This window comes from Atractosteus spatula, chromosome 3 (genome assembly GCF_055471065.1).
Source record: "Atractosteus spatula isolate fAtrSpa1 chromosome 3, fAtrSpa1.hap1, whole genome shotgun sequence".
Classification (NCBI taxonomy): domain Eukaryota; kingdom Metazoa; phylum Chordata; class Actinopteri; order Semionotiformes; family Lepisosteidae; genus Atractosteus; species Atractosteus spatula.
Window position 1 is genome coordinate 55,801,518 of NC_142708.1, and position 60,948 is coordinate 55,862,465.

The window sequence follows — 60,948 nt, forward strand, 5'->3', positions numbered from 1 at the left end:
AGTCTTTTCTATTCTTCACATGGGGATTGGGGTTCTTTTTCATGAACTTCACCTTTCTGACCTTACTGTAGTTTACTCCTGATAAGAATTGAAGTCTCAATTTGTGATTCATCTAACCACATCATGTGGTTCCAAGGCATCATTTGCGTTTCTGACCTCTGCTATAGATACCAGATTGACAGGTACAGCTTCAAATAGTGATATGGTCAAATATGGAGACATATGAAAATGCAAGGTTTGTAAAAGATTCCCAGTTGTTGCTCTTGGGTGTAAGCTATCTTCCCTTTTAAATTCCCTTCCAGGGAAAATACTGTAGCAATGATCCTACTAGCCTTAACCCTATTGATAATGGACAGCACAATCAAAAGAAGGGTGTCTACAATAGAGTTGGTGAGATTGATAAGGTTGATAGTCTATTATCTGGGATCTTTGGATATTTTTTTTACAGCCATGATGATGTTGTTATGACAAGTGTTTGCTTTATTTACAGTTATGATATATTCAGTACTACTTTTCATATATTTTATTGCATTTTAATAAAGAAATCATAATAAAGAAACCCTTTCACCTGTTTTTTGTTTACTAAATTTAATCTTAGATAAAGTTTGTCAAGCTATGTGTACCTCTAAAAGCTATATTCACTTATATGGAATGTACAACAGTAATAGAAAAGAAATTAGATTATATCATGTACTGTACTTAACCAGAACAGGAATTTGAGAGCAATGACAAGAATGGATACAGCCAGTAACAGTGCATTGTTCATACTGTACCATTGCTGAAATCAGAGAAGATCAGTCTGAGTTGTGAGTTGAATGAAAAAAATAGAAATGCAGCAACATGTTCTGATAAAAAATTTAAGATGCGATCTTAAAATACAAAGCAATGCAGCAAAGATTTATAAAATGCCTTTCAATAAATACTGCCCTCAAGACACTTTGCAAAAATGAACATATCAAATAAAAGTACAGAAAGCCTCTAGCTGAGTTTTAAAATGAATAGTTTTAGCAAAAGAGTTTAATGTATAAGGAGGTTGATAGCAAAAAGACCTACCACTGCTGTTTCAATTGTTCTCTGTAAACAATGATACTTCGATCGTGTGAAAGCTGGAATAGATTTTCTTAATAAAACTATGGCACCAGAGAACAGCAGTACATTATTCAAGATAATGTTAAAGATAATCCTTCCAGTCAGATGAGGTCCATCAAAAAGCATTTAATCCCATTTATATCTGCTGATTTTTCAGAGAACAAAATGACCTTTTGTCCTGCTCTTGACTATAGGCTCCTTCAACGTCAATGTGGTTTGTTCCTGTACCATTTTACTATTATTGTAGTTCAAAGAAACTATTAATTTCCTGTTCCTCAAATAATTTGCATATTGTACATGTTATTTTGTTAAACATTTCACCATCTTATGGTCTTTTCATTATTGTTCATTTAGTCAGCTTCTTTCATTTTAAATAATTGCATACATTTATAAAATCTATTTTATTTCCATCTTCTATACCCCATTTCACAAGGCACTTTTCATTTCACCTTAGCCTAATACATCAAACTGCTTATATTGTATTATTGGTACTTTTTCTCAAAAGCCTTTGAAATTATCAGTTTCTTTCTGTATCCTCAGATTATTTCAATGAAATCCTTATGATCTATAATCAAGCCCATGCATAACTGGCATCCATCATGAGTGTACCAGTAAAATTACTATTTGGACCGCTTTGTAACGAGATATTTTTTTAACTTAGTTGATTGAATTAGTCTTTTCCATTTCTATCAACTACAGTTCTATTCAATTTTAACTACAATAACTGACTTTTATCTCTCTTCAACAAGCCAAATTACATATTCAGATTTACAGTGGATTATGTAGTCTATTTCACAGTTTATGAATGTGACTGTTGTCTTGAGTGAATCTGCAAAATAATATAAACAGACTCACCTCAAAGGGCAATAGCTAGCCACACAGCTTTCCAAGACATACTGTATTGTCTCAGGAGGTACTCAGGAGGCCATTTTACACTGCAGAGAAGGAACTTACCACAGGGGGTAGCAGCTAGTCATAAATGCTCAAAGCTTTACAACCCATGTGGCTACATTCTGACCCCATCACCAACCTCACAGTGGACTTCACTTGACACTTGGAGAGTCCCCGGGCATTTAAAAGACCAACATGAGCCTGAGCTGACCAAAGATTAGGAAGGATTTCATTAGCTCTCTTTCAGTAATTGACTTCAGTGTGCTGGATTCAAGAGGCTCCACAGAGACAGCACTTAGCTCTCTTTCAGTAATTGATTTCAGTGTGCTGGATTCAAGAGGCTCCACAGAGACAGCATGGAGTTATTCCTTAAAACAGAGAAGAAAACATCTTGCAAAGCCATGACGGAGACCAGGGACAGGACATAGTCAAGGATCCATCACTGCAGCATTCATAACAATATCCTTCCTGCCTTGTTTCTGTTTCCCTGCCTGCATAGATTTTCCTTGTAGCTTCCCTAATTCCTCATCCGCTTGGTCTCCGATTGAGGGTCCCATTAATGTTGAGCTGGGCAGTATTGATCAAGCCCGCTTAGTGTGGCTGTGGACTCTGCACTGGTTCCGGTTCTCAGTGGGCTCACTTCTCAGCCCAGTCCAGGGCCTTCCTTCTGATGGTGTGTGCTTGGCCTGGTCTCTGGAACAGACACTCCTGACAGTGCACGCCCTGGTCAGCCTAGCTCCTGGCGAGCTCCCAGTCGACTGCCCCAACACTGCACCCTGTTTGCCCAGTTCCAGGTGCTGACCCTTCAACTCTGCCCTGCACCCTGGAATACTGCACAACCTCAGACACTGGTGGCTCTCCCCTTACTTGCCAGGGACTATGCACGGTTCTGGTCCTCAGTAGACACCCAATTCAGCCCAGTCCGGGGCTCACTTTCTGTAACCTGTCCTGACAGCGCACGCTTTTCTTGGTTTTCAAGAAGACCCCCCTGAGAGCACACACCCTGTTCATCCCATTTTTTAGCACGGTCCTGGTGACTACCCTGACAATTTGTGCCTTGTCTGTCCCAGCTCCAGGTGCAAACCTTTCTGCCCAGCCTGCACTCCTGTCCTGTGTCCTGCACTATTCTGTACCAGCCTGCCTACTGCCTTGGGACCATGACTGGAACTGCTTCAGGTTGCCTGCCTCCTGCCTGCTCCTTGTTCTGACCTGTTCCTGGGACTCTACACCAGGTCCTCAAAGGGGGCACTATCAGCACAGGCTAAATCTACTTACTGTATCTCAGTTCCTCTTGCACCCCTGGTTGACCACCTAGATGACATGCGCCCTGTCCTGCCTGGCTCCAGGTGCAGACCGGACCAGGACCTAACCTGTCCTTTATTCTCCATCCTGGATCTTACCCTGTGAAGCAGACTCCATCTTGCAGTATGCCAGCCATACCTCCTTGCCCAGTAATACCTCCTTGCCCACCTATGCCGTCCTGATGGGCAGCACAGCATAAGAGTACTAACGAGTTGTGCTGTTTCTAAAGCATTTTCTCTTCAAGTGGAGGGCAGGTGGAGGGTTTTCTGTTTGAGTACAGATCTTCAGTGACGTCTGGTATTGAATACAGGATGTGATGGCAGCTGTTAGATCCAGAAATATTTCTAATTTTCATGGTTTTCAGATCATGCTCAAATCAGATCATCAGCAGCCTAAGAATATATAAAACACAAAGGATGAACCAGAAATACGCAGGACCAATAATAATGAGCTATCCATGGCTTTAAAGGAACAGAGAACAAGGACTGACTAACTTCTAACATTTAGAACAAAACAAGGGATTTCAAAATCAGTATGTCAAAGGGATACAAAATATAGTTTAAAAAATGCCTCATCACTAATCTCTCTGCAGTTTTATTGATACATTGTTACCCATACGTTTGTTATTTTCAGTCTCCAGAGTCCTTCAGGTTTAAAAAATATGTTAATCGGCAATTTATCCAGATCTATAAAGCACATGGTTTGACAATTGCAGAGAAATTGCCATTCTTGATTTCACAGCAGTGACAGCAAAATCAACACTTTATTAACTTTTCAGCATGCTAGAGGAAAGTCCCTAAAACCAGCACCCCAAAGGCTCAGCTGATAATGATTAAAGCTCAGAGGAAAGTTCTCTTCAGAATGCAAACTGTACAAAGCTTTATTACAGCTCTCTAAGACAGCCAACAACAAAGGAAAATCTATTTTAGGAGCAATTAATTGGCATTTTTATGGTCTGAAAAGCTGTTTCAGGGACTAAAAGAGAAGAGACAGAATGAGCAATGTGCCACTGGCAAGGAGTTAGTTTATTGTGTGCAAAGCTTGTCACTTCAGTAACAATAAGGGCTTAATGCCAGTGATATACAGTATGATGAGAGTTTCTTAAACAATAGCAATGCTCTACTTAATGGAAGAGATAAACTAACTTATGCTGTGGTGAGGCAGAGTAAGAAAAAGAAAATTAAATTCAAACATAGCTAGCAAATTAAAACTTAAAACATTTACCACTTTAACACTTTTTTTCCCTTAAGTAATGAAGATGAACTTTGGAATTAAAACATGAGGATCCTGCAGCCCTGGAAGACCAGAGCTGCCCCACTCTGCTTTTGGGGGCACACTCATCACCTAAATGAATTATAAAATCAAGCATGCAAACACGGTAAGTAACCAGTGTTTTAATTTGTGAAAGACATGGCTTTACACAAATCTAGAAGACATACAATGAAATACAACATAAATGCAATGTTTAACAAAGGACATAGCTGTAGTAATAAATACTAGCCATACTAGACTATTAAAATTCATAGGATTAACTACAGCAGTTTTAAGATATGTTGTACAGTGAGTAGGCAGTGGAGAGAGCACAATCCTGAAATCACCTCATGGTAAATGGTAAAACTCATGGTTTAGGAGGGAAAATAGGCAACAGGAAAGAGTCTGACAATTGAACAGTGCATGCTTTTGTTATTTGTAAGGCAGTGAAACCATAGCCAATAACAGCAGCACAGTAAGTTAGTATCAACTCAGAACTGAAAGTGTCACTGAAGTAATTATGTAGCTTTCATGGTGCACAGTATGTGCTAAGAGAAAAGCAGTTCCTTACAGTGGTAAGGGATGAAGGTCTCTGTCACTGAAAACATATTGCCTATTTTTTTCTTTCACACCTATCCATCACATATGTTCAAAAAGTTTTTCTTTTTGTTCTCTCATTGCTGTGGATTATGTAGGTTATGTAGATTATTATTTCTTTCTTAATGCAGAAACATTGCAGCATGTCTACTGACTGGAGTGTTGGTTGGTGCACTGGTATTTTGCCTTCGGGTCCTGGCAGCATTTGTGCCACTGCAGGTTCAAGTGTTATGATCCCTGCCTCTCGGCAACGAAAGAGGCAGAAGAAGGCGTAGCCTTAGTTCATTAGTCCACCTATCAGTGTACGCTTTCACCACCACACCTCCGTCTCATCTCGTATTTAAGCATTAGTCTTTCCCTACCCCCTCGCTCAGTATTGGTTTCCCTTTCGAGCTACTTAGTTGCGCTACGCCTTCTACCTCCTCGTACTGTTCTGGTTCCGACTTTGGTTTATCCCCTTTTACTACGTCTTTTGGATTACGGCTCGGCTTCGGTTGCTTTCTCCTAGTTTGGTTCGCTGGCTTCCCCTGGACTCTCGGCTCTCTCCTTCGTCTACGGTATTGGATTACGGTCTGGCTTTGGCTACTCTCTCCCTGTTTGGATCACTGGCTTCCCCTGGACTCTCGGCTCTCTCCTTCGGCTACGGTATTTGGATCACGACTTGTCTCTATCGGCTCCCGCAAGTGGGTTCACTACTTGGTTTCGGTTTCACTGGCCGAATCCATAACAGAATACTGAGTCATTTAACATGGACCCAGCGGAGCAGGAGGAATTTCGCTCGGTTTTGGATCAGCACTGGCAAGCTTTACTCCAGTTACAGGCTTCCGTCCAACAGATTTCAGCGCATCTGTCGGCAATGCCGCCTACCAGTAATAGTGAAAGTAACGCCGGAGCTGCCGCTTCGGCTCCGCCCCCGCCAGCTTCTACACCTGCTCCTCGACCTCTTCCACTTACACCCCCTGACAGGTTTGACGGCAACCCTACGAAATGTCGGGGCTTTTTGGCACAGTGTGCGCTGGTTTTCAGGCTCCATACGCTAATTTTTCTTTTTCTGCAAGGATTATGTGAAGAAATAAAGGATCACCTGGTAACTATGCCACAGTCGGGCAGAACTTTGGAGGAAGTAATTTCCCAGGTGTTGGAGTTAGTTTAGAATTCGTCAGAGGAATAGAGAAAGATCTCAGACACAGATACAAGAGGTTCTTCGGCCACCACCTACCAACACTCTAGACTCGGAACAACCTATGGAAATTGCCCACGCCCGGTTAACTCCAGAAGAAAGAGAGAGATGCAGACGAGAGGGCCGCTGTATGTACTGTGGAAAATTAGGACACTTTAAAGCTGACTGCCCTGCTTTATGTTCGTCTTTAAGGCGCCTCCCAACTGCTCAAGATCCTGTGGTGAGTGAGTTAACTCAATCCTCTAAGTTTTCCTCAGGATTTTCTATTATGTCTACATTGTTTTGGGGTAATAAACAGACGCCACTTCTTGCTTTTATTGACTCGGGGGCAGCGGGGAACTTCATCGACGCCTCCTTAGCTCAAGCTTGGAAACTGCCCCTGACCCAGGTGACTCCTCCTCTTCGTGTACAATCTATTGATGGTTCCCCAGTGTCTCCAGGACTTATAAGATGGCAAACTGAATTAATAAGATTGCAAATTGGCGCCACACATGTGGAAGATATCTGGTTTTATCTCCTCGAGACCCCATCACATCCCCTTGTTCTAGGCTTTCCCTGGCTCCAACAGCATGACCCTAACATTTCATGGTCCCGTAGAGAAATTTTAACTTCGGGACCCCAATGTATTGGTAGTTGCTGTCGTCTGCCTGTAAGAGTTGCACTCATGGAAACGCCCCCTTCTGGCGTTCCTACGATACCCCCCCAATATTCTGATCTACAGGAAGCCTTTAATGAGCAAGAGGCCTTGGCTCTCCCACCTCACCGACCTTATGACTGTGCCATCGACCTTTTGCCAGGAACTATTCCTCCTAAAGGTCGTATATTTCCGCTCTCCAATACGGAATCCGAGGCCCTGAAAGTATATATACAAGATTATCTAAAGGCTGGAATTATACGCCCATCTACTTCACCTGCTTGTGCCAGTTTTTTTTTTGTGGAAAAGAAGGATGGTGGGCTCCGTCCCTGTATTGATTATCGTGGCTTTAATGAGATCACTATTAAAACCGGTACACTTTGCCCCTAATCCTGGCAGCACTTGAGTCCGTGCATTGGGCCAAGATCTTCACCAAACTGGATCTACGGGGGGCCTATAATTTAATCCGTATTCGGGAAGGGGACGAGTGGAAGACGGCATTTATGACAGCCCATGGACATTATGAATATTTGGTCATGCCTTTTGGTTTGGTAAATGCCCGGCAGTGTTTCAAACCTTTATTAATGATATTTTTCGTGATCTGCTACAAAGGTTTGTCTTGGTATACCTTGATGACATTCTAATTTTCCTCAAAAATTCTAAATTCTAAATTTCCTCGATATTCTAATTTACCCTGGAATTTACCTTCCAGGATCATGTTCTCCATGTCAGAGAAGTACTCTCCCGACTCATAAAGAATAAACTTTATGTCAAACTGGAGAAGTGCACTTTTAATGCTTCTAGGATTCACTTTTTAGGTTACATCATCTCTCCAGAAGGGGTAGAAATGGACTCAAGTAAAGTCTCCGCAATTACTGATTGGCCCACACCCAAGAACCTTAAACACATACAACGCTTTCTTGGCTTTGCCAACTTCTATAGAAAGTTTATTCGAAACTTCAGCTCGGTGGTTGCTCCCATAACCTTTTTAACTCGCAAAGGACCCAGACAAGGTAAATGGACCCCTCAAGCAGAAGAGGCATTTCAGCACCTGAAACACCTTTTCACCACTGCCCCCATCCTGAAACACCCTGATCCTTCTTTGCCTTTTGTTGTTGAGGTGGACGCTTCTGGCCATGGTGTGGGCGCTGTTCTCTTTCAACGTCATGGAGAAAAACAGATTCTTCACCCCTGCGCCTTCTTTTCTAAGAAGTTATCCCCTGCACAGATGAACTATGATGTTGGTAACCGTGAGCTTCTGGCTATTAAGTTAGCATTGGAGGAATGGAGGCACTGGCTGGAGGGAGCTCATCATCCATTGTTGATATACACAGATCACAAAAACCTGGAGTATTTACAATCGGCCAAACGTCTATGTCCTCGCCAGGCCAGATGGTCCCTCTTTTTCACCAGATTTAATTTCCTTATCGCCTACGCTCCAGGCTCTAAAAACATCAAAGCTGACGCTCTCTCATGGATCCACGACCCCCCTGAGGCTGAACTGCTTCCTGAACCCATCATCCCTTCTGGTAAATTCCTGGCAGCTGTCAGATGGGACATAGAAGTCGTAGTTAGACGCGCCTTGGCTGGACAAACTGTACCTCCTCAGTGCCCTCAGGACAAGTTATTTGTCTCAACCCCAGTCAGATCTTCTGTCTTACAATGGGGACATGACTCCCGCTTCGCCGGACATTCCTGGATTCCGACGTACCTTGGATTTCATCTCTAGAGATTTCTGGTGGCCAACCATGGTTAAAGATGTCAAGGAGTATGTCCAAGCCTGCTCTATATGTTCCCGAATTAAGTCTTCTCGGATGAGGGCGGCAGGCCCTCTTCAAGCCTTACCTATCCCCGACCGTCCTTGGACCCACCTCTCAGTTGATTTCATTACTGACCTTCCACCAAGCCAAGGATACATGACAGTCATGGTAGTAGTAGATCATTTCTCTAAATCCGCCCATTTTATTCCCCTACCTTCCTTGCCTTCAGCTAGGGAACTAGCAGACCTGTTCGTACTGCATATCTTCCGTCTTCATGGCATCCCTAAAGACATTGTTTCCGATAGGGGCCCCCAGTTTATTTCACGATTTTGGAAGGCCTTCTGTAAGTCACTGGGAGCCTCAGTTTCGCTTACTTCAGCTTACTACCCTCAGGCCAATGGTCAAACTGAGCGTATGAATCAAGAACTGCTAACCTACTTACGGGCATATATCTCATCTACCCAAGATAACTGGGTGTCATTGCTTCCATGGGCAGAATATGCTCATAATTCTTTGTATACTTCTTCGACCGGCATGTCACCATTCAAGTGTGCCTTAGGTTATCAGCCTCCTCTTTTCCCGGACTCCCCGCCGGACACAGAAGTTCCTTCTGTTCAGGAGTATATCACTAACCTGCAGGACTTCTGGAAGAAGGCTAAAGCCGCCCTTTTTCACACTGCAGCTCGGCAGAAGACCGTGGCGGATCGGCACCGTCGAACCATACCCAGATTTCGACGTGGACAATTTGTCTGGTTGTCTACCCACAACCTTCCTCTTAAGCAACCTTCTGGCAAGCTTGCTCCCAGGTTCATTGGTCCTTTTCGTGTCCTCACCCAGGTTACCCCTGTAACTTATCGGCTGGCCTTGCCTCCTACCCTCAGGATTCACCCTACATTCCATGTTTCCCTCCTTAAGCCCTTTCGCAGATCCACTCTGTCTAAACCGCAACAAAAACCCCCACCACCTCGAGTAATTGATGGACTCCCTGCCTACACCGTAAATAAGCTCTAGATTCCCGATGGTCTCATGGATCCCTGCAATACCTAGTGGATTGGGAAGGCTACGGTCCAGAGGAGCGGTCGGGGGTGGCGGAAAGAGATATACTGGATTCAAACCTGATCTGGGATTTCCATCAGAGTTTCCCTAATCGTCCAGCTAGGGCGTCGGGAGCCGCCCGTATAGAGGGGGGTAATGTTACGATCCCTGCCTCTCGGCAATGAAAGAGGCAGAAGAAGGCGTAGCCTTAGTTCATTAGTCCACCTATCAGTGTACGCTTTCACCACCACACACCGTCTCATCTGGTATTTAAGCATTAGTCTTTCCCTACCCCCTCGCTCAGTATTGGTTTCCCTTTCGAGCTACTTAGTTGCGCTACGCCTTCTACCTCCTCGTACTGTTCTGGTTCCGACTTTGGTTTATCCCCTTTTGCTACGTCTTTTGGATTACGGCTCGGCTTCGGTTGCTTTCTCCTAGTTTGGTTCGCTGGCTTCCCCTGGACTCTCGGCTCTCTCCTTCGGCTACGGTATTTGGATCACGACTTGTCTCGATCGGCTCCCGCAAGTGGGTTCACTACTTGGTTTCGGTTTCACTGGCCGAATCCGTAACATCAAGGAGGGGAAAGATGTGGTATTCTATCTTTGGGCTGGGTCTCTGGTTACTGTTGGGGGCTGATCTAGCCCATTTGGAAGTTAGTTAATTGATTAAAGGATTGCATCCAGACATTTCTTAAAGGACGTCAAAGAAATACTATTAAAATCAGTAAGAAATTCTGCTCTGCTTTCGTTTAGTGGATACCCCATATTCTTTATTCAACCTTGAAATTGGATTTGGTTTTCTACCTTGTCTTGTAATAATTCCAGACTAGATTTGGTCTTGTAATGTATCCAGAATAGACTATCCCACTAAATGTACTGTACTAGCTATTTATAGGTAGCCTTCCTAAAAAAGCTAAAAGAAATATAGATGTTGATTTAATGTTGACATAATCTGGGAGTCACATTTAAAATGTTTGAAGATTACCTAGTAAGATTTATTACCGTATGTGACAGTCTAAACTTCTAAAGAAAGAAAATGAAAAGGTCTTGTTGAATTAACTCCAATTTCTGTACTGAAGTCAGGGTTGATTGAAATACAGTATTTAAAAAACAATATTTAAAGTGAACAAAATTGCTAAAATTCTTTTTAAAAAATTCATTTTAAGATTCCTATTGTAACTTGCAGACTTTGATTTTATTTTGGGAGCAGACATGAATGCTGTCATGAATCATTTACTTGACAGATCAAAGTCAGCAGAGATGTATGCCCAGTTTCAGCCTTGTACAGCACTGAGAAACTGTATGGCTACAAACTGTATGATTTGGATGAGAGTTACAGTATATGGTGTGTGTTTAATTTCTTAGCTAAATAACTCCCTTTTTTAGGAAACATATAATATGATTAAGGGGTTCTTAAGTAGAAACATGAAAAGGAGTACCACTGAAATTGAAAGGGAGAGGTATAGTGGTCTGGGGATGGGGAGAATACAGTACTGTGTTCCTGACAAATCAGTAAATAAAAAAATAATCACAAAAGCATCTTCCTTATTGAGTGAACACATTTTGTTTTTTTAATAATATGTTATATACCCAAATAACACGTTAAAGGCCAAATAAAAAATATCTCATTTTGGCTACAGAATAGTTATGACAGGTAGAAAATTATGGAGCATGCATATTGCTAGAAAAACTGGTCTTAAAACATCTTTCAAAATACCATACAGAAATGATGGCAGTTATAAATCTATATATATGACAGCATCATACAGTGAAGATGTGGGTGTTTAATATACATTATTAATATTTGTCTGTTGATGTTATTTACTTGGTTTGCAATTATTTGCAGCATATGGGAGATAAAACTAAAGGTCCAACATCAGGTGATTATTTTTTCACTTTTGGGTTCATGTTGAAATAATTTGTGGGTGGCAAGTGAGCTGTTAACAAGCAGAAAAAGACAGGGAGAGGTGTAACGCCAATTGTTACACATCAGTATAATATTATCCTTTAAACTGTGGTTTATCCTTTGAAATGTGTGGTGATTTTGTTAAGAAGAGCTGCTGTATGGAGAAACTGATTTTAGTTGAAAAAGTGGTGATGACTACTCAGTCATCATTGCAGGATAGCTACTGTGTTCATTTTGGCTGTTTTCTAATATTCTGTGCAGTTGAAAGATTATCTGTAATTAGATATCCAGTCTTTATCACATTGATTCTTCACTGACAGCAGGGAAGTCATACTGGTGCTGCCTTTTAACTTTTTTGTTCTAAATGTTACAATTGTTTCCATTTTTAATTACACTTAGTGTACTCAAAAATGAAAAAAGGTTAATTAACTATTTCTAAGGCATAATACAGCCTCTACAGGGTAACAAGGCACACACTTAGACTGAAACCTAGAATCATGTCTGCTTTTGATATTAATACAGTTTAATAACTGACAAAGCTTCAAACACGATGTCACATCTAAACTATAGTAAAGAACCAAGTTACAATAAAGATATCCATGTTTAATATTAATAATACATTTATCTAATTGAATTCAGATTGCTTTAAGAAATGTGTTACCATGGAGATAAACTTTGGTCAGCTAGAGAGGTTTGTTTTTCATTTCTGCACAAAAGATCTGTCAGCTACAATGAAGACAGATAATAGCCTTAATTATGCTGAATAAGGAGAAGGCATGTCTCCCCGCTGTAACATAAAAATCAGTTATCTCTTTACTAGAGTGAAATTTTTATTTTCATTTTTGTAAAAGAAATATAAAGGTATAATATTTTATTCGGGTGCCTTTTACTTGTTCCTTTGCAGCCTGATGCAGCTACCCACCTGAACTAATATATTATTCTATTTATTTTGTAAATAACATGAAAAAGTCATTCTATTAATGCAGTCATCAAACCGTAATTTCGGTAACTGTAGTTTTTGATGTCATTCCTGTCCACTTCTGTTATCACTAACAAAAACATTAAAAAGTGACTCCCAATGTCAGTGACTAAACAACCCTTGAACCTTATTTTTCAAGGACCTTTCAATGGCAAACATGTTGGAGAGTGAGTTGTGAACAATAAAGGGCATCTATAAGGTAGATGGTTACCACCTACAATATTACTTAGCAAAATTCACCATCATTTCTCATTATAGCAAAATTGTATCTTTCTTAGCTGACTTTTAATTTGTGAATGATGTTGGATGTGCTAAAACATGCTCTACCCCTCCTCCTGATGTAGAGGCATTCAGTCATAATCCCACAGATTACAGTTTTGCAATTACACTGATTCCTCACCCTACATTTCCAAATTCCTATAATCATTTGGCATCACATTTTTATTTACTTATTTGTTTTCAGATTGGGTCTTTGTTTAGTTTTGATGTTCTACAGCTCATCTTTTACTTTTATTCCAATTCCTACAGTATTTTTTTCACATTTCAGCCAAATTTGATCATACTGCAAATGTATGGTATTTCTCAATAACCATTTTAGTGGCTGTGATTGGAATAGTTTGTTTTGATCCTGTAGACACCTTATACACAAATATTTGGTAAAACAGTATAGAAATAAAAAAAGTATTACAATTCCACAGTGCATTAAAAGCAACCATACAAATAGTTATAATAGAGCGGTTACACCTCATGCAGTGATGTGGTTGAAATACGTCTCACAGCTACAGAGGAAAATAATTTCAAATAAGAAAATCTTTCACAGCAAGAATGGTTAATGTCTTTCAGAAGATTGTCACTTGAAATATGTCCAACACTGAACTATTTTTTTATTGCACTTTATACAAAACCTTAAATGTTTTGCATAGAGGACCTGGTAATGTGTCTGTCTTTTTGTATAGTTTAATGATCTTATGAAATACCAAGAACTACTTACCTAGTGTTTTGTTACGAAACAGGAAAGTGAAGTAATTGTGACTGAAGCAACACAGAGCTTTTCCCCTACATCTTACTGCAAACTTTATCACAGGGAAGAATGCAATGTGTACTCCTACAGAAAGATAGCCACAATGAGCCATTATGTTGTGGTATTATTTATTCAACATCTACTGTTGTTCTATAAAATTACTTTAAAAGCAAATACTAGGTTTTTATTTTTCATTTCAAGGAAAGGATTAGGAAAACCTAAATTAATGTAATTTGACTGAAAAAAAAACATTTGAAGAATAATCCAATACTCTAACAAAGTCTAACAAAGACATTTATCTTAAAATATTTTCTATGTACATTTTTTCAATGAATATTTAAAGGCTCAATCTGACTTTTTTCCTCAAAGGGCTATACACTACAGCAGGGGGATTGAGCATGTTATTTGAAGAATGCCAACAAATATTACTAAAAAAGTGTTATATTATTTTTGTGCAGGCTCCAATATCTTTTTACCCAACCCATTATTTTCTCACATACACACATTGTATTAGATATATTACTATGTTCATGGGTTCCCAAAACAACTAGTTGATATTGCAGAGCGAGTTAACTGCAGACTAGAAGAATACTAAAATGCAGTATTTAAAATAATTTTACATTTATCAAAACTCTAAATTTCAAACAAAACCATATTTTTTTCCACATTGTATTAAGTCTTAGACTGTCTTGTTTCACAATCAATTATCCAATCCATGGGAAACAGAAAGCCATTTATTCCTTGTACTGTAAGTATTGTGGTATAAATCATTTGTTGAACTGTGTCAGCTAATCACAATGAATATTGTTGTTTTTTTCTTATGCTAATCTATCTGAATTAAATTAAATATACTTGAGACTGGTTTAACAAGTTCTTTACAGACATTTTGAACTAGAACCTGCAATCCTTTTGTGAGTTCATCTCAGTTTTTTTGCTATTGTGGAAAACAACATTTTAAAATACAAACAATTAACTCCAGATATTTAAGAGTTCTACTACTGTAGGCGCTTCATAATACACAAGTCTTAAAGACTGGACAGACACTCTTGAAGGAAGTATTAAAGAATTTGTTGTGGTAATTCTTTGTGAAATTTCAAGGATATTCAATTATATTATCATGCATATTTCTGGTATGTATCTATAAATGAACTGACATCCCTTCCAGGGTGTAGACCCACCTGGAGGCCTGTGGTTGTACAATGGAAGCCTTAACATGATTAAGTGGCTTTCTGAAAATAGACATATAGAAATATGAACAGAGGCGCAAGGGGTAGATTGATTATAAATCCAGGCAAATATCAAGTGGCAATCTTAGAAGTGAATTAGAACACATTCTAATTCATCGCCTGCATTTATTGTTTTCAGTCTTCTGACATGGACCAGAAATTGATGTGAACACATTATTGTAAATTCTCTTCCCATGGGTTCTGTCTCCAAACTGAGTGGAATAAGACAATTTCAGGAAAAGGATGAAGCCGTTGCATAAAGAGTTATAAACAACAAGCTAAAGGTAATTTAGCAGATGGAAGCAGCTGCTACAGTATGTTTTTATCTCAACATTTTCCTGCTAAAGAAGGTGGCTCATAATTTATTGAAGGTATGATCCTCTCAGACCATTACCTTTGTAATTGCTCAATGCTTTCAAATATGTCCAAATGAATTGACAAGATATAGCTGGTTCAATCAGGCAGGAGAAAAATAATATGAAACATTATTAGGCACGTCCTACAGTTGACTGAAAAAAGAAAGGAGAGACTGAGTGTGATCATAGTCTAAAACAGTAAGACAAGTCTATCACTTGCAAAGTCTAAATCTACAATAAAGAACATACACCATAGAATCATAAGGGAACCACATTCATCATATGAAAATCAGAATTAAAGATATGAAAGACCAAATATTCTTCAGATGAAAAATAGTTTTGAAAAATTCTGACATCAGCTACTGTACTGTATACTGTATACACTTATAAATTAAAGAATACATCCAAAAAGATCCCACTGCTGTCAGTCCTTACCAATGTAAAAAAAACTGTATTAATATGTTACTTCAAATATATATACAGTATATACAGTATGCCTCCCAACACTATGGAATAAACCACAGGATTTAGTCCTTTTTGTTATTTTAGATTCACGGAAAGGAACCAATACATAACGCTGATCAAGAAAACACCATCTTCATATCCAGACACTTCGACTTGGAAAATGTTACAATACATCAGAATACATAATTGACTGGCCTTGGTCAAGGAGACAAGTCAAACCACTTCATGAAAATCAACACATCATTATGCAGCATCTGTATAAGAATTTTTGCACTGCGTTATCCACTGCTTTAAAAGCGCCAGGTTGCCACAAGTGATAGACAGAGAATATAACATTTATGTCATAGATGTCCTACTCAATGGACGTAAGCCCCATGTTAAAGGTCTGCTATGACTAGCATTAGAGTTCGATTTATTTGCACAGGACTATTGGCTCCTAACAGAGACCTGTGAATTGTTAGACGTTTACAGGCTTGCAATCACATCATGACATCCATTCCTCCGGTTGGTGTTGAATTATTGCTGTGTGTACTTGCAGAGCTTGTTGCATTATGTTATAAACAGGTTGGTCAGAGAAGCTTGGCTCAATTCCTTATTCTTGTAGTGTGGGTACAAGGATTGTCACAATGAGCCAAGATGTACAGATACCATTTTTGATTCCAAAATGGATGGGAAGCTAATAAAAAAAACTGTAAATTTTAAAAACTTAAATATAATAAAGTTGTATAACAGTAACATTTTTTAATTGTGATATTTATTAACTGGTAAAATTAATAAGGAATGTTGTTGTGTAAATGATAATAATGAAAAATAAGGAACCTATAAGGTTTTAGAGAGAAATCACGTCCTCGCACCAATTTTTATAGGAAACAAATTCCTAAATGATATTATTGCTTCCATGTTGAATGTGACCAGGTGGTTTGTTTATTTCTTGCACGGTGTCGTTCCAGAGCAAATTAACAAACAGAAATAAAAAATGCAAACATATATCTATATATGTTCAGGTGGGTAGCTGCGTCACCATGCGTAGGCTGCAAAGGAACAAGTAATAGGTTTATTCCATGCTGAAAAAAAAAGAAAGAAAGAAAACACAACGTTTCGACAGTGGAGCCTTCTTCAGGTGTGAGAGAGACAAGGCAGTAGGCAAAGGTAAAGTAGCGGGAGAACAAAGGTTGGGAGGGAGGAGGAGTGAGAGGCGGGAGCAGGGGACAGAAAGAGAGGCCAATCAAGAGGTGTGAAGTCAGAATGGGTATAGAGAGGTGTGAAATGAAACTTGATTGGCCTCTCTTTCTGTCCCCATCTCCCAACTCTTACTCCTTCACCCTCCCAACCTTTGTTCTCCCGCTACTTTACCTTTGCCTACTGCTTTGTCTCTCTCACACCTGAAGAAGGCTCCACGGCCGAAATGTTTTCTTTCTTTCTTTCTTCTTTTTTTCAGCATGGAATAAACCTATTACTTGTTCCTATATCTATATATACTGTATATATATTCTGTATTTACTTACAGAAATTAATGAACAAACATGTATTATAATTTACAAATATTTACATAAATGTGAAAACCTGGGCTCAGCTATTCACAGAACCAGGACTTATCCGACAAATGGATAACAGTACCATCCGGAAAAGGAACAAATACAGTATGAGAAAGATAAAGCTGTTCATACACAAGAAAATGACCTATCCATAACAAAACTGCTCTCTATGCTGATATTAATTTGTAAATGTAACACATGAAATAAATATTTCCACCACCATATAAACAAACAGTCCTTTTTTTTAAGTTGGCTACTTTTAGATCTCAATGACCTGGTAAGTTTCTGTTCTTCAATAAGAATGCCCAAAGCACTGGACATCTGCCCTGTGCAAGTTGGCACACACTCACAATTGATCTTCCTCATCATCTGGGGTAAAAAGAGAGACGTGCCTGTTTCTGCAGAACATTACATGGTTTTTCAGAATACATTTGGTTTCCTTGGAGACTGTAGCTCTCCTGTTTTTACTTTCTAATTCAGATAGGACATTTGTTAAAAAACAACTTAACTTCAGCTCAATACAGATCAGTATTAGTCAAGCCTAGACAAAGGATAACTGGATGTGATGGTACAGCTGGCAACATACAGTACAATAACAACTTTTTTGAGTGGGAGATAAGAAGAGTTGGAGGCCTGTGAAAGATGCATAAATGGAAATAAAAAGACTTGGGAAAATGGTCATGCTGCAGAAACAGGACACTGATAGTCTTTATGAACAAGAGCTGGTAATCTTGAGGTCATGCTTGTCCACTGATTTCGGCTGTGGAGCCTTCTTCGGGTGTTTCTTCTCTTCTCTTTTCAGCATGGAATAAACCTTAACTTGTTCCTTTGCAGCCTACACATGCTGACACAGCTACCTACTTGAACTGTAAAGTTCTGTATACCCAACCAATAGAGAATCCTTTGGAGAATAAATCCGAACGGAAACGTTCAGATTTCCTTTTGCATCCTGAAATTAGAATAGTCTTTAACAATTTCTGTATATTTGGCTGAAGACAAACATAATATTGCTGAAAACTTTCAATGGTTTGTCAACAAGTAATATTTCTTGTGTTTCTTTAGCCTTATTGAGAACTGAGATGGGCACCGTATGCATACTGTAAGCTAACACTGCCTTTAACTCAGCTTTGAATGATTTGTAGGAGAGTGAGTGCAACCAATTGGATCAAAAGTTCAAACAATGCTTCATATGGGTGTATGTTGAAATGGTTCTTAAAATGTATTTAACAAGTTAAAAATAAGCTCCATATCTGACTTGCCAAATTTCCATTGACTAATTAAAAGGCTGCAACTGTATTTTTTAAACACTTTGAATAAGTAACCTCTGTTGTTTTATTCTTTTTTACATTTTTTAAGAGCATAACCCATAACCATTTAACATTATATACTGTAATGATTAATATATTATTATAGAATCGAAAGAGACAATAAAATAATTTCATTTGTCACTATGAACTAAAGAAAATAAGAACGGTTACAAATGTCTGGAGGCTACCCGGTCCATATGGCCTATTCAGTTATTAGTAATTACTGAATCATAGGATTTCATCCTAAAAGACAACATGGCTTTCACAACATGGATGGGTAGTTTATTCAGTATTTCCACAACTCATTTTGGGAAAAATGCCCAATTTAAATGCATTACCTCATACAGTAGTTTCCACTTGTGTCAGTTCCGTTGACGTTTCTTTGACGTTTGCATACTTGAATTGGGTGCTTTTGTATTTTTGTCTGTTCAAGATGAACGAAAAACGTTGTTATATTAGCCTGTCAGTGTAGAACAGTGTAGAATCTATTTACTCTAAGAAAAGTAACAGGTTGCTCTTCTCTGGACTTATTCCATAACATCAATATCTTTTTTTATAATCTGGTGACCGAAATTTTGCGCAATTTTCTACATGAGCTAATGATTTCAATTCTACATTTTAAGTTTTTTTAGGAGTGTGTTCACTGATTCCTATTTCATATCTGCAGTTTCTGTGTCTTCTACAGTATATATACTGTACTGTATGTGCTTGCCTACATTCAATTTCATCTGCTACAGTAGGTGTTCTCCCATGCTTTAATTCTGGCTACATTTTTTGAAATTTTTCTTTTTTTCTTCTACAGGTTTGGTCTTCTGTTTGAGTATTTCTTTCAACTTCACTTGATTCCTTACTATACTAGTGTAGAACATTGATATAAATTAATAAGAGTAGTGGTCTTAATATGCATTCATGTGATACTCCAGTGTTTACATCATCCCATCGGAGCATCTACCTCTGTAATCTGTAATTTCTCAGTTTTCTGTCCATTTTGGGATTTGACTGGAATGAAAATGAAATAATTCCCATAAGTCTTCATCACAGCAAGATAAAAGCGATAACATCTTGGCCGATTTGGAGATTCAGTCCTGTCAGTTATGTACTATGCACCCTGTTAAATATTTGATCAGATGTGCAGAGACTTGTTTATTTAATCTTACAGTATTTTGTTTTTTAAAATGATTAACAAATGGCAATCTTTAATATTTGTGTGAAAAAAGCTAACAATAAGAATATTGTTTATTGCTGTCTTAGTTACTGTACATGAAGAAAATGTAGGTATGCTTTGCTTGTGGTTTTATTCCTTGTAACACGCATCATTTGGCAATAGTTCAGTAAACCATTCATCTTGTTTGAAAAATGGCTTGAGTGTCAACATTTTCTAAGGTTAATGTTTTACAGGGCAAACTTAAGTTGACATTATATTAAACAGAACTGCGTCCAGTACTTTAATATCGCATTAGAATCTGCAGATTGGCTACTAAAAGAAAATCTATGTTACAAAATGAAGATCATTCCAATTATTTTACTGACTTCTACAATTGCCTGTGTCTTGTCAAGAGATAGAGGTAAGAAATGTGTTTTATTACAATATGGTTTGATGGAAGCACATTTCTCATTAAGTGTTTTGCAAATTTGTGTGCCAAATTTTGGTTTCACAAGGATTGAATGTCTTGCTTTTTAAAAGAATTGCATATATTTTGTTATTAAAATCTGCCCAGCAACTCACAAAAGTTATTATTGATAGATTCTATTATTTTATGTTTCTGTTGTTCAGTATTATCATATTCTTGTATCTTGATACAGTTTAATTCTAAAAAAAACATTTTTCAAGGTCAATGGCAATGCAGTAGTTTCAACAAAGAAAGGTGATTGATTTTTTATATTATTTTTAAGAGTTACATTTTTAATTTCTGAATTGCATACAGTAAGCAGAACAGAATAGCAGAGATAATCTTGTGAATCTTGAGAAAAAGCTCCCAATCAAAGCATTGACCTTGTTATGATTTTTAAAAACTCTTTCAGTTTAATAACACTGCTGTGTGGAATGGCTAGTTTGCACATTTAAGCTTTGACTTAATGTATGTTTCTTTTACCAATGTTCATAATATAAATTATATAGGCTATTCTACAGTATATCACACTCTAAGTCCACACATACATTACAGTATATTTTATTTTGGAAAATGCACCCCCTAGAAATTGAGTAGCAGGTATTGGAGTACAATATAAAACTACCATACTGTATATTATATCTGTAATGTTGTAAAGTTCAGAGAAAAAATGGCTATAAATTACAACCACAATTGCATTTTTTAACTTTGACTAAAATATGCATGGAAAATGCAGAAAGATACCAAATAGGCACCCATAGCAAACATTTAACTACATTAGCAGCTTTAACCTTTTTTTTCTTCCATTTTGACACTTTTGTTGTACATGCACCACAAAAAATGCAACAAATTTGACATGTGACTATTATTGATATGGGATGGAGTATCTTAAAGACACAGTAAGTAAATAAAAATGTATTCCAACTTGGAGTGCAGTGTCTTATGAATCTCTGTTGAACTCTGTTGGTCTATTACTGACCTGGAAGAGAAACTGTCCTCCAAAGCCTTTAAATACACCACCTGCCTCAAATATACATTTTTATATTAAGATTTAAATATATTTAAAATATCACATCAAACATCGATGATTTAAAATAAACCAATTAAATAACTCTTTGGGATCTTTGGATTCATGTTACACATAATTACCCAGAGTGGTGTTGCAATAGTCTCACTCTGATTCAGCTTCAGCATACATTATGATACACAATAACATCTAAAAAGTTAATAAATGAGGAATGGCAATATTTTGAAGGTTGTGGCCAGTCCCAGAATCCCAGCCTGCATCCTTGGGATCCAACCTCAACAATATGGCCTGGATATTTTGCACACAGACCTTATTGTAAATACGCATTCTCTGGGTTCAGTCTTTATTGTTCCTGTTCCAAATTCCACTGACATTGATTGTGACATTGATTTCTTGTTATATAGTTGAACATGAAGTAATCCCTCAGATTGTCCCTTTGCATGTGCATGCACAAAACTGATTCCACTTGTGTTCATCATAAGTATGTACAGTAAGGTACATATTGCATGGAGTACAGTTTTAACTCACCAACCTCTGTAGCTGCATAATTAAATTAAATAAACATTGGTAAGGTGCAAAATTTGCTGAATTGCATCCAGCTCCATCGTCTCAAAAGTCCAATTGAAGATGTTTTTAATGTAATATGATGGAGTTAACAGTTAAGTGACATATCTGATAGTACTAGACCAGATCCAGATGTGTACGGCTAAGTGTCATCTTGAATCTGGGGCTGACAATCCCAAAGCCAATGAGGCGACAGTTGTGACCAAGCTAAAATAATTAGTTGATTTGAAGCTATGCAATTATGCAGTCAAGTGAACTCGAATGCAATCCCCTCAAAACATTTTAAACTCAAAACTAAAGTTTCAGTTCCTGTTACTCAGCTTCTCCTGAAATTCCTTTGGTGCTTTTTCAAATTTAGTGTGTGTTACTGCATTCCAAACATTTCATTTGTCAATAGCAAATGTCATTTACTAGCCAAGTCTTGAATAATTTCTGAGTCTTTTTTTGCTATTTCTAGATTATGGAAAAAATAATAAACCCTTTCGATGTTCTGATTTAGGGAATTTATTTAGAATTAGAATGTCACTCTAAAGTAAAGAGGAGTGTTAGAGACACAGAATAAGATTAATTTGCCTTAGAGAAAAGTAATAATTTTTTTTTACATTTTTTCTGATCTTCTTTGAACTCCAGGCCAGCAATGTAGATTTTCTACATTGGAAATCAGAAATGAACACAGTGTTCTAAGTAGGGTCTTACTCCTAAAATATGTAATGTATTTTTTCCTTTAACCTCTGTCATTTTCTCTTTTATTTTATTGCTTTCCTACTTTGCCTACAAAAGGAAAATGTCAAATCGGCATAAATGCCTAAATCCTTTCCAAGGGTGTCTCTTCTAATTCAGTTTAATGCACCTTTGTGCTAACTGCATGCAAAACTTTTCATCTGTCAATGTTAAATGTCATTTGCTAGATGTGTGCCCAGTCTTGAATAATTTCCGAGTCTTTTGTATTTTTCTTTGCTATTTCTAGACCAAATAATATCATTTTTAAACCCTGTCAATGTTCTGATTAAGGTTTTTTTAACTAGAAAGCCACTTTAAAGTAAAGAGAAGTTAGAAGGTTAGTTAGAAGTTAAAAAATTGAATAAGATCAATTTGCCTTAGAGGAGAGAAATATTGTATATTTTAAGTTGTGTATATTTTACATTTTTTGTGCTGTGCTTTGCAAAAGTATGTCTGTATTGTTTGTATGGATTCACAAAGTTAAACTATTGAATGATATGTTCTGTTTCTTTACATTACGCAGTTAAAAATACTGCTTTACTGACACTTAATTTCTATTTGACATAGATGCCAAACTAAGAGGACAAACAAATGCTTTTGTTTTGCAATGTCAGATTCTTTTTTAGAACACTACTCCTATTAACATGGACTGAGATGATTTGCTTTGGTGCCATGGAATTGTAGCTATTTGCCAATGTCCAACACTTTCCTTTAAGTATCTGCTATTCTTTGTTGTACATATTCCACGCAAGGGCAACCACAAAATAATTCAAATAGGTAGCCACGTCAGCATGCGAAGGCTGCAAATGTTCAAGTAAAGGTTCATTCCATGCTGAAAAGAGAAGAAAAGAAAAACAACATGTTGGCTGTGGAGCCTTCTTCAGATTTAGGGTTTTAGATTTAGGGTGACACCTGAAGAAGGCTCCACAGCCAAAATGTTTTGTTTCCTTTCTTCTCTTTGCAGCACAGAAAAATAAAAAATACATCTTGTTGTTGTCCTATGTTGTAGAGCAGCATTTGAAAATCGTATTTTTGTCATCACTTTGTTTTGTAGATCTGGACAAGAAAACCTGCTAGCATTATTAAAAATCCATTTTACTTCCATATAATTATTTTGTTTTAAAACATACTGTACAATAACATAGAACATGCAATAATTGAAAAGTCAGTAGGAGTTTTAATTAATAAATAATGATATGATAAGACATTAGTATTCTATTTTTGTGGCAGTGATAGCAATGTTTTTGTTTTCTAGGAAAACCATATGAAAAAGAAAGGATTTGCCAAGAATATGCAGACTATGGAAAGGAAACATTCAAAGCAATGTATGTATAAGTATTTAAAATGTGTTTGCTGTCCACCAAAAAGAAACTTCATCTTTATCATTAATTAGAAACTGCGCAGTAATATCACAATATATTTTGTACGGAAGAATTAATGAGCCCCACAATTAGTTGAATATCCTCTGTTTGAGTGCTATAATAATGATTCTCATGACTGCAGAATAACAACATCTACTGCTGTCAGGTTCCTCCATCAAGCAGTGAATTTCAAGCACATTCTCCACCATGAAGATTATAAGGACCATTCAAAGCAAGCCAAGGATAGTTATTGAACAAAAACAGAGAAGGGAACCAAAAATATTGAAATCTGTGAATGTACCTTTAAGCACCGTTTATTCATCTATGCATTTTCTAAGCACTTTTATCAATTCAATGTTGCAGAGGAGCTAGAGTTTATCCCAACAAGAAACAGGCATAAGAAGACCAGTCCATCATAGGGTACACACAAACACGCAGACACTCACTCACACCAGGGCCAGTTTTCCCAGAAACCAGTTAACCTACCAGTATGCTTTTTGACTGTGGGAGGAAACCACGGCACCTGGAGTAAACCTACACAAACATGGTGAGAACATACAAACTACTGTATATGTAGATAGTAATCCAGGTCTGGAATTGAACCCAGGGCCCCAATGATGCACCACTGTACTGCCCCACAATTTGTTCAATCATCAAGAAATGGAAGGTGCATCATATCACCCAGATACTGCCACAGAAAACTGGTGAGAGATACCACTGTGGAACCAAAGACAACTTTGAAAGAGCTACAGAGTTCAGAGTTTAAGATGAGAAAATGAACCCTTCACAAAACTAACCTTTATGGCAGGATGGAAAGAAAGAAGTCATTACTAAAAATAAGCCATCTCAAAGTCTGCATGACGTTACATGCAACAGTTCACCTACGTTAGCCTGTAAAAATGTGCTAAAAGGTGTTGTGGTCAGAGAAGACCAAAATTGGACATTTTTGGTCTAAATGCCATGTAACATTTGGCATAGACTCCACACAACTCATCTCAACACTCATCAATGTCAACACCATTCCTATTATCAAGCATGCTGGTAGCAGCATTGTACTATGATTGAAAAGACTGTTAGGACTGAAAGGAAAACGAGTGGAGCAAAATACTGGCAAATACTAGAGGAAATTCTATTTTAGCCTACAAAAAACGTACAACTGGGACAAATATTCACCTTTCAGTAGGACAATGATCCACAGCACAAGGCCAAAGCTACTCTGGAGTGGCTTAAGATTAAAAAAGGGGAATGCCTTTGACAAAGGGGATTCACGGTCTTGACTTGGATCCTATAGAGAATCTTTGGAAAGCCTTCAAAGCTTCTGGACATATAGTAAGCTATAACCAGGTTACATGAGAAATCTTCAACCAATCTGCCAATATACTGTATAGGCAAACTTTATACCAAGCTGGCATGGGAAGTTAGTAGAGACATATCCAAAAAGGACTGCAGCTCTAATTGCTTGTGAACAATCCACATATTTCAGCCTTATCTCTTTAGTTTTTGCTGACATTTTCTGCAACTTATCTTTCCCTTAGTATCCTTCAATTTGAACATTTCAGTTTTAAAAAATATTCATTAAAAATGTGTATGCATTATTTTGTAAATGTTTTAAATAGGAAGGATCAGTGTACAGTACATGTACTGTACATATCATTTCTCACAATAAATATAATGGCTATTATATAATGGATACTTTTGTCACAATCTTGTGTAGCTTCTATGTAATTGCAGTGAAATTCAGTTTCTAGATACATACAAGACCAATTAATTCACACTTGCAGGTACATCTGAAATTATTAAAGTAAATCTGATTTGATTATTTTTTTATTTTTGAATTGGTCAGGGGAAAGGCCATATACTTTATAAGATAAAACACCTTGTTTCAGAAATTATGCATTTATACTTAAGATGAGAAGAGTTTAGTATTTTATTTTGTTTTCCTTTGTTTTGTTTTCCAGAGGTGTTGTTCTCTACAGCCAGAAATTCTCCACTGGAACATTTGAAGAAATAAATGCTGTTACTGATGAAATGGTAAAGCTGGCCGACAAATGCTGTGCAGAAGAAGCTAGTCCTGACTGCTATGATACTGTGGTGAGTTTTGTGTCATAGGAATGGCATGTACAGTATTTAAAGAATATCTGTCTGCTTGGCATTGTGTGATACTGTATGTCCTGGCCAAAAAGCTACCCAGAGACACTAAGACTTTTATATTGAATTGTCATTTTATTTTAATAAAACAGGAGGAGAAACAAGTCTCTTAATAAAATTATTTAAGGCATGTTTTTTTCTGAATAAGTAAACTGATCACTACAACTAAAAATGAAAATAATATCTTTGGATTGATGCTAAGAAGGTGAAACAGTACATATTAGTATTTTTAAAAATGTGACTGCAAAGATTTAATCCTATTAATCATTCCATAGGTTTTTTCAAGGTAAAAATTCGTTCTTTTAGTGTTTTTTCAAAAGAAAACATCCATCATGCCTCTATAACTATATTTCGATGAACCATTTCCAATTCACTAAACCTCTCAGACACCTTTTTATTTCTCAAATTTTTACATCTCAAATTTATGCATTTAAAATTACATCTGGAAAGAAATGTTTAGTGTGTTCTTAATAAAGAGGAAACATTATTACATATAATACAAAAGTTATTATATTTTCCTTAATGTTTGTGTAAGTACAATTGAAAGGTATTTAGCAGAGGTAGAATAGTTACAAAACAGAAGTACACTTCAGGCTGACATAAAACACCAAAGAGTTAAAATAACATGATCCAGTTATTAAAGGTTCCCTTTGCTCCATTTAATGACCTCTAGCTTTATTAAGTGGTTGTTTCAGATTGAAAATGCAACCTGTGTACTAAGTGAAGTGTCTCTAAAGGGGAATATATGAAAAATAATTTGAAATTTTGAGTTATTTTGTCATGTAGTTTTAATTTATAGATACCTTTCACTCTGTGACCCTGAAGCAGTTTGAAATTGGATGCAAAAATGTTTGATTCTTAAAATGTCTTATTACCTTTAATTCCTAAACAAAACCCATTCTTCTAAAAGCTGGTCACAAAATGTCCTATATAATTTTCTGCCTGAACCTAATGCTCTTTGCTTTACTCTGAGTGGTAATATTAGAGCCTGAAAACCATGTTTAATGTTAAGTTGTGCTTTCAAAGTTTAAGCTGGTGGTGATTTGAGCTGAACCTGTGCAGTTCCATTTCACTGTGGAGAAGACCCAGTTTTCCCAGAAAAGAGTTAATAAATGCTTTTCTGAGCATATATTTCATTAAAGCTTAAACGAAAATGAATTGATTAATTGTATATGTCATTGCAGAGTAAAATTAACTTTTTGAAACTTGTCAAAGAATCATTATCCTAATAACTGCAACAGATTCACAAAGCAACCAAGAAAATAATATTTTTTTGGAGCAGGTGCATGAACATTGCTCAATCATTGATTGAACCAACAAAACATAGGTAAATTAATTTACTTTGGAGACCTAGAGGAAAACGGTGAGTGAAATAAATGAAAGATTAGCACCTGTCTTTTGGTGTCTAGGGAGAGATGGGGAGACTGTCAGAAAGGAGAGAGGGAGGAGGAGACCTTTGACAATGTTCATAGTAATTTTGTAACTGTTCTGATGTTCTTCCTTGAAGCCAAAATAAAAACCTGATCTTAAAAACATTTGCAAATTAATTATGCTGATTAACATTTGGGGTGGTATGGTGGCTTAACATTTCTGTCTCACAATGCTGGGACCCAGGCTTCAATTCCTCAGGTGCTGTCTGCATGGAGGTAGAAGTTCTCCCCATGTTGGTGTGAGGGTTCCTCCCACAGTCCAAAGATAGGTTAATAGGCTTCTGGGACATTTGGATATGGTGTGAGTGTGTGTTTTTGTGTCTGTGTGTGCTCCGCAATGGGCTGTCGTCCCATTCAGTTTATGCCTTGCACCCATTGCTTGTTGGTACTGGCTCCAGCTTCCCAGTGACCTAGTATTTGATAAAACGGTTAGAAAATTGATGGATAGATCGATTAACATTTGTCACCAACAGAGCTAATTAACAGAAGGTCTACAGTGAAAGTCGCATACTAGTAGAATGCGTTAGAAGTCACTTATGCTATAAATCTGCAATGGTATTCCATCATACTGTTTGCAAATAGGTATTTTGGTCTTAATAAGTAAGGCATACTTTCCTCTTCTAAAAACTTCCATCTATAAAAAGATTGATAGCTTTCTTTCAATTTTCTATATACATGTTACCTATTTAATAGTTATCTGCTAAAAATACATTTCTGTGCACTGACAAATCATTTTGGGAAAGCAATAATTGCATGACATTGTAGTGTATTCTTTCAAACATTATTTACAGATATTATCTTGATAACAAATTATCATGGACATTAGTTCACTGGCAAACATTAAAAGGTGTACGGTTGATAGAGACTATTAGAGACATACTAATAATTGAAGACACCATTCCACTTTTAAACATGCATTTCCAGACATTCTTAGGTCAAATGTGAAATAATATCTCCAATCCCTGTTTGACAGTAAGAATAATACTTCACCAAAATAAGGCAATTTTGTACTTCTCCTCCTTCCAGTTCAATCAAACCTTTTGTTAACATACTGTCACTTTTAAATGGCCCATAATTTGGACACCCCACTTTTTTTTATATTTTTTACATTTAACAAAATGTACCAGTATAAAAAGTATGTTACTGCCCTTATAAAAGCACATTTTAATATAAAATGCATGCTAATTTTTTTTTACTCTACTGTATTTTGCTAAGTTTTACTTAATAAAACACACTGCATTCATATCTTTAAACATTCATTTATCAACAGAATCAATGAGAATATGCAGGTGTTCTGGAATTCAGAAATGTTTTATTGAATGTTTTATTTAAAGCAAATTTAAAAGTGAGCTTTTACATGCAAAATTACTAAAATTCAAATTTCTATAAATTTCATAATTCTATATTTTACTTAAATATAAATTACTACTGATAGTTATTATTATTAATGTAGTCTTAATATAACAGTGCTGTATTATTAAAATTACATGTAAGAAAATATTATCAAAGTGTCTTAATTCATAATACCAAACAAACATCGCCTTGAGGCAGTGTAGTGAAACAAAAATACACAAGAAAACAAATCTCAGCGTGATTAGACTCTTCTTGTAGTTCTAAAAGTCAGATAAAAATGTTCAATATATCCATCCATTCTCAGCAAGTTGCTTATTTCTGGTGAAGGTTGTGGTCTTAAAATCTTGTCAGAGTATTATACAGTATGAATACTGATTTAATCACATCTTTTAATTGTGTTGCAGGGTTTCCTGGTGTAGTAGATAAAATACTTTGAATCAAATCCTTTGAAGTTATAATTAATTATTAGAAGTTAATTATTAATTATACATTAATCTTCCTCATTCTTATTAGAAGAATATTATATATATAGTGGATATTTAATACATATTATGTCATATTTTTGATTATCGTTCATGATAAACTCAAGTGACTTTGGACATTGCATAAACATTGTATCACCTCGAAAACAATGAGATGTTTTCACGTGTGTAATATCAAGACTGTACTCAACAGACCTGAGCCTCATGGAATATTTGTATAAAGAGCTGGAATGACATGTAGCAGGCTAAGAGACCAGGATCTATAAAAGACAGCTCCTGCAACGTGGTATAAAGCATGCATTAAGACGTATACCTTGTATACTTTTCATTGGTGGCCACATAGTCTACGAGCCTCTGACTTTAACCCCTTTTGATCCACCCTGATTATGACAAATGTTAATCATTCGAATGACGTTACCTGTCTCATGGCTGTTTATTGAAATATCAGTTCATTAACTTCAAAAAGTATTGTAATTTTTCTGATAACTTTGTGAATTTGCTGTAGTTATAGATGATAAGTTTCGTGTACATACCACACTGTCTGTGATGTACATAGCATGTGCAATATCTACCCAGGGAGAATAGAGTAAATTGTAATACATTAGAATAAAAATATTGTCCTTTTAATATAATCATTTTAAAATACAAAACAAAGTAATGTCTATACTAAAGAGCTTTGTGAATGAGGAACAACAGCCAGTTTACAATTGAAAGTAGAGACATCAGAATCTGATGCCAGGTAACTTGGGATCAGACAGGCTCCCTAGCAACTAAGCGCATTTTTAAACACATGTTGTACCTAGATTGATTATACAGTATATCTGAAACGATTTATAGCTGTGTGAGCTGTCTTTTAACAAGGGAAAATGTGTTTCTCCACCTTGTAAATATCTCTTCAGAAGCAGAAGCCTACCAACACTGTATTGATTCAATTTTAGTTTTTAAATACTCCACAGGCACAGACAATCTGTAACTAAATAAATGAAAATTATGTTGTCAGTCTTTCATTATTTTAAATTATTGTACTCAAAGCTATATTGCATTTCCTGGTCTCTAATTGCTAGTAACATTGTTTTTGATGCATATATTATGGGTATTTAGTCTTATTTTAATAACTGAAGCATTGCAAATGGTTTAGCATTTCGACAGAAACACAAATCATAATTTTAGTGTCATAAAGTTTTATTCGGTGATATAATTAATTTTATTTTGTTTGTACACAAAATCTAAGACAAAAAAGTTAAATTAATCATTGGAACAAGAGAAAGAGGGAACATAAATGCATTATACCCTTGATGAATGAAGCATTATAGTTCCTTTCTATGTTTTTCTTGTTTGATTTTTACCATGTTTCACATTCAGCATGTTAAATTGCCTCATCACCTGTGGCAAATCAACACTTTCACAACTGAGCTGATATTGTGTTTGAGTAACTATCAAAGTCACTCAGGTATATCACGGTCAATCTTGATTGATTAATTAAAAGAGCATTAATTAAAATATTTGATCAATATCTGAAATAGGAACACTTTTCCTGAAAAAAATTGAATGAATAAATAAAGTGATTCGGTTCTCTTGGTGATTATCATATACTACAGTATATGCAGTATACCGTGTATGTAATGGTGTGTGAAGTATAAGTCTTACTAGTGATGAGCTTTACATGTGTGGAAGCTTACTTAGAGTTTCCATACAGACTTTTTCATAGATTTTTTTAATAAGATAGGATGCTGATCTTCTGACAAACATACAGTACACGTATAATTTACTGATCTACAGAATACTTTTTTGTCACACAAACACATACATTGAGCTCAAAGCATACTTTTTTTCTTAACTGCAACAATAAGCTTTTGTTTCTCTTCAACTAAAAGTTTTTAGCCAATGCCTAAGTATCACATTTTTTGTATTATTTAGGGGGGAATCACAGTTAAAGGTATTAACTCTTAGTGTTGGTGAAAGAACTGATCGTGGAGGAAATGTTAGCTGACACAATCACTTTTTCACGTACAGTACCTGCTAGAAACAGTGCTTCAATAACAACAGTGCTAGAGTTTCTTAATTGGATGAATTCACATTTATCTCAATATAAGCAAATAATAGAAACAACATTTTTCAATATATACACTACCAAGCTCAAGACAAGAGTTATATTTTAATATGTGTGATGTAGTCAGTCAATTGAGAAATAATGAATTCATAGTGTCCCATTTTAATTCCTTTGAAGGGTCTAAGTGTCAAACAAAATGTCAAGAGTCTCTGAAACCAGACCAAAAAAAAAAGGAGGTAATTGGTGACTGTGACAAATATTCTTTCAATGCTAAAGCTTGCAGAGGTAAATTCAGATAGACCAATTAAGCTGATTTTATTTCAAAATGATTTTTTATACAATCAATAAATCATATGCTTAATATTACCATACTGAATGCATTGTTATTGTATTTAAGGCCATAAACAATTCAGTAGTTTGGTTAGATCCTAATGAATGTGAAAGAGAAATGAGCCATATAGAGTGTATTGGACATAAGTCACCTAGCTGAGGGAATGAGAGCCTAGCTGTGAGGAAAAGATGCCCAACCCCCCCTCACTATTTTGAGGATTGAGCCAGGGAACTGCTGCGAGGGTGTAGAAGGGGTGGCAGGAGGGGTGCGAAAGAGATGCACAGTGGGGAAGTCCTAGGTGCAAGATTAGGATCTAACCTTTCTCTCAAATTACTGATATAATCTTCACAAAGTAAATTCCCATCAAATCAATTTTTTTATAAAAGTTCAAAAATAAAAATAATGCTCAACAGAAACTATAATTCAACATGTCAAGTATTAAATGCATATTGTTACTGATACAGAATGTCTTTCAGTGATAAATCTTCATCTAGGACAACTTAAACCATAGTATAGTAACCATAGAATTCTTGCTTATAGTGAAGCAATAATTTTCGTCACAATTCAAAAGTGTGATTTCACAATGGCAAGGAATGACAAATAATCTAGATTTACATCTTTATCAGCTTTGGGTAACAAAGAAATCATCTCCATCAGGCCATCAAGACCAAATAACTCACCACAGTTGACCCTCTTGATTCCCTCAATTCAAAGTCTTTTTCAGACTTGGTTAATTATGTAATCTGTTGAAAACATAATTATCACCTTAGATTTACATTTCACATCATGAGAAAACCATGTGAACTGAATCTTCTTAGGGTGAGAAAATACCTGGGCATTCTACATTCTAATCAGAACAGAAATAATCCTAACAAGCATTTGGCTTCTAGGGTGATTTTTAGGATTCTGCCACTTCGTTTCTTATGAAAATAAATTATTTAGAAACTTGCTCGACCATTTTTCAGGAGGGTCTTTCAAATACAATAAAACTTTTATCAAAGGAAACTGGTTTTAATAACGTGATTTAAATGGAAATATGTAAAACATGGCAGTATTATGCCTACTACCTTTGTAAATATATATTTGTCAAAATAATAATGCAGTTCTGAAGTTTCATTGTAACTACAGTAAAAGACATTAGTCAAAATCAACCATCACAGAAAAAAATAACAAAAATTTAAAATTATTGAACAAGACAGCTTTCCCTGTGGAATGATTGGATCTACGCATAAGAACTGAAACAACATTTCATTGAGGTTATTTAGAAAGGGGAGTAACATCACTTGACAACACCTGATAAGTGACAAAACCATTATTTCTATCCAGTAATACACAACAATGCTTTGACTTAGTCCAGCTTTCAACATTTCAATAAATGAAAGGTATATTTCTCTTGAAAACCAAGGCACATTGATTGTATTTTTTGTTTCTGTTCCATCAATTGATCAATGAATCATGATGGTACTGAAAACATATTATTAAACTCTAAACTCTGTAAACATTATACTAAATACAAGTGATAAGTTACTTTTGCTCAGTATCTTTTTTTGATCAGTGATTATTCATGGTTGACTCTTGTAAAGTCATAATTTGCTTTGTTTAATGGAAATGTTGATTGTGTTTCAGAAATCACTTGTATTTATTGTTTTGCCATCTGGCAAATCAGTTTTGTGCTTCTATGTGCCTTATAGTATTTTGTCTTATTTTAAGAGTGTAATTGCTTTTGTTATTTTTACAAAGATCTCCAATACCCACCCCTTTACAAACTGTAAAAAGCATTTGAATTTTTTGGTCATAAGCATTTGGTTTGACTGGAAGTAAAATACCGACTTGATCAGTTAAGGGACAGGTGCACGTACTGTAAGTTGAAACTTTGGTTGTATATGTATTTTAATAGTTGTTGATGTTATTGTTGTTCTGCCTTGTTCAACTGAATTTTTATATATAGTAGGTAAATAATACAATCTAATTGGTAATTGGCATTATGTTTGTGTTTACAGTATAAATCTGGTAGTTTCATTGTGGTTTCAAATGCATTAATCATTGCTGATTCATTATAACCCAGACATATAAAAACAGAGTTGCAGTTCCCCTTTAAAAAAACAAGTAAGTTTGTTTGGTCAAATGTATAACCCAGGTTCCCAATTTTCTGTCTAGCCCATTTCAGCCCCTCCACTGTGAAGAGGTTGTTAACACCCTTGAGTTAATTCCACACTGAAAAGAGAAAGAATAAAAAAATGTATAGAATATTTTATAGAACTTTCTTCAGGTGTGAGCACAGATAAGATTTTTTTTCTGCAAAACAAGCTCAACATTTTTTCCATAACCTTGTGAATATGAAAAAATGCTCTTTATTTCTTTTGTTCATTCTGAAAGTACAGTATCTCTTGAAAGAGAACATTTATGTGCTTTCAGAAAATGAGAAAATTTTGCTTTGGAGTAGGAGACATTAAACATGACAATTAATTTGAAATAAAACCATGCCTGCTTTATAATACAAACTGTAGCTAATGATCCATGTGATCCTACTATAGCTGTTGGTAATAGTGCTATAAACTTTTATAGTTTATTGCAGTAGACTTGATTATGCCAGAATGAGCAATTAGCAGAATATTGTACACCTTGCAAAAACATTTTCAGAAGAATTTGACTGGGAAATTGTTACCTACAGTATTGTAGACCTCCAGATCCGTTTAAAAAATCAAACAAATCATTCTCAAAGTATTATTAAATTTCACATTCTGAGATTGTGTTGGCTGAATGCTTCAGCAAAGCAAAAGAAAACCTTGAGAGACACTTCACTTTTTTTTTTATTAAGCTACTTACCTCCATTAGCTAAGAGGGAGGCTGCTAGGACTTAATTAAATACAATACATAACTAGGAAATAGAATTGCACTATTTCTTTGGTTGCTGTGTTAACTGGCTGGCAGACATTGAAATACCGTCCTGTTGCCTACTGTATATTTACACATACCACATACTCAGTTCTCTTGAGCAAGCAAAAGGTGGGCGTTAAATATACCAAGGTTCTAAGAAAGTATTCTGAAGTCACAAGACTCCTTGTTTATTTTATCTAAAATTCTATAATTACCATTTTTTGTAATCAACTGCATTAGAAATATTTTATGTTCAATAATGGTCAGTGCAATTTCAGAGTATCTATTGTATCTTGTTTATTTTTTAAAAAATGCAATGTTTTCTTTCATCAGGCCACTAAAATGTCTGAAATCTCCTGTGGGAAAGATTCACCATTTCCAAAACATCCAGAAATCTGCAAGTGTTGTGGTGAAAAGGGCCTGGAGAGAAAATTGTGCTTGGCTGCTTTGCGTGTTACTTCCGAGGAGCTGCCTTCTCTCCAGGAGTCCTCAAATGATGAGATATGCGAGCAATTTAAACAGGATCCAAAAGGATATTCTTTAAGGTACGTGATTGCAAAATATATAAAAACAGAGCAGAAAACAGAATCTGTGATTTCGCATATAGTGTAGCAGCAGTCTTTTCCTGGTTGTAAAAATGCTGTAGTGCAAAATGTACTTGTTTTTTAAATCATAAAGCAAACTTTAGGTGTTAAGGTGTTCTCATGGACTCAGAGACCCTTGTGACCTTCCAGGTGCTTGCAGACTTGCAGTGTTGTACTGTAAATGAGTGATGTACTTCTCCATCAGTTGGTGCTGAAACGTTAGTAATATAGCCTGTAAAGTGTTAAAAAACAATTGGCTCCAAGGTGGATGGGTGGGTTGAATGAATCTTCCTACACTTCATTATTTTTCCCATGTAAGGTCAGAGGGTTTGTAACTGTGCATTGAGAGATGATAAACACACAGATGGCTATTCTAAATAGGAATTTTCCTTACTGTGTGTTAGAAAAAGATTATTAAAAAATCTAATTCTAATTCTAATTAGATTCTAATTATTCTCTTGAGAAATTTATTTTTTCATTTTATTTAAACCTTGACTAGTTTTAGACTTTAGTATTTCTTTAGATAAGGCTTGTTATACAGTAGGTGGAAAAGACGTGGGTTGGTACAACTTTTGGGTCCTGGGTTCAGTTCCGGACTGGAAAGCCTCATGTGTGAAATTTGTTTGGGCATTTCCTCCCAACTTCCAAAGACATGCTGGCTAGACTAATTGGTGGCACCAAAGATTGTCTGTGTGCTTGGGGATGGACAGGCACCCTGCCTAGGATGTAGTCCATCCTTATACCCTAAAACTTTAGGATAGGCTTCGAGTTTCCACGAGCATTACCAGGAATATGTTGTTTTCGGGTAATTGGTAGATAATCTTGAAAACCTTCACTTTTATGTTTAGGATGCAATGTGATGATTAAAGAGTTTTACCAAACATCATTTTTGCGACTGTAGTTTTAACTACAGTTAACTACAGTTTTAACTTTTACTACTTTTTTTAACTTTAGTTTTTTATTATCTACCATAATAGCAGAATTGCTATAAAGATCCATTTGGCCTCAGGATTCGCTGTCATTTCTGACTATATTAAGCTCACATATTTTATTACTAATCTGAAATTAGCTGCCATAGGTTATGCCTTCAGGTGTTCTTAAATGTTAAAATGCTATTGCCATTATAGTTGTAAAAATCATTTGATACTGTCACTTTGTGTGAAATATTAAGGCCTAAGAACACATTATTGCTGCTTGGTCAAGTGTTTTAAAATATTAAAAACTAATAGCCATTGTATCATTGATAAAGAAAAAAAAATCTAATATGGAAAAAAAGACAAACCTTTTCTTGGAGAAATTAAAAAAACTTTATATCTTGTACATTAAGGGAATGAATGAAAAAGAAAAGGACTTAATAATGCAACTCATTGCCAGCCATGCAACTGGGAAACGAGTTCATTAGTCCAAGTGAGTTGCCCTACAACAAAGCAATGATATGATACACTCAGGAAATAACCGAAAACAATACCTGTGGGAGAAGGAAACAAACAGCACTGTCACTCATAGAATGCTGTTAAATTGAGTTTTAGGGAGTAAAGTACTGTAATTGACAGAAAAAAGGCAGTACCACACAGAAATGCGGAAAGAAAATATGACACCTAGTGTGTTAAATGAGACCTGGTAAATTGGATTAAAAAATATTAAATTCTTAGGGGTGGCACAGCACCTCAGGGTTAACAACACTACCTCAAAGTGCCTGAGCCCTGGGTTCGATACCTATGGTGCTGTCTGCATGGAGTTTATATGTTCTCCACATGTTTGCATGTGTTGCCTCCAAGGGACATTTGTTTTCCTCCACAATCCAAAGACATAGTAGTAGGTAAATTGGCTTCTTGGAAAATTGACCCTTGTGCACTTTAGTGCGTGTTTGTGTCTTTGTGTGCCCTGCAATGGTGTCCTGTCCAGGATGTACAGTACTCTGCCTTGCGCCTGTTGCTTGCCAGAATAGGCTTTAGTTCCCCCGCAACCTGGAATTGAATGAAGCTGTAAGAAAATAGATTTTGTTATACACCTTTTCTTCTGTAAAGGCATTTTTCTTCATAGTTGCTAAAAGCACTTTTAAATATAAAATGCTCTCCTTTTCCTCTTTGAAAGACATGCACATTGTGTGGATGACAGTAAAAAACAGCAAGCTAGTAAACTTTGGCACTTTTAAATGAATTTAGACCAGAATTACAACACGCTTGCTGAATCTAAAACAAATACATGATCCTGGGATTTAGGAGTAGGCAAATACATATATTATATACAGTATATTGCATAAACCAGCATGAAACTAGAAAATACCTATCGAGGAAGATTGTGAAAAGGGATCTTTATTGTCAAAGTTAACATAATGTCTGTAAAGTAAGCAATAAGCAAACAAAAGATACTGGCATGCAGAAGAAGGTAGAAACTGTATAATGATCTACTTACAAAAAAGCATCAATTGCTTCATAGTTGTGTACCCTATTTCCTAAAGAAGTAATGTAGTTATCCAAGGAAAAGCCAAGTATGAAGTGGAACGGACATAAAGGAGTAACAAACTGCTAATTCAGAAGACTCATTTACTGTATATTCAATGGTTGTCAAAGTATTAGGAGAAACAATGGATTGTGAATTATAGTTATTTGAATGTGACAAGACAATGTAGAAGGATTTATTCATTGTGGAAGATTCAAACAATGTCTTACATTTACAGTTTAAAAAAAAACACCATTGAAACATGCCACACCTGTCTTAACCTTGTAATTATCCAGAACATTGTCTATGCTGTAGTTGTATGGTTTTGTTTAACTTTGTGTATAAGGACATAGCAAACATAAAAAGTTAAGAATTTGTTTTAAACTTTCAACCATGTCAATAAGCTATTATCTAAGAAATCAAGGAAACATTTTTTGTGTGAATAAAATAGCAGCATCCAAAATGGTTTAAAGCTCCATGTCTAAAAAGTGTAATTGATGAAAATTGCAACATGATAGTTTACCACATACTGTGCCAATTACAAAAAAGGCTACAATCTAGTTCTTCTGAAAGAAAACAGAAAAATATTATCGGGAAACTTAATAACTATGACATGGAATTTGCTCCCAAGGACATAATAGGGCAATTTTGTTCAAGAAGGTAAAAACAATAAACTTCAAACAAACAGATGAACACTCAAAGTTGTAGAGCATGATAACACATACTTTAAAGCTATTCACTTTTAAGTAAAACCTGGGTAATGAAGGAAATTTTGAAATTGGGCTCCTCCAACATCATTACACCTCTCTTATAAAAGGAGGGATTGATTTATAGGAGACATGCTATTATAAGGATACAAGGATGATGGAAAGATTCATTGATATTAGAGAGTGTTGCATGACAATTTATACTTCATAGATTGAAAAGTCTTCAGAGCATTCATATTTCAAGATAAAAGTGTTTCAGAAGTTTTCACCTAATGCTCAACAAACTCAGTTAAGGAAATTTTATGTCTCATTGTATTACATTGTGCAGTATATACACAAATGTATGTTTTATATTAACTTTATAAAGCAACACATTAAAATTAGGAGTGATCTGTAGATAAAATCAAATATTTGTTTATTTTCTAATCTGGATTTCTCAGCTACGCAATTCTTAAGATAATTGTTCCTCATTGAATGAGGAAACAAATATTGTATCTACAGTATGTATCACACTTTTCTCACCTACGAATTTGCCAAATACTGTACATGCCTATTTCAGAATCATAAACTATATTGTTATCCTAAGTGGAAGCTATTCTGCCTAGCATTCTACAGTAGTTACAGTATATAATGTGTTACTACATCAAACAAGAAGGATATATTTTAAATTATGCAAATTAGATCTCTTATTGCATAAGCAGGGCAGAGCTTCTCAAAATTTATGTACAGTGAAAAGCGCCTACAGTACCTGGGGCTATAAAATCTAATGTCCCCAATATGAACATATGTTCTTCTTCTTCCACCCTTTTGATCTTTGGGGTCTATAGGTCATCCACAAACCTTTTCCTCTCAATGCTGTGCTGTTCTCTCCATTGTCCTCCATGATGTTCTTGTTTCTTTCAGTACGGCCTCCACTGTTTTACTCCAGCTGTTTCCTGATCTTCCTATCCTCTTCTCCTGTGGATTCCAAGAGGGGGCATGCTTGGTGGTGTTAGTTATTGGTTTTCTCATTGTGTGCCCAATGTTTAATTTGTGTTTGTTCTTGGTTCCTTCTATTCCATGCAGTAGATGTTCATTACTTATTATGTTTGGCCAGTGTACAAAGGATGTTTCTCAGGCATTTATTTATGAAGATCTAAGGTGTATTGTTTGTGTTTCTTGTTGTCATCCATGTCTCCACCATATACAGTAGTAAATATGGTAAGTTGACAGTTTTTAGGTTTTGGTTTGCATCTGTTTCTTTGTGTGAAATATGAGGACAATGACACCAGAGAAGTCCAGGTCTTCTAACCGGGACCAGGGTATCCACTGCATTGCAAGATTCTGCCAGTAGTGGTTTCCCTCATTATCCAGTCAATGTCCAGGAGGAAGAGTAACAGAGACAGTAGGTAGCCTGTCCAACTCCTGTTTCCAGCTGTCTGTGAGTTATGTGTTGTGAACTATTCAACAAGTAATAATATGCTTTCCATAGGATTGTAATAACATGGCTTTCCATAGGATTGTTTGATCACGGCTGTCAAAGGCTTTCTGGAAGTCCGCAAATGTGAGATATAAGGATGCAGTCTATTTTATGGTCTGTTTGACAATGATATGCAGCATGGAATTGTGGTCAGTGCATGATCTATCCTGTCTGAATCCTATGTGCTGGACTTTCAGTTGTTTGTCCAGAGCTTTTGATAACATTCCTAGACTTTCTTTGGCACAGATTAAAAAAAGCATGATGTCACGGTCATCTCCCCCCTCTAGAGGGAGCTCCTACACTTTTCATATTGTTTCTAGTTTATTACGTACACCTGTTCATTGCTTCCTGGTTATTATTTAAACCTGGTACTCCGGGAGCTCAGGACTCTGAATTGGAAGATGGACACACGGAAGCCTGACTGCCGGCAAGTCCAGGAGAAACCTGACGACATAGGCTTCACCATGGCATCCTAACCAGCTAAGTCTGGGACTCGGAGCCCCTGGCCTCGTAATCCTGTTTTTAAGCTCCTGGCTCCTGTTCCTGTCCCTGGTTTTAACTTTACTCTTTGGATGGATCTGTTCCCACTTTGGACTTCCTTTTTTGGACTTGTTCGCCTACACTCCCCCCTTGCACCCGGATCACCGTCTGCACTGCCCCCTGTTCGTCATCCCATTTATTACTCACAATGTTTTCCCTATTGTCCTTCTCCAGTCTCTTCCAGATTATACCGTCTGCACAAAGTCCTAAACTACACACTTCATGGGAGTCAGGACCGCCTCCCGTTACACATCATACTCATATAGTTTTTGTAGTCTCAGAGATTGTCTTTTCTGGGGAGTTTTACTTGATGATCTTCTGTCCACCCTCTGTGTAGTTTACTTCCTTCTCCTGCCATATCTGCCCAAGGAGTTGGTATATCAGGTCTGTTTCTTTTGCTGAGTGTGCTTTGATGTGCTCTGTTGGTATTACAATAAGGTCTATACGTATCTACGAGTGATGTCGTAGAGCTCCTGTTGTGGTTTTGCTTTCACTGCTCCGGTGTGACTGTGTTTGAGACTCTCTTTTTTTCCTTGCTTGGATTTTTTTGAGTGATTCAGCTGAGGTCTATTCCTTGTTTTCCCCACCACAGGATTCTTCACACACCTTTCCTTGCTGTGTTTAGTCTTAGTCTGCCATCTCTGTTCCAGGGTCTGTGCTTCCTCCTGAAAGGTTAAAAGGTTTGAGTCTTTTTGATAGGGTGATTTGGAAATGCTCTTATGCTTTTGTCCTGGAGCATTCCAACCAGGAGGTGATTTGTTACTGCATCTGCTCCACTTATCACCCTGATACCTAGTAGAGTTCTCCTGAAATATTTACTGATGCAGATTGTCACGAATGAAAAGCAGAACAATCGAGATCATGAATCCTGTGCAGTACCTCAGTGGTTAGGGAACAAGGAGAAAAGATCCAGTAGCTTCCGATCCAAGAGAGGGCTAGGTGAGAGACATGGTCAAAGGCGAGTTCTGTAGTTCTTATTCAAAAGGGCATAGAAGACGGCAAGGCAGGAGGTCTGAAGGGGCAACCAATACTGGGCAAAGAACAGAGGGTTTAGAGGGCTTAAGTATTATGACATAAGGAAGGTGCGCTGACAGGGGGAGTGTCGTGGTTGGTTGATTGACAGGAACGGTATCGTTTGGAAGAAGTGCTCAGGGCTGGAGTGTAATTAGCATGAATCTGGTTGGATGAGGGCGTGACACAGGTGTGGTGAATCTGGCTTTCTGTACTGTTGTAAGGTGACACCCAAGTGGCTCTCCCTCTTGAGAGGGAAGACAGAACCTCCAATAGCAAGGTTGTTAAATGCACAAAAATCACTCCATTGTTCTCCATTTTCATTTATTATTTCATTATTTATTAAGAGCACGATTGCTCATAATTTGTTCCAAGCCATTGTTTTCCAGTCCAGTTTTGGTATTGAAATCACCTTTTAGGAGGATGATGTCTTTCTTTCTCTGATTGTTAATTATTTCCTGTAGGACTACAGAGAATTTGTCTTTGATTTCTTGCTCTGTCTAGATTGTTGGGCCATAGCACTTGCAGTGATGATTCATGAGTATATTTGCTCTCATTCTACCAAGGATTGGCTGCTTCAGTAGAAAGTATTATACCAGCTTCCTCTGTGTGAGGGACATTGTCCTGTTTGTGTACATTATTGTCTCTCCACTTGACAAATATATTTTCTCTGGTTAGATCCATTTTGTTTCACTTAGCCCTATCACTGTTAGGTGGTAGTTCTTCATCTCTGCAGCTATTTGTGAAGATTTTCCTGCTTTATACAGCACTCACTGTTTTACTGTCATGATTATAGTCCCCCCTCCTTAAGGGTGCTCCAGCCCTTTCACTTTAGACTTCATTCTGTGCACCTGATCCCTTTTACCCAGCCCACCTTAAAAGCCAGGCGCTGACGCTCATCCTGGCTCTGCATCTGGTTTCCGCACCATGCGAGTCCGGGACCTGGAAGCGCCTGGTCCCGTTAAGGTTTTACCTCTGTTCCTGTTCCTAGTCCGCCGGTTCCGACCCGGTTCATGGTTTTTAATTCCTTGTTTTGATGGATCTCCTGGCTTTGGACTTACTCTTGTGTTTTTGGATACCCTCTAAGGATTACTCTCTTGGATTGTTTGCCTCAGCCACACCTCCCCCGTGCACCAGCGCACTTTGGACACGCCCCCCTGTTTTCAGCCCCGTATTCCTGCATGACGTTTTCCCAGTGTTTCCCCACTTCTTTGGATTGTGTCGTCCGCATAGGGTCCAGAAAGAACTGTTCGTTACATTTACGGACTTTTGTATTGTGCTTACAGTAGTTTGTTAGAAAGGATGTCAGCTGTGTACTTCCTTTGGGTTTCGTTGCTCATCGTCATTTTTCCTCATTGTGTGGAAGAACTTTCTTGTTACAATCCTACTCTTATAACCATGGATGTTTGTGTAATCAAATTAATTCACTTAATAGTTGATTTATCCACCCGTTCCAGACAAACCTTCATGCCTACCTTATCTGCCCAGATGGCATTGCCACCCACTATACATCACCCTGTCTGGGAAACCTGTACTTTTTCATTTTTCCGCCTCCCACAGCCAGGATAAGTGATTGGATTTTGGGAGGTACTGTATTATGCAAATACCTATTGCTGAAAATGTCTGTAACACCCAGAGTTTCTATGTGTATGTAGATTATAAAATAATTTAGATTTGCTTTTGGTGCACATTGTGGTGCTTGCTACTTTTGCCTAGCATTTTTAATAGATAATCTACTAAGATTCTGGATTCATTCAGAGGAAGAAGAACATATATGAGACAATTAAAGAAGCTTTCAAGAGGAAACTACCTGATCATAATATACCAGGTATTTAATGTAACTCCATTTGACAATATCTATGAGCACTTTATGTGAAATTTTAATTTTAATTAACTATACCTGTCTTGAATACTGAAGAAAATTGAATCCCTTGTTTCCAAAATGTTTCACAATAGGGTTAAGAGGATTAAAAGCCTTTTTTATTATTTTTTATTGTATTAATATTTAAAACTATATATGCAGGTGTAATCGATCCTTTTTTTTGGTTTATTACAAAGCAGAAGAGGTGAAAATGTATTATTAAGATATTTTTCTTCCAAAATACCAATTACCTCCTCAACATATAAACCATAATAAGAATAATTTGAAAGGCTTTTTTGAACTTCATTACTGATCAGAGAAGAAATATTCTAATTATGTCTTTTTCAAATAAATAATTTAAAAGATCTAAGATAGTGCTTTCTAAAAATCAGGATTCTCAAAAGGGCTGATTTTTTCAGGTGCAAAGAATTAAATTGCATGATGAACAGCAGCATAAGCATAAGAGAGCTGACATTAACATACAATATCATTGAAGAAATCTTTCAAATTGGTTCAGCAATTTTCAGCTGAACCCCAGTTAAGATTGTGAAGTCACTGCCAGCATCTCTCTGATGTACCTGGGCATAACAGAGTATGCCCTCTCCCCAGGTAATGCAAAACTTGAAAAATAATTTTGACTTTAACATAATTTCGACTTTACAGTATGTACAAACAGCCCATAGATCCCACAATAAAACTTCCAAGCCATACAAAGTTTACGGAGCACCGCTGTGGCACAGTGGCACCTTTGCTGGTGTTGCAGTACTGGGACTCTGGGTTAGGGTTAGTGTTATGTGTATTCATGTCTGCCTGCCCTGCAATGGTATGGCATCAGATCCTGAGTGTATCCTGCCTATTACTTGCCAGGATAGGCTCTGTGTATTGAAGTGGTAGTGGGAGACACATATAGAGTGGTTAGAAAATACACTGAAAGGATAATAAAGTTTATTTTAAAGAGCTAAGCACTGAGTTCCTTTCATGGAAGATGAAGTAAACTTAGTGTGGTCATGACCAGGATCCACCAGGGCTTCATTTTACACTCATTTTGCTCTCACAAATGTGTGGCATCACACGTGTTTTTTTCACTGAAAATAATAAATTATCTGTACCTGATTCATAACATTTCATTGCTTACAAACTCATGTCATTACTTACTGAAATCTCTCAACTTATTTAAAAAAACTCCTGGTGTACATTGTGCAATTTAAAACTAATCATGGATTTAGTTTGTGTTTGTCTCTTCCTTTCCATGAGGCTGTGATGCCCACTGGTCTTGTCACAGGTTTGTGACCGTGTCATCCACTATAGGCTTGTCACCTAGCAGCCCCACTTCATTGATGTGCTGCTTGGCACTCGACCAGTGGCAAGGCTCACGTTCTTCAATCTAAGTGTTCGCTTCTGCTGTTCTTTCAAATTAGTGATGATGAAGAAAGTTGTCAATTGAAGATGGCTCACCAAGCATTTAACTTTCTCCCCTGCAGCTCATCTTTATGTTGAAGTGCTCGGATAGGAACATTTCATTGCTTCATTGGCTGCAAAGATATTTTCAAAATGAAACTTCTCCTTCAGTGTCAGTGCATGTCTTGTCTGCTCTTGTGAATATCAGAGTAGCCTAGCTAACCAGCTGAAGATTGTTGAAAATCACAAATTGTAAAACCAGCAAAAACTAGTCCTGTTTCCGCTCACAGTGCTTCTCTGTCTGTTAATAAAGTACTTACTACACCCTCATTCTAGCATTTACTCAAGGAAACACATACTCTCCCAGCCTCCATCCCTCAAATTTATAGCCACTGAATAGCTTCTTCTCTCCACAGATTATTCTTTATTCATAATGCAATTCCTGCCCATTCCTTATGAAATGTTTCTGTTTAATCCTCCACATGTACCACTTTCCCTCCATCAGCAGGTTTGACAAGACATTGATATTGATTTAGACTTCCTCGTAAACCATACTATTGATTCTGCAAGTACTCAAAGAGTAGATTATGAAGCAATTCAGCTAATATTGAAATCTTCTGATCCACATGCATTCAAAATGCATTAACAATTTCTGAATTTTCTCTAGGCTTCAGTACTAACAGTGTTATTATATGTACATTTTGTCTAGAGAGCCTGGGTAAATTCAATTACATAATTCAATGTCTATTATTTTACATTTCTTATCTGTTATACTTAGTTTCTCTTGCTTAAACAAGAGACAACAAGATTTTCTACTTAGGAATTTTAGCACTGTATCTATTGCTGGGTTACAAGCTCTGCTATGCAATATGTACAGTATAATTTGTCCTGTGACTACTACGATCAGTGAAATTGGGCTGTTTCATTTGCTCCATCTCCTTTATCAGGCTCAATTTCAGTATCTCCTGCTCCAACTCACCAACATGAATTCTTTGTTCCCTCCAGGTCAAAAGATGCTCACAGCTGCCCCCTATCTAGTGGTTGGTGGAAAAAAAACATGTAACAATATTACTAACTGTAAGCTGTGTTATAGTATGCAAAGGAACAAGTAATACATTTATTCCATGCTGAAAAGAGAAGAGAGTAAACACAACGTTGCAGCTGTGAAGCCTTCTTCAGGCGTGAGAAAGACAGGGCAGACAGCAAAGATTAAATAGCACAGAAGAACAAAAGCTGGGAGAGGGGAGGAGGCAGAGAGGCCACTCAGGAAGTGCAAAGTGGAGAGGGGTGAATAGAGAAGATCACATGAAAATAAATCGGTCATTGAGAGAAGGGGGATGGTGTGAACCTAGTTTCAGGATGAGTTTCGTTTCTGTGTTACTGTATGTCCTGTTGCATTTTTTTGTGTGTTTCTCTTCTTCCTCTGCTGAACCTCCATATCTGATTTCTTCAGTCTAGCCTCCTCTCTTACCTCACGACACAACTATGTTTTCTTGGATTCTTACAGTGAACCAGAACTTTGCCTCTGGCAGTTGGTCCTTCAACAATTAAATAGACTCTCATTCTTTGATGACCAACACGTCTCCAAAAAAGACAGATCTATACTGATGTTGTACAATTAATGAATTTTGCTGGTTATGGTAAGGCAAGTAGTTTAAAGCAGAGCGGTCACTTGTATTTTCATATCGGGTTTCCTCTTTTCACGATTTTAATTGTGACCAATCATTGCTGTGGTTTATCCGTAGAGGTTTGATTGGAGAAATGCATAGCTATCTACTCAGTAGTAAACATTATTAATATATCAGCCTATCTCACTCTACCTACCACTACTTCAGTCTATTAAGCTGATCATGTACTTCTCAATAAACCAGAATTGAATAAAAGAGAGTAGGTATAAATTTAAACTTACAATTTTATGGTATGATTATAATATGATTATAAATGGGTGGCACTATGGTGCAGTTGTTAGTATTGCTGCCTCATGGGTTTCCTTTGGGCACGCCAGTTTCCTCCCACAATCCAAAGACATAGTGGTAGGTTAATTGGTTTCTGTGAAAATTGGTGTGAGTGTGTGCATATTTGTGTTTGTGTCTGTCTGCCCTACCATGGACTAGCATCACATCCAGGGTGTATACTGCCTTCTATCTGTTACTTGCTAGGATAGGTTCCAGCTCCCCAGTAACACTGTATTGAATAAAGCAGTTAAAATGGATGAATGGATGATATAAAACGTAGGTTGCTGCTGTACTGTATGCCTTACAACTACTAAATAATAAATAATATTCCAAAAAAGAAAACAGGAAACAAAATCAACATTGTTCACATCTATTTTGTTTTCTTGGATTCTTTATGATACTGTATGAGATAATCTACTTATTGTTTAAGTTTTTTGTGGGACTATCATGATCCTCTTTGAATGTTTCTTTCTAGCTTTTTTCCATTTTATTTTTGTACTGTATGCCTTTCAATTCTTGGTACTTACAGGCTCTTCTCAGTTTTATCCTGTACTGTAAATTATCAACTGTTAAAATAAAGCTCTTGTCTTGGGCTGAGCTGCTGTAAAACATCAATTTCCCTTCGGGATCAATAAAGTCTTATCTATCTATCTAAAATGTTTTACATGACTGTCAGTCTGTTATATGTTCATTTTATAGCACCTTGCATCCCACATCTTCTAAACAGCACGTCTGCTTCTCCCTCTCAATTTGTTTTTTCAGAAAATGTAGAAATTAGTTCTAAAAGTACATTGCAATCCAGTTTAAATTCCTCTACTTTTAGAGATGGTATTCTTCTAAATCATAGACTTCAGCTCTTTTACTTCAGACACAAAATACATGCCTGAAAATATAGCTCCCTGTACACACTGTTGATTTGAACAGTCTGGAAAAGTTTTCATTCTTTTCAAATAACTTTCAGTTTTTGTCCTTACCTTTGATATTTTAACCTTTTCTTTGCTTTATAATATCCAAAGTCAAACGTACAATGCACAAGATTTCCTTTGGTAAACTGAATATGTGGTTTACAATTCTTGTCAAACCTTTTATTTCTCATCTTCAAATGTATGTCTTTCTTAGAGGTTTCCAATGCTCATAACCCCCTCTTTTACCAGAAAGATCATCTTTATATCGGAATGTGATTTTCAATGAGGTCTGCTTCTTTCCATTCCAACTGAATCTTTAGTACTCATTGGCGTCTTTAGTTAAGCTAATTTCTTGTTTAGACTTGTGGCGTATTTGTTCCTGCTTTCCATCCTGAATTTTAAAAAACACTCCACCATGTGTATTGTTTCCAAAAACAACTAAAAAACAAAGCATTCTGTCCTGAGCTTTCTTACATTTATTTCTGACATAACAGAATAACAGGTGATCAGGCTTGGATAGGAATGCCAATATATCATACTGTATATGTACTCAATATACTGTTATACTGTACTGAATACTGTATACCCTGTACATTTTTTCTAACATTGCAATATTAAATTTTCAGTACTACTGAATAAGGGGAGTACTGAAAAGATTGATGCACATTACAAATTTAATATAACATTTCCAGCAGCATTTCCACAAATTAAAAATATTGATTTACAGGTATATTAAAAATTTAAATCAACCAAACTAAGAATTCCTCTTGCGCAAAAGCCAACCAACACAGTTGGTAGCATCAATTGATTTAGAACAGTGATATTCACTGCTGGTCCTGAAATCCACCAGGTTTTATAAGTAGTTTATAATCCTCAAGATCTGTAAACAGTGGTACTGGAAACCAATTAGGCGAGCAACTGATTCAAATCAAGTCATTAGGACTCCAGGGTAGGATGAAAACCAGCAGGCACAGTGGCCCTTTAGGAAAAGGAATGAATATCATCAGTTTACAAGATAAAAATAATGTGTCAACATAAGAACCATATGTTTTTCATAGATAGCACTGGCAAGCTTATTGTTTCCCACCTTAAATCTACAGTATAGTTTGTTTCTGTTGTCAGCTTGTAATGCTCTGCACTTTTCTGTGTTAAATGTCATCTGCCACTTTTTTTGTCATTGTTTTTCAGCCTTCGCAGTTCCACTAACTGGGGATGTTTAGCTATATATCAGAAAAAAGAAACAAAGACTCTCAAGAAGAAAATGACAAAATGTATATCAGAACAGTGAAATAACAGTTCATGCTTAGAAAGCAGATAATCTCAGTTTCTAAGAGAATCCCATTTCCACAGAGCACCAAACCTCACCAGATGTTGCCTGTTTGATCTATATATACAGTAGTGTCTCCAAACACATGTTCTGTTGGGGCCACAATGGTGTGATGTGAATTATCACCCTCATCCTGTTTTTCCTGGTTAGCACCTGGGAGCACAGATGTCTTTATTATGTATGACACATTGGAGACCCAATTGGTATTTTTTTTAAATTCACATATTTAATGCACCTTCGTTGCATTTTTTAGGTACATATATGAATTTGCAAGAAGGCATGGAAGTATCCCAGCTGGGTTAGTACTTAATGCAACTGATAGCTACCTGAAAATGGTTGGAACATGCTGCAGTCCATCTGTATCCCAAATCTGCTTTCTGAGAGAGGTATTTCACTTTTTTCTCTTCTTATAAGTAACTTCTTTTATGATTTACATTTGACAGTCTGCCTGGGAAGTAGTTTTGACAAATTGAAAAATAAAATACATTCCCTGTCGGGTGGAAATCATTTCAACCTAGGGAACACAACTCTTTAATGAGCGATTAGTTCAAAGACTAAGTGAGTACAGTATGTGGTGTTCTGATGTGTTTTAAAATTGCTTCATTATATTTTCAAAATAATGTCACTGTTGTCTACAAAAGGTCAGATATAAGCAGAATAAATGTAATGCATGTTATCTAATTTATTTATCATTATGTTCCTTTTTCAAGTGATATTTTGAAATACCACTTTACCAATACCAAATTACTTTGCCTGAAAAAGTAATTTTCAGACAAAGCTAAAGATAAATTATACATACTGCATATCAAAAGAAACATATCACTATGCAGGTGTGTTTTAATGGCATAATTTACAAAGGAATTTTTATATTGATTAAGTATTTTGGCCTAATATTGATTAATTGACAATGAAACATTAAAATTACCTGGACTGTTGCGTAAGTAGTGAATCACAGCATTAGTGAGAGAGTTGACTTGTGCACCAATAATGAAGTCATTTAACTTCGTCAGCCTGTTGAATGTCAAGCCTGATGACAATCAGGAAAGAAACAATATAAAACGTAAACAATCGTATCAAGAGAATAATCCCTCAGTACCATTGCTATGTTGGAGGCTGTTATTTGTTGTCTAGGAAGCACATTTCTAACCTGGTAAGAACCTGGTAAGATCATCAATGATAAGCCACAGTCTGGGAGAACCACAAACCACAACACTTCACCAAGATCAATAGGGAGGTCCATGTGTGATGGTATAGGCAAAAATCAATTTGTAGTGATTAATGGCAACCTGACTGCACAGCTCTCCACTGATTGAAGTCAATGTACTGTAGATGGGACCTCACTTTTTGTCCTTCCTGTGGACTCAACAATGAGAATGGGACAGTTTGAATGCTTTAGACCCAAATCTTAAGTTCCATGGATCATCTGTGGGATGAGCTGGAATGTATGTTCAAGATTTGTTATTTTACAGATAAATGTTTGATCTTGTTGCAGTCATAAGTGATGTTTATACTGATACTCCATGAAAATGTAATTATATACTGAATACACGAAAAATGTACTGTTTTACATTCTGTATTTATAGAGACTTCAGCAAAAGGACTCAAACCACAATTTGCGAATAGTTTCAAATCTTTGCCATAACCATATTCACCTGAAATCTTTCAAAATTGGGTAAGTAATACAATACAAGCTTTCGCAAATCTGTGTCAGTAATTTCTGTTATAAAGAAACAATTAATAAACATATTAATGTACATCACCATTATCCAAAGGGAAACTCTTTTCTGCTATGAAATGTTTCACTTCTTATGTATAAGACTGTATTTTGTCTTCTGAATTTACTTCATGAAAGGAAGTTTGTAATTTATTTGTCATGTAACATGTCTTATGAGTTGTTTAGTTTGAGAACATTAAGTGTGTAAAATACTGATCAATAGGAAATGTTATATCATTCATAAGTCAGTGGAATACTATGAGGTTTCCCTTGTAATGTACAAATTATGCTTAAGAAGCATTTCTTTTTTCACTTGTAATTTCTTTTTAGATTGACCACATATTATGGACAAATCATGAATGGCTCATTTGAAGAGGTCTCACCAATAGCCAGCTATCTTCAAGAAGGACTGTCAAACTGCTGTTTAGATCCACAGCCTGACTGTCTTATGAAGAAGGTGAGAAAAGCTTACTGTGTGTAGAGGAATACAAGAAAAGTTACAAATGAGAAAAGGTAGTTTGGTCCACTTTGTTTGTTTGCTTTCTAGTACATAGGTTAATAACCTCCAAATCCTATCAAACTATTTCAGAGTATCATTTCATTTTAAAGGAAAGTTTTTGTATTGCTGAGCATCCAGAGTACTTAGTGCTTCTTACACTGTAGGTACTGTTTTTGTGCCACAGCTGTGAAAAATACTGTTTTATACAAATAGACCAAGATAAACACATTGAGATAACCCAGCAGTTTCCTGCCACATATTCCTTCCACATCTGCACTGGAACAAGGTATTTAATTCGTACTTGCCCTTAGCTGTATCTGGAAAGCTGAATCTCCAGCAATGAATTTTGTTATGGCTGCACTGTTACTGCCAACAAGTACAGTAGCTGTGTTTTGGCATTAAGAATTTTATAAATCTGTTGTTTATTATATGTTAAACTAACTAGGATTGTTCTATTAAAAGAGCTGTTACATGATGGAGAGTAAATATTCTGTTTTCAGATACTTGTGTGTTTCAGTTTTAATGAAATAGCTTTTATTTGACTCTTGTTGAACTCAATCAACCCTGGTTTTTCCCATGATTTACTCACATCACCACCTTTTAGATGAGGAAAGCTGTTTTGCATTTTAGCTCAATATTTGCATACTTCTTGTCAAGAATGGAAGGGGATATAAATTGGAAATTTCTGTAACATGTTTAGTACTACTATCTGTAACTGAAAGATTGCAATATAAAACTTGTATCATTGCTGTAGGAATAATCAGCCTGTTTTTGTAGATGGGGTTTTGAGAAATGGGATTTTTGATGCATGACATGAAAGAATTCAGCATCTTTATGTTATGTGGATTCTGTTGGGGTAATTCTCTTCTGAATGTACATGCTTAATTTTGTACAAGTATTGAAATTATTGATGCATAAAGGCAAAAAAAATCTTATCACACTTCATGTCCTTGTACTGTATGCCATTTTCTTTAGCTCACAGGATTCAAGACTGTCCTCTGCAGTGCTTCAGCATTCATTAATCACAGCAAGTTACAAAAGTGCTGCAGTAAAACTCATTTGAACCTGTTGACCTGTGTTGGATCTTTGGATGTCCAAATTCCTCCTCAGTTAACAGAAACTGAAGGGCCTTTGAAAACAGACCTGTGCAAAAATGCTTCTATTGGACTTCAAAAGTAAGAAACATGCTGACATTGAAAAATATAATTTGTAAAAAAAGTACTATGTCATCTAGAAACTGTAACAGTGTTCTCTCCCTTTAAGAAATTAAATAAGAGACATTTTTAGTTCTCAGCACATTTTTTTACAAAAATCTCTGCCATCAGAACTGACTATTCATACCCTATTATAAATAATAGTAGTTCTGAACTAGAAACCTAAGACATTTATCTGGCAGTATTTCCAGGCACAGTTGACTGGTCTATTATTAGTGAACACTCACTGGTTGGATGCATATACTGTATTGTAGTTTTTCAATTTGCAATTAACGTATAAGGCACAACAAGTGTTTTTAGGGTGATTTATGCCATTTTATATTGCGGTGGTACATTTCCTGCAAAAAGGTTCTGCAAAAACTCAAAAAATATTTGACTGCTCAAAAATCTATGATTATCTATTCCATATCTACACTTTATGATTTTACAATTACATTCAGAACATCTTATCTCATTTTAAAGAAGCATTATAGAGTACCAGTACAAATTATGGCAACTGATTACAAGTAGAATGTTTCCATCTACTGGGAAACCGTTGTAATAACATACTGAAGCATAAACACCGTGTGCTGCACTTCTGAAATTCATGGTTTGGGGAAATTGGCAGGGTGATGCAGTGGTTAGCACTGCTGCTTTGTAGTGCTGGGGCCCAGGTTCAATTTCTGGGGTGCTTTCTGTGTATAGTTTGTATGTTCTCCCTGTGTTTGTGAGGGTTTCCTCCAGGTGCTCTGGTTCCCAGAAATTGAAGAGACGTACTGGCACTGTAGGTTAGTTGGTTTCTGGGAAAATTGGCCCTGGTGTGAGTATCTGTCTGAACTGGTGTCCTGCCCAGGGTTTATCCTGCTTTGTGACTGTTGCATCTGCCAGTTACTGCTATTAAACTGTAGACTAAAATGACACTATTTGCTCTTATAAAATTGTTTAAAACAAATGTTGCAAAAACGTTTTTTATGCTAAAGTACATTTATTTGGAAAATAAATTTTAGAGTTAAAGGAACTGATATTGTGACTCACGTTGAGGGAGATAAACTGGTTTGGCAAATGTATATACATTGTTTTCTACACCTGTACTTTTAGAGCTCTGTCACCTTAGTATCTGAGGTGAAGGTGATACAGTGGTACTAAGAAGAAATCTTTATTCAGCAGTTAAGAAAATAAATTTATTGGATGAGCAAATTGTGAAGATGGGTACTTACTTTATTCCTAAAAATAGCCATTACCTGTGCGACAGTAATGAGTTAATATACTTGGAAAAACATGGCAACCTGTCTTTCAGCAAAAATTGATACTGTAACAATATTTTATAACCTCTCCATATTCGTTCCTCTTGATTCACCACCTGCAACACACCCCCAAAGCTCCTTTCCACATATATACAAGTATCTTTGTAGTTGTTGATGATTAATTTATCCAAACAACCTTTATAGTTGCACATATTTATACGAACTGTATAATAAAATAGGATATCATTGACGGTTCCTATCTAAAATGAATCCTTAAAAAGGGGTCTTCAGACAGAAACACATGAGAAACTGATGTATACAAGGATATACCTGTATACAGTACAATGTGATCCTAGTACACATTGAAATAAAGATATTTAGTACATGCACAAATAGGACCATGGGAAGCACATTACAATGATGAATGACTTCTTCCTATAGGGTATAAACAGTATTTACTGTATAATGTAGAGTACCATATCTTCAGAAATAAATCAGGCAGTGATATCTTTTTATATTTGTTTTAATTTTTTAAACTGAAAATGCGCTGCCAAGAAAGAAAGTATTGGGTTTCAGTATATATTGAGGCAATTAAAAAAATCAATAGAATTTTTCTTAAGTAACTTTTTAGCAAAGATTCAATGCCTTGTGTAACCAGTAATTTAGGTAGAAAAAAAAGTTTAAATAGGTTATAGTTATTCCAAGGTCTGTATTAATCAATAGTGTGAATTTCCAACATGTTTTTGTAGCTGTATATACAATAAGAATATATAAATCACAGCTGTAATACATGTGCATTGAAAATACTGGTATTTCCCATGTACAGGGTATGTAAGATATAATGATTATTTGTTTTATCTATTTAGATACTTGTTTGAGATTGGAAGAAGGCACTATCATGTCTCCGTTCCGGTTCTAGCTTCTGTTTTTGCGGACATCAAAAAGATAGTGGATTCTTGCTGCAGTGCTGAAGATGTCAGTGCTTGCACAGATGATGAGGTAACTCTCTGTCCCACCACCAGCACACACAACTTCTACACTCTACATTTTCATAATCGTATTTTACATTCAGTTTTAACTGGCCTCTCATACTGTATCTCTTATCAGATAGCGCAGTAATTTGTGGGGTATACAGTATAACCCTAACCTCCACGCGGTGTGGGATGGCTGTTTGGCCAAACCACAAAGATATGCTGTTATTTCTTAATGGGGAAAATCCAAGAAACTTAGAAGGGTGAGTGCATCTTTCCTTTCTCTGGAGGCCCATCCATTGCATGGAGGAAAGAAACTTAGAAAAAACACTAACCCTAACCCTCAGTATACAGTAATATACAGTGTATTGAAACAGTTCAGAAATGTTTCCTCTCCCATAATTATTAAAGATATAGCACTGACTATATTTTAATTAGAAACATTTGCAAGGTTGATATGAACAGCCAGTAAACACAACTTTGGTTTTGCCAGAGCACAGATGCAAAAGGTATTCTTGCATTCATTTGTAAAATCATCTAAGCAGTGTGACAAGGTAGATACTGGGTGATACAAATCTGGGTGAAATTCACCATAAACACCAAAGCTGATGTCATATTAACAAAGACACTGACCCAGTAATAATGTATAGATAATAGAAGTTATTGGACCAAGAACAGAAACATGAGAGGTTATCTTTCGGATTACAGTTATAAATTTAAACTACAGCAAAGTAGTTCCAATAGTACCAAAGTTATTCGGCAACATGAGTAGAATGGAAGATCTTCATACAGTATCTTCACAGAAGATTAATTGAAGAAATAGAACATGTTTTGAGGTAGCAAAATCATTCATTTAGAGAGACATGGGGGGTTTCATTTTATTCCCACCAAATGTTGATAATCAAAAGTATCAAAAAAAGCACTAAGGTCCAGCTGTAAAAGATCAGATAAAAAACAATTTAGTAATTGACTTTCATCAGCTTATCGTAATAAACCTAAACGATTAGTTTGTTAAGGATGCATTGATTTGGACCCAGATTAGAAAGACTAAATCTTATTGCAGAAGATGAGGTTGTAACTGCAATGTTCCACTATAATAACTTTGCCTAAAATCTTAAATAAAATAAAGGTAAATATTGGTCAATAATTGCTAAATACTCTTGTGTCTACATTGTACCTTGTTCACAAAGGGTAATAATTGCAAGTTTAAAGGTAGAGGGAACAATTCCAAAATATAATTATTTAATGATATACTGTACATGACAATGGACAATGGGACAGAGGATTGCAAAATCTGAATACTGTACATAATTGTATTGGATTATAGATTCTGCAAGACAACTCTCCTTAACTGGATTTAAGGATTTAAGAATTGAGAAATTATAAATTGTAGAAAAACATTCTAAAACCTTCTAAAATGACTCTTCCTTTTATCAGCTTCCTACGATCAGCCTTGTGATAGTCAGCAAATTACTACAGCATTGCTGGTCTTGCTAGAAATCCAAATGAACAGATAGGCCAATGTCCCCCGATCTACTTTCAGGTTCATGCTGATGGGATTTCATGGAAAGAAGCTGGTTTTTATACCAAGGGGAGTAATGTGTAAATAAGACTAGATTTTTCCATAGCTAAGTGATTTAAAATGCCTTCAAGAATGGTAAATTGGTTAAGTGCAATAGCATACTCAAGTGTAGTAGACAGAAAGTCACTGACAGGAGAACTTGAAATGGATTAGGAAACAAAGTCTAAATTAACAGAACTATACATTTAGGTTTGTGAGGAGTTAATGGAACCTCCAGATAAAAAACATAGGCAGATTCAAGGACATACAGGTAACTAACAGACTGAACAAAAGTAAAGTCCAGTTTGTGTCATTTGGACATACAGTATTCACATGATATTCATATTACTGTATGTACATTATTTAAACAAACTGTAAAATATAAAACTTCCTTTTCTTTTTCATTTATTTGCATGCTGATGTTCAGTCCTCTTTGTATTTTTATAACTGATATATTTATATTGGAAATTTTAATTATTCTAGCCTACTACAAGTGACCACTAATGTACAGTATATAAAACATTTAATGGTCAGAATTTGATTAGTCCCACAGTGTTAGGTGAAAAGTTATGGTTGCACTAGAATATTAAAGGTGATCTAACAGCCTTTAAGGTCATATACACTTTTTAAACACTCTCAAGTTAAAGAAGGTCCAGATCTAGGTGTTTCAGTCATTAAAGAAAAGTGCTTGTTATCTGGTATTCCTGGCCCTAGCCCTAGAACAGTTGCTGGCTTCCTATGTGTTATTCTGATCAGGTTATTGCACCTGCTTGTGTTTTCTCCTTTGGGAAAGTTTATTTTCAGTGAATCTGCAGCTGTTGGTGGAGAAGCAGGAGGCAACAACTAGTCTATATGAGCTGCAATGGGTAAACATGCCTAGTAAATTATTTACCACTGTTGGTATTATTGTCAGCATTCGTCTGCAAAGAGACTGATAACATGTAAAATACTACAGATCATCAGTGAGTGCATACTGTATAATAGCATTATATTTTCAAAACCATCAATTGATGTTCTCCAAATTTGTTTAATTTGGAAACTTACCAACCCTAAGAGAATCATAATTAATTCTTCCCATTCCATTTGTTGGTGTTGCTACTGTTGCTATTGCTGTTGATGGTTATCTTTTGTCTATTAGAATAGCAATACTTAAATAACACTTTATTTTTTTCAGAATGGATACTTTACAGCCAGAACTTATTGAAGTGTCGTTTTTATCACTGTTAAAAAAATATATTTCTCTGTAGACCGTTTCTAAGTGAAGACTCGAAATTGAGGCTTTATGAGGTTTCATGTTTCACAATTATAGCTCATAAATGTTTATCTTCCAGAACAAACAGCTGAAAGAAATTGAAAGTTTTTTTTCAAAGACTGATGAAGTATGCCAAAAATACAAGACACTGAATTTCACCGATTTCAAAAAAATGTAAGAACCTTTTGTTGTTGTTGTTTTTGTTGTTGAGATTTGTCTCTCAACCTGCCGGAATTGATTTTTTATAACTTGTTAAAAACAAAGTTGCTCTTCAGTCTGGTCAAAGACACACAAGTAAAGTAAATTATTCATTATAGTTTTACAAAATCAGATTTAAGCCGAGGGGTAGAATCACAGATGGAGAGGTGTAGGATTGCAAAGGAGCAACTAATTCAAAAAAGAAAGAATACAAGATAATATTTCAGCAATGAAGCCTTCTGTCTTTTCTTTTTATGTTTCATAGTGGAGTTAACCTGTAGTTCTAGTTTTTGTCATGTGATTTTCTTCTTTTTACTAAACTGACAAGGATGCTGCAAAGTGTCCAGGAGGAGACTTCTAAATCCAACAAGAATGTAGTGGATACCAAAGTTCAGCAGTGGGTGGATTTTGCTTCAACATGTTGTTCCCAAATGGCCCCTGCACTGCAGTGTAGGAAACTGGTGAGCTCCATGTTTAATTGGTCTCTGACATGCTTTCAGGTGGTACAGACAAATAATTTTATGTCAGTCTTTTTTTATATTCATTCTGCATGGTTTGAGGGATGAATTACTGACCATATGGAATTGGAAGTCAGAATCCTGTCCAAGATAATCAAGGGGCTATGAGCATCATTAATAATATGCAAAAATGTCACCAATCCAATGTACACTAATGTACCTATGATTGAAATACTTGTGTAATTACTCCTTCTCCTCACGGCAAGATTGTACAGGAAAAATGACCAGTCTGGGAACGTGAGCTCACAGCAACAGAAAAATTGCTGTCTATCTGGGATTAAAAGTCTTTTCAAGTCATTTTTCTTCTGCCCCATATGGAAAGAAATTGCATTACAAAATTGTGTGATGATATCATTAATTACAATGAAAAATGTGTTCAGGTCAAAATATGGTTTAAAAAAATCAATGATACCTTAAACATAATTCATATATTTTACTAGATATATTTAAAATTTCTACAGAATATGCTACATTATTTTGCAGTATTATATATTCAGTATACTGCACAGTAGTATGTTTGTATACAGTATATACTGTATCATTGTTTTTAAGGTATTGTTTTGCAGACCAATCTCTTATTTACCTAACACCTCTAATTAAAGCAGTATCATGTGCAAATAAACCTCCATTCCTGATTATTAACAACTACCTATAATTACTTAATATTTACATAGACCTAGTAAGTACAGCAATATGACCAATTACGTTTAATATTATTGGTGATTTATTATTGATAATCCCAGGCAATTGGAAAAAATGTGTAAAAGTATTTTTATTAACATAATTGATGATGTAGGTGATTCATAGAGTGTTTTCAGTGTCTCTAGGCTTACCTTAATAACCAAATATTTTTTTTTTTAATTTGCAGATTGATTTATGCATAAGTGGTATCAAGGAAGACTCATCACAATAGGTTTGTAATTAAAGGCGCAAACTTTATGAATGTATACTAATGGTTTTGGTTTAAAAGATCTGTAGCTCATTCCAGATAAGCATCATGCTTATGCTCTACGAATGAGCTTGGAAACTGTAGTTTTTAACTCAAATATCTTAATTTGGGGTAATAGTTTCTCAAAAGTAATAAAAATAATAATTGCTTACACTTATATAGTGCTTCTCTGGACACTCCACTCAAAGCGCTTTACAGGCATTGGGGACTCCCCTCCACCACCACACATCACACCAGAATGCTCACCACACATCAGCTATTAGTGGGGAGGAGAACAGAGTAATGAAGCCAATTCATAAATGGGGATTATACGGAGGCCATGTTTGGTAAGGACCAATGGGAAACTTGGCGTTACACCCCTACTCTTTTCGAGAAACACCCTGGAATTTTTAATAACCACTGAGAGTGAGGACCTCGGTTTTATGTCTCATCCGAAGAACGGCGCCTTTTTACAGTATAGTTTCCCCATCACTATACTTGGGCATTAGGACCCGCATGGACCGCAAGGTGAGCTCCCCCTTCTGGCCTCACTAACACCTCTTCCAGCAGCAACCTTAGTTTTTGCCAGGAGGCTCACACCTGCTTAGCTTCAGTGGGTTGCCAGTTGTGAGTTGTAGGGTGATAAGACTGCTGGCATAGTAGAACATACAGTACTTTAAATTTAGATGTTTTTTTATAATGTACATTGTGACAAACTCTAGTCTAGACTAGAGCAGTCCAAGGAATACGCACACACAGAAATTCACACTGGCCAAGATGCGGGAGGCTTTATAGTGTTTTTAAGACAGACAGTGAAAAAACCTCCAAGAAATCACACACAACAATTAGCAAAACAACACCTCACCCACCCCTATGTACCTCTATTGTATACCAAACATACCACTAATTAAACTTCATGTGACAATATGCAATTTTCACCCAGCACCAATAATCAAATAAATAACACTCATTGAGTCTAGATACAGAATTTAGAGACCCTTTGGTGTCTTCTAATGGCATGTCTGTGTATTACAAAAATAAGAGTACTGTATGTACTCAAAATGGCAAATGAGAACATTAGAAATCATGACTAAATCAGTCTAAAGCAATTCTAAATACTGAAAATAACATATACTGTAAATTGCTGCGAAATCATATGTTTACAGGTAACTGGGAAATGTTACAGGAAATGTTTTTCCAATGCCTGAGTTATCAGAAAAAATAATACATGATATATTACTTGAAAAAGAAAGCTACAACATAATAATTTGCAGAACATTGCAAGCATCCATTGAAACACATTAAAAAAATGGAGAAAAATATTAAATCTCTCAAGATCAATGTCTGAACCAATGAAAACTATCAGTCTTTAAAATTAACAGAATTAAACACAGAACTAAAAACATTGTTAAATTTTATGGGAACATAATCTTCTGAACATACAGTAACCACTGAAATGTGATCATTAGTCCGATAAAAGAAGTCAATAGAAAATTACACTATGTTCTAATGGTGTTGGAAGAACTACTGTATAATACAGTATTTGAGCATGTTTAAGTAGATTTAAGTTGATTCTAGATTTCTTTTTTTGCAGGAGTTCTGAAGCACGTGTCCTTGATTTCTATTGTAGGGATAATACAGGATTTCTGTGAATGTGTGAAAATAACAATAAAATTACTTATTTTAACTCTTTTAAGTGATTATTTTGGTTGTGAAAGACATTAATTTGATATTGCATTAAAAGAAGGGCACTTCATTTAATTGCATTATTAAGTACACAATAGTGCACTTGAGGGCATTACATTTATAACATGCAATATGCATTTGTTTCACTAGATGGAGCTCATGCACTTTATTTGTGGTTTACTATGCCATAGATTGCATTACTACTGTAGGTCTATTGTACAGTATATGAGTAAGAAAGGAATCACTACTGTAAGATATGTAAAATAGTAGAACATGTCTAAATAATACAGAGTTATTAATATTAATAAATGTATATTGCAATGTATCCCAAATACTTCATATGTGGGAGCGGACTCCTTCATCCATCCACTGTGTGTGGCAAACATTATGAGACAGCGTGTACCACTACACAGGAAAAAATACAATTCATGTGTTTTTGCTACAATATTTTGAAAGTCAATCATCAGACAAAGCCACAGGATGACCACTTCCTGTTTGAAGTTAGACTG

The 60,948-nt window shown here is 36.1% G+C and overlaps 1 protein-coding gene across 1 annotated transcript; it reads left to right on the forward strand.

Moving 5' to 3' along the window:
- Positions 1 to 19,984: 19,984 nt before the first annotated feature.
- On the forward strand, positions 19,985 to 60,458 carry gc (GC vitamin D binding protein). Its single transcript, XM_088911504.1, has 13 exons — positions 19,985 to 20,098; positions 23,710 to 23,779; positions 25,774 to 25,906; positions 34,820 to 35,031; positions 48,929 to 49,061; positions 50,259 to 50,347; positions 50,720 to 50,846; positions 51,864 to 52,063; positions 54,192 to 54,324; positions 57,189 to 57,283; positions 57,636 to 57,768; positions 58,694 to 58,738; positions 60,348 to 60,458. The coding sequence occupies exons 1-12, from the start codon at positions 20,035 to 20,037 to the stop codon at positions 58,736 to 58,738; spliced, it is 1,434 nt and encodes a 477-aa protein (XP_088767630.1). The 5' UTR covers positions 19,985 to 20,034; the 3' UTR covers positions 60,348 to 60,458.
- Positions 60,459 to 60,948: the final 490 nt, after the last annotated feature.

Bases quoted from the DNA above. Each gene is read 5' to 3' on its own strand.
- gc (XM_088911504.1), top strand. From the start codon at position 20,035: ATGAAGATCATTCCAATTATTTTACTGACTTCTACAATTGCCTGTGTC. The intron at 35,032-48,928 runs GTACGTGATTGC...TGCATTTTTTAG, and splicing joins CCAAAAGGATATTCTTTAAG to GTACATATATGAATTTGCAA. The intron at 50,847-51,863 runs GTGAGAAAAGCT...CATTTTCTTTAG, and splicing joins CTGACTGTCTTATGAAGAAG to CTCACAGGATTCAAGACTGT.